At 41.3% G+C, this 65169-nt stretch overlaps 7 protein-coding genes across 13 annotated transcripts; 3 read left to right on the plus strand and 4 right to left on the minus strand.

Annotated features, from left to right (window-relative positions):
- Positions 1–298: 298 nt before the first annotated feature.
- On the minus strand, positions 299–2670 carry LOC115673521 (uncharacterized). Its single transcript, XM_030595716.2, has one exon. The coding sequence runs from the start codon at positions 1299–1301 to the stop codon at positions 552–554; it is 750 nt and encodes a 249-aa protein (XP_030451576.2). The 5' UTR covers positions 1302–2670; the 3' UTR covers positions 299–551.
- Positions 2671–11450: 8780 nt separating this feature from the next.
- Positions 11451–19123, plus strand: LOC115673411 (phytochrome C). 6 transcript variants are annotated; one of them, XR_008817163.1, is made up of 6 exons: positions 11451–11965; positions 12123–14516; positions 15164–15980; positions 16320–16616; positions 17410–18057; positions 18628–19123. XR_008817163.1 is itself a non-coding variant. In XM_030595572.2 (4 exons), the coding sequence occupies exons 1-4, from the start codon at positions 12455–12457 to the stop codon at positions 17618–17620; spliced, it is 3387 nt and encodes a 1128-aa protein (XP_030451432.2). In that variant the 5' UTR covers positions 11451–12454; the 3' UTR covers positions 17621–18164. The 6 variants fall into 6 exon arrangements, 1 of the variants encoding a protein (XP_030451432.2); XR_008817162.1 differs by having other exon boundaries at positions 11451–11712; positions 11794–14516; XR_008817161.1 differs by having other exon boundaries at positions 11451–11712; positions 11799–14516.
- Positions 19124–22656: 3533 nt separating this feature from the next.
- Positions 22657–24178, plus strand: LOC115673572 (peroxidase 5-like). The gene is made up of 2 exons (XM_030595786.2): positions 22657–22896; positions 23041–24178. Exons 1-2 carry the CDS (start codon positions 22657–22659, stop codon positions 23812–23814), a joined length of 1014 nt encoding a protein of 337 aa, XP_030451646.1. The 3' UTR covers positions 23815–24178.
- Positions 24179–27133: 2955 nt separating this feature from the next.
- Positions 27134–31369, minus strand: LOC115673412 (uncharacterized). Of its 2 annotated transcripts, XM_030595573.2 has the most exons (8): positions 30657–31358; positions 29308–29341; positions 28834–29073; positions 28370–28459; positions 27905–27970; positions 27722–27813; positions 27589–27636; positions 27134–27496 (listed from the first exon to the last, which is right to left on the minus strand). In XM_030595573.2, exons 1-8 carry the CDS (start codon positions 30998–31000, stop codon positions 27379–27381), a joined length of 1032 nt encoding a protein of 343 aa, XP_030451433.1. In that variant the 5' UTR covers positions 31001–31358; the 3' UTR covers positions 27134–27378. The 2 variants fall into 2 exon arrangements, with proteins under 2 accessions (XP_030451433.1, XP_030451435.1); XM_030595575.2 differs by lacking the exon at positions 29308–29341 and having other exon boundaries at positions 30657–31369.
- Positions 31370–35720: 4351 nt separating this feature from the next.
- On the minus strand, positions 35721–37386 carry LOC115673681 (short-chain dehydrogenase reductase 3b-like). Its single transcript, XM_056314824.1, has 2 exons — positions 37278–37386; positions 35721–36707 (listed from the first exon to the last, which is right to left on the minus strand). The coding sequence occupies exons 1-2, from the start codon at positions 37289–37291 to the stop codon at positions 35933–35935; spliced, it is 789 nt and encodes a 262-aa protein (XP_056170799.1). The 5' UTR covers positions 37292–37386; the 3' UTR covers positions 35721–35932.
- A 1348-nt stretch (positions 37387–38734) lies between these two features.
- Positions 38735–42054, minus strand: LOC115673675 (probable protein phosphatase 2C 49). The gene is made up of 4 exons (XM_030595908.2): positions 41602–42054; positions 40278–40475; positions 39946–40181; positions 38735–39639 (listed from the first exon to the last, which is right to left on the minus strand). Exons 1-4 carry the CDS (start codon positions 41791–41793, stop codon positions 39069–39071), a joined length of 1197 nt encoding a protein of 398 aa, XP_030451768.2. The 5' UTR covers positions 41794–42054; the 3' UTR covers positions 38735–39068.
- Positions 42055–48804: 6750 nt separating this feature from the next.
- LOC115673626 (shaggy-related protein kinase alpha-like) lies at positions 48805–53761 on the plus strand. Its single transcript, XM_030595841.2, has 13 exons — positions 48805–49105; positions 50315–50497; positions 50610–50702; positions 50794–50853; positions 50968–51240; positions 51484–51558; positions 51850–51906; positions 52000–52140; positions 52219–52269; positions 52600–52695; positions 52780–52863; positions 53202–53304; positions 53404–53761. The coding sequence occupies exons 2-13, from the start codon at positions 50384–50386 to the stop codon at positions 53484–53486; spliced, it is 1230 nt and encodes a 409-aa protein (XP_030451701.1). The 5' UTR covers positions 48805–49105; positions 50315–50383; the 3' UTR covers positions 53487–53761.
- Positions 53762–65169: the final 11408 nt, after the last annotated feature.

Genomic DNA, 65169 nt, shown 5'->3' on the forward strand with positions numbered 1-65169 from the left:
GGGGAAGGGGAGGGCAAAATAAAGAAATCTTGCATTAATTATCATACAGTATAGTACATAATTGCTAAAAATTACACAGCGCGCCGATCGACTCGAGACGATGGCGTTCCCGCTAGTCCCCTTAAGTCGGTCATTCGTTGCAGGGTGGCAATGGTTTCTATAATCTTGGCCATCCCTAATTCAGAAGAAGGCGCAGTGCACCGTGACCGTATGACTAGCATACTCATAACACTCATCTTCTCTTGGAGAGGAGTTTCTTTAAATTAAAAAAAAAAAGCATCAGGTCGATTGATTAACATTGAAAGCATAACAGGAGGTCTTATGAAAAGAGCAGCAAGTGGGGTTCCATCATATGGCCCTTTAAACTTTTAATACTTTAATGTGCATCAAGAGAAAACAAAGGGTCAATAGCACTAAATGCTTTAGAGGGTATCCAAAGTCCCCACCTGGGCAAAATTCAGAATAGAGCAGAGCATAACATGTCCTAAAACCCTAATTCTTCACATCAGGACCCACAAGTGGTTAAGAAAATATGGAAAACAGAGCCAGCTTTAAAGTGAAATAACTCGAGCTTCAATTTCAAACCTTGAGCACTTGATGGATCCCATGGATATGTCTATCTCGATCAAATTATCATCTTCCTCATTCATCTCATTGATCTCAGCTAAGAGATCAGCTAGACAGTTCTGTTGGAAAATGGAATCTGGTGTGAAATCTGTGAATTTTTGCTTCAAACAGAACTTCGGCTCTTCCTCTTTTTGACCAACATAATGCCCACTTGGGATGGAAATCTCAATTAAGCTCTCCTCATCGGTGATCGAGCCGTCCGAGCAATCCGGGCTGTGATCCATGTCTTCCTTGAAGAGCCACTCGGCTTCTGAATCTTCACTCGTGGAGAAGTTATTGATGCATTCACTCTCTGAACTTGTATCCAGTGATGATCTAACCGTGCACCCTTCAGGCTGAAACATATTTGCTTGTGCTTGGGCTTCTCTCATCTGGGGCACTGACTCAATTCGTGGCTGGGTAAGCAATGCTCCATCCTCTTTATTAGGCAAAGTTTCTTGATCAGATCTGAAAATCTCCTCCTCGAAAGGTTCCGCCATGAAGACTGGCTTTCGCCTCGATAATGCGAAGAGCACACTTGACGAGAGTAAAGCTATAGATGTGAAGAGGATTGATGCTAAACCAAACTCCAGTAGATGACCCAAAATCAGCCATGTAATCAGAACCGAAATCCACGGTAGTAAGTCACATATAAGTGAAGACATTTGATTTCCAGTATCAGTTTCCAGGATCATTGACTTTTGGGGAAAAAAAAGAGGGGGATAATATTGATGCTGTTCTCTGAATGATGGACAAAGTGAAAAGATAGGCTTCCACTTTGTAGGGATAAAAAAAGCACCAGATATGACCAGATGGGAGAGGGAATGCAGCTCAAACAGTGCTTTATGTGGGAAAGTTGAGGAACAGAAAAGAAACAGAAGGTACCTTCAGCTGCAATTAACAATCAAGCCAACCAAGGAGACAGAAAAAAGGCTGGAGAACGCTAGATGAAGTGCAATAGAATGGGAAACAAACACAGCAACACTGGGCTTATAGCAACTTATCCGCAGAAAGAGGAAGAGCAACACTTCGCCTCTTTGAGCTCAAAATGTTGCTGAAAGGCTTGTGGTGGCCAAGAAAACTATAGATTTTACATGGAGTTAGAGGGGCTAGTGCTGCTGCTAAGACACCACTTCAACAAGTACGTGGAAAAACAACATCTCCATATGAACATAACCTAGCAACCAGCTTTGAAATTTGGGGAACAAGCGTATGCCCTGAATTGGGTTTTGCAGAACAAGAAGCAAGTTGCGAAAGTTGAAAGGAAAGGACTAATATATTTTCTGGATCGTTTCTTTTATCACAGTCTCACATGTCACACTTCCCAATTTAAAAGAAAAAAGAAAAAAATTTAAAAGGAACTCGGTTTTTTGTTTGCCCACACCAATCAGACGGTTCTCTGCAGCAACTGATTCTCTAGGAAAACCCAAATCGCTGCCTTCCCTTGCATTAGTTTACAGTGATTAGAGCTTGGAAATAGGAGGAGCCATGTGCTCACATCTGAGCTCAACACATGGCACTTTCCTTCCAAAACACCAAGCTCAAGCTCAAGCAGAAGCAGAACAACAGTGACAGGAAAAGCCAAGGGCATTATACTAACCCCTCCCTCCTGCCACTTCTTTGCACCCGAGAAGACCCTGATATCAAAACCAATACCTGAAGCTTCACCATGCACGAGAAAAGAGAGTCACATGAGACCCGTTTGACCGTTCAGGCTTTTTTCTTTAAGCAACTTTATCTGGATAATAAACCGTCAGCCTTCTCGCTTGAACCTTCACTGATGCTTTCCTTTGATTTCCACCCAACCTTACATGCTCACTTGTCTTCAGAAAAGCAGAACCACTTTTCCTTTATTCAGCGCCAATGGGTCGGACGGAGAACCTGTGCACAAGGTGAGACTATTTGAACGTGATGGAGTTTGGACTCGCCAGACCTGCTGGAATAAAATATTCAAGAACTTTTATTAGAGAGGGATTCCAAAACTTTACATCAACCTCAAAAGATCATTATAGTCGGCGGAAAAGCAAAGAAGAGCACCCATTTACAGAAGAGAAAATCCCAACATAAACATGCCAAGCATAGGATCGTTTGACTTTGGCTCCATGCAATCAAAATTCAGATATGGGAACGATAATTCAAGTAAAAAATCTGTTTTTTTCTTTCCTTTTATAATCCGACCAACCCACTGAATTAGTCAAAGCTTTGGTCATAATTTCGAGATTAACTAGTTCGGTGCCCCTGTAAATCCTTTTATCTTTTAACCACCCCCGCAAATGCCGAGAATGCGGACTTGAAAGTTTGAAACTTTTCAAACGAGGGGGGACATTCTACGGACGCTTCTAGTCGCAAGAACACTTGATCACGTGGAATTTCCAATGGTCTGTTCACGCTCTTCACTTCCTTGTAATGATGGTTTCGATAACGCTTTGACAATTCGGGAGGAAAATCTATGGGTTCGGCACTGTGGCCATCATGGGGAGCGTCCCTACTTGCCTCAAATCGTCGCCCAAACAGTAGATTTTGCTCAAGCAGGCGAGTGTTTTTGGCTCGCAATCAAGCGAGGGACTTTCATCTTCGCGGGAGGGTACGGTCCTGCGTTTCATGTTCCATCGTCCTGATTTCTGGACCTCGTTAGACAGTACATAACATCCATGATAAAACCTCGGTGTGCGCGGCGTTTGTTAGCCGGTGAAAATAGGCTCATGTTTTCCTCCACCGCCGTCTCGAGACCATCTTTTGATCCGCAGATTATAGAGATAGGGGAGCGATGATCTTCCCTCATATAAATGAGCTGTAATATTACCTCGTGATAAGATCGGATTATTTGTTCGAAGAATTGCTAATATGTGTAATATCACGTAATGATCGATTAAGCCAATAGAATTAGTGACTAAAACAAAGTGAACTTAGTTTACTAAACTAAATTTGTACTTCGGATCATTCTATATCTTGATAATTAATCTTAATAAACCAAGCTAACAATATGCTCAAGCATCAATATTGGTTGAATTTAGATTAGGCGATATATAAAAAATAATATAAAACCAATAAAAGTGAAAAACATAATAAGCACAATTAAAAAGGAGACAATTATCATTGAAGCTAAATGTTTACTTAGCTATTAAAAAAAGAAAGGACAAAAATAGCAAAACAATGAAATAACTTAGCTTCGCATTACCTCAATCATCCGTTCCTTTCTAATTGATGGGGCTTTATTATTATTGAGTTATTTCTAAGAAATTGTTTGTTTGGCTATGAATCATTATAAGAAAAAAAAACAATTATCACCCATTACATAATTTCCAATTTGAAATGAAAAAGTTAAAAGGAATCTCGTCCATAATTTTAAAAACCCGTGCCACCGGATACTGTATATTGGAATTTTGCTGAGAAAAAAATAATATTATACTTTCTCGCTGCAAATTGAAAAGAAAAAAAAAACAACAACGCCTGATTCTAAGAAGACCACATCCACCAAATGCAAATCGTATTCCCCATCTCATCTCGGTATATAATTTCTTTCGTTGCAACATATGTCTTGAAGAGAAATTTTAGCTTAGAAATTCAAATAGTAAATGCACAAAAACATTAGTTAAAAGGGCGAGATTCAGAAAATAATAAAAAAGCATAAAAAAAACCCTTGAACAGCAACACAAACCTTTTTTTACTAATCAATTTTCATAATTCCAACTTGGATAAAATTTTATGTCAAATCAAATGTAGCAGAGGCTGATCTTTCTTAGTTCCGACTCAACGAGTTCATGATTGCAATGTACAAATCGTCCATTAGTCATCATCAAGCTATCGTCCTTATCTTAAATTATAGAAACTCCAAAGATTACTAGGAGAATTTCTTGAACTTTGAGAGCAGTTAGAATTTTTATTTTCATTTTAAATAATCAAATTTGGAATTTTCATTCTTTTTAAAATAATCAAAGCGTTGGTATTTTTTTTTTAAAAAATTCCTAAAATAATCATGATCACGAGGAGCTCTAAAATTGTATTAATTTAGTGCACGTATTTGATTAGATTATTGCGTTGAGCCTCTCACTAGCTTAAGGGTCCTACACGCAAAAGCGCAACTTAAATTGGGCTGAAAGATTGTCTTCTTAATCTTGTCATAATTGCGGTTTTAGGTGTGATGGGTTCTCGTGCAATGTATGATAATGATGACTTCAACTACTATTAATTTCCACTTAACCATAGGAATATTCCTCTCCTTTTATTTTTCAAAGAGTTTGATGGGCCTCTTTTGTAAAAAAAAAAAAGTAATAATAATCAATCATCATCATTCTCCGGATCGGTATAATAATTTTTAGTACTTTAGAGTTCCAAATTAGGAACATGACACGAGTTCAATTCTCTAAGCCATCAAATGGAGATAATCTCATATTGTATTCGGTCCACCCACCTGAATTTTGACTCGTATCTGTGAATCGATTCATGAAATTAGGGATGACAATAAAAGCGCTTGGAATATATACCCATCATGGTAGAGCTTCATGATCATGTCAATACTTTTTGCCCATTTCATTACCACAAGGACTCTCGTACATTCCAAATGAAATAATACTATTAACAACGTCCGTCCCCACCCTTTTCACTTACATAAAAAATATTATCATTAAAAAGGCGCAAACAATCTTATTTGAAAGTCATTTTAAGATTATAATGCTAATTTTTTTTTTACTTTAAAAGATATATTTCATTTTGAAAGTAATTTAAAACCAAACACCCACTAAACTCATAAAATGGGGATTCTTGTTAGATCATCTTGGCCAGTTGCACGTAGAATAAGCAGCGTCGGTCCATGCATGCATCGCGGAACCCTAATGCAAGTTGCCTCATGCTCTTCCTACAAGAAACGTGGAAACCAACGAAGACCCATATTATCATAGTTCGACTAAATAGAAATGTTTCTCGACTTTGGAGACGTTTCCTTGAGATTATGAGGATGAGATGTTGTTGATTGACTCGAAGAATACAAATTTTTTCTTTTTAATCAGGTGTGAATATCTCGAGAATAATGGTTGGGGGACCATGCCTAGTTGTTTGCTAATGTTTCATCGGAATATTAAAACTCGAATAAGATATTTGACGATAAAAGTTATGATCATTTTTTAGCTTTCCGAACTAGAGGCCTTCAAGCACTTGTTAACAAGACTCTTTGTTTGCTTGGGTATATACTCCGTGCCCCCAGTTCCACATAACAAGACCGTGCTCTACCAGCTATGTCGATTGCACATGTTCAATTTTGTCACTCATTATCTGCTCCATTGGTTTGAGTAGGGGTGAGCATGATTCTAGGGTAGAACCTAGAACATGAGAACTTGATCAGTGAGAACCTTTAGGTTCCAGGTTTCAAAGTATGCAGGGTAGGTTCTAGGTTCCAAAAATTGGAGAACCTGTTTCGACGGGTAGGTTCCAGATTCTAGGTAGGTAAAACCTAAAACCTAAACGAGTTTTTTGTATTTTTTCTTGATTTATGTCTTCACGTAAACCTGAGAACCTGATCAATGAGCATGGTTGTAGGGTAGAACCTAGAACATGAGAACTTGACCAGTGAGAACCTTTAGGTTCCAGGTTTCAAAGTATGCAGGGTAGGTTCCAGGTTCCAAAAATTGGAGAACCTGTTTCGACGGGTAGGTTCCAGATTCTAGGTAGTAAAACCTAAAACCTAAAACCTAAACGAGTTTTTTGTGTTTTTTCTTGATTTATGTCTTCACGTAAACCCGAGAACCCGACCAATGAGCATGGTTGTAGGGTAGAACCTAGAACATGAGAACTTGACGGTAGATGTAAGCAAAAGAGAACAGAACCTGGTAGATAAAACCTAAAACCTAAACGAGTTTTTGTGTTTTTTTGATTTATGTCTTTCAAGAATGGAATTTGTAGGTTCCAGTTCCAAGGTATGCGGTAGGTTCCAAGTTCCAAAAATTGGTGAACCTGTTTCAACGGGTAGGTTTTAGGTTCTAGGTAGGTAAAACCTGGAATCTAAAACCTAAACGAGTTTTTTTATGTTTTTTCTTGGTCTATGTCTTCGCGTAATATTGCGGTATTTCATGGCGTTAGATAATGAGTGTATAATCTGGAACCACTAGTCTGAGTTTTTATTATGTGACTTTTTAATGTTTCATGTTCTTCGTGTGTCTAAATATAAGTTGTGGTTGGTGGATTATAACAGCAAGTGGTGGTCATTAAAGGTGATGATTCACTGTTGTTCAATTAATAATATATGTGGAACTTAGGTAGACCCCGAAACCAACCCTCTAACTTGTGATAAGGTAAGTTCCAAGTTCCAAAAAATGAGGAACCTATTATCGTGGGTAGGTTCGAGGTGGAACCTATATGGAACATGAAACCGCTCATCCCTAGTATCAATTCACGCAATGGGTTCTCATTTTAATTGTATTTATTTGGTGAATGACAAGCTTGTTCAGTATTGTTGCGTTCATTTTCGTTTTATTTAACTAAAAATGAAATTAAAAAAAAAGAACCTGTCAGACCCTAAAACCTACCTTGGAACTTATGACAAGGTAGGTTCTAGATTCCATGTTCCAAAAAATGAGAAACCTGTACTCGAAGGTAGGTTTTAGGTTCTTCGTGGAACCTATAAGGAACCTGGAACCGCTCACCCTTATGCTTGAGACCCCGTCCATCCAAAACTTAGGAGGTCTCTTCCCACCCCCCGGTGCACTCAATAATGGCTCGTCCGTCGTGATGAGCTAATCGAGTTAGCGAAAGCTTACTTCGCACACGGGGCCGAAAAGCCCGAAACAAGCCTTTTAGTTCTCAACCGAAGGCCCAATTCACAGTAAACTTTAAGTCAGCTCCACAACTTCCATCAACTTGACTTTTCCTCATCCTTTTAGCGATCCACGATGCATTGGCAGGCTTTAGTTCAATTTCTACTTATGCTGCTCTTCTTCATTTGGTTTATCTATTTCCCCTATCCTCGTCAATTTCTCGCTCTAAGAAAGCTTTGAAAGTTCAGTCTGGCTATGGTATGAAGGCCAACATATGGTGGAACGAACCCACCCGATCTATTTACACCGACTTTACAATGAGAAATACCCAACTTGGTGACCAAAAGCTGTATGACGCTTGCCAAATTCAAGAATTTAGACGCTTGGCTATATCTATTTGTTTCGGGTCATTCGCCTTGATACAAGATATTCACAAAGACATCGTTAATCATCCACATCGGGTCAACATACTCACGAGAATTCCGATAGAAACAAGAGGAATTGCTTTTTCCATGAATGTCGAGCGAAAATTAAGAATTAGATCTCACGCTTCTCATTGCACATAGCTCTCCAATAATCTTCCTACTCAAAATGTCAAAGAAGTGATGTTGGTTCACCTTGACTAAGGCTGCGTTTGGGAATGCTTTGGGGGAATTCCGCAAGGATTTTTGAACGAATGTGTATTTGCTGAAAGCAATTAGTGTTTGGATAACTTATTTTGGTGTATAGTTTGTAAAGCCAACTTTGAAATGAAAAAAGAAAAGGAAAGAAAAACAAAGGGCAGACATGGGCGAGCATTGGCAAAGAAGAAAGGGACTGTGCGAGCTTCGATGGCGAGGACCAGAGGTGACTGTCGGCCAGGCGAGCTTCGAATGACGATCCTTGTTGGAGCAGATCTTGTCGCGGTAGAGATCGTTGACTAAAGCTGAGCGAAGCTCCAGCGAGTTGCGCTTGAGTTGTGTGACCCTCGGATTGCCTCGCTCGAAGTTGCATGACTCCAGGCGAGGCAACCCTCATGGTCGCATGGCAAGACGACGCCGTGAATCTGATCTTGCAAGACTGGGGTGATTCTAGGGTTTTTTGATATTAGGAAATTGCAACGTCAGAGCTTCACCAATGACCATCTCGTAAACCATTCGGCAAAGCTTCACTGACCATCTTGCAGGCCATCAGCACCTCCACATCTGCAACTTGGAGAAGAACACGAACAGTTTCTCACGAGGGCACAATCGGAAAATGAAAATATTAACCGGGGCAGCTTTGGAAGGAAAAAAATCATTGACACTAGGGGAGTTTGGCCTTCTAAAAATGCCCGAAAATCTAGTCATAAGCTTTCAGTTTTCCCAAATCTAGCATTTCGGGAAAGTGGATGCGAAAAAAATTTGCCAAACACTTAACTTTTTCTTTAAAGGCCCGAAACCTTTTGGAAAAGCTATTTCCAAATGCACCTTAAATGGCTCTGGAAATTATAAACTTAAACATAAATTATACGTATGTATTTATATTACAAGCCAACTAGGTGATATAATTTGACCCAAAGAGAAAATAAAAACTAGGTGATATAAACAATGATTATGGTAATGACGACAATCGTGGTTGGTTGCCGGTGAAACGCACCTTTTACTGAAATTCTAGAAGCTGTCTTCCAAGCCCTAACTTTCTCAACTCTATTGTTGCCCCCTACGGCACAAACTCAAGCTCTGTAAAAGCATTGATTCTATGTGATCTGCCAACCACAAGGATCCCACTCGGTGTTTATAAAGGCAAAAAGTTGATGGGACAAAATTATATTCTCCATATTTATGTTCCGTTGGATATGGCATATGCAACATGAATACTCCAGTCTCCATTTGAAAAAAAAAATTATGGGTTATAAGCTTTTTGATAGCATTTTTTTTACACTGCATTTAACTATGGTTAGTTAGTAAATATTCTGATTGTCCATATGATTCGTCGAACTGATAAAGATCGCTTATCGCCTAGTAAAAAACAGAAACGAGAAAAGAACAGAAAATAAAAGAATAGAATGAGAACCCTCTTTTTCGCTTTGTTTCTTCTCCCCTTTCTATTTTACACGCATCTTATCGTGCCCTTTTCGAATTCGTGTTCCTTTCGTGTTTTTTTTTTTTTCACCTCTCTTTTTCTCGTGTTTTCGCACTATCCTATTCTATCTCGAACCTTCCGGTCTCGGCTCGCGAGTGGTGGGGAGTCATCGGGATTCGATTCGAACATTCCGTGTCGGGTACGCAATCCTCACGATAACGCTCTCAGATGGTCACTACCGCTAGCCACCCCTTCCCATCCTTGCCATAAAATGGATCTCGGACCTACACTACGGATCTACACATTTCAATGGCTGAGATCATCCTTCAGCAAACGAAGAGAGAGAGAGAGAGATTTGAGGAAAGGTCTTTTCATGGACTCACAAAACATAAAAACATGGTCCGACGAGGAATGATCCTGATGCGAAATCAAAATCCCCACTCTTCTATGCGCCTTGGATGCTATGTGGTCCCATAGCCTCTATTCTCTCCTTGGAATCTACATAGCCTTCACGTTCTTGAAAAATTAAAGAAAACCAAGAATATGAAAACCAAATCTTTGGAATGGCTCTCCGATTGCAACATGCGTGGTTTCAGCGGCCAGATTTGCTTTGGATTTATAGGTACGCGCTCGTAATTAGAAACTCCTCGTGGGTCGCCGAATAGGCCATCAAAGGGTCCGAGCTTAATTAATATAACTCCTCAGCGAAGATATGTCTTCATTGAAAAGTACGTTTTTTGGGACTATGCAGCGCGAGCTTTACGATTTATACATCGAAAATCATTTTCGATTATTCGCTTTTCTCATAATAAATAAAAAAGGGGAGAAGAAAATGCTAAGGAAAATTAAAAGAGAAAGAAAACAAAAAAGAATCCCAACAGATTACGCTATGCTCGTATTACATCTCGTCATCTCCCGTTTCCAAAGAACCCAACACGAAGTCCATGAATGCGCGGTTGGTGTTTTGCCTTCTGCCATAACGTCTGCGGCACTTCTCCAGTTTATTTACGCGCGAGAAGGTTTTGCGGGATTTTCGAAGTTCTCGCAGATATTTATGACGTGAGCACGACGGTTCGAAAGGGAGGCCGATAAGGGCCATGCGCCTTCAATGAAAAATCTTCATCCGTAGAAAATTCAGTTAGTAATAACTCCATGGAGAAAGTGGCAGAGCAAGTCAATTTGATGATTCAACGAAGCGAAACGTTGTTGGGTTTTCGACATTTTACGTTCGTGTTTACGGCCAGACATTAGTTGATACCCTCCGAAGCGTTAACGAGGATCTATGCATTTCCCCCTTTCTCGATCGACTCCAATTTGGGTACGGTTTTGTTTGCTGCTAGCGTGACGCTCCAAAAAGAAAAAACCAGAAATGGCAACTTCAAAATTGACATATATAAAGCATTCGGGGATTCTCTTTGATGACACCATGTGTCTCTCTGGTTTCAAGATTCAGGTCAGTGAGATGGGCGAAGAGTGATTCAGCAGGAAACATCAATTCCTGCACTGTCAACCATTAGTTGCCCCCCTTTCCAACGGGCTGATTCCAAAAAAAACAGCACAAACTTTAGGTCGAGTGATAATTATGGCCCTAACTTTTTTTGTCTCATAAAAAGTCATCAACTTTCACCTTTATTCCAAATCTGATCTCCCGTCGACTCTCACTCTGAAGTCATCCTTATTTGAGAAAAAAAGTTATGATCGTGAGCTTGGCGGATCTTTTTTATGGCATTTGTCGACGGGCGATGGTCTACAACTTCAGATTACGACAAAACGATAAAGTCTGGCTAGAAAGATTCAATCTGGAGATCTTTTTAACTTATCGGTGAAGTAAAATAGACGAACAGTTTCGCTGTTATTCTTCAAGCTGCGGCTCAGAGAAGAAGATAATGAATAGCGCTTTAAATCCACTCAACAAGCCGCATGGATTTATTGCTGAGGTGGAATAGTCAAATTAGATAATCAATAATCAAAAATTAAATGAAAACTGGTGATATTTTACGAATCAAAAAAGTTTGAATCAGAATTGTCACTCGACCTAAAGTTATCTTCTTTGTTTTTGGAATTAGAGCTGTTTCCAACCCCGAGAGTTCCCCGAATTAGCTCGGCCAAAGCGAACTCGGGATGCCCAGAACGAAAGCCAAGACAGGGTCACTGTCTTCCTGTTCTTGTTCTTGTTCTTGTTCTTTGTTGGTATGCCGGAAGAGTCTGAAGCGCGGTCGATTTTCTTGATTACCGGGGGTCAAGAAACCGCAAGAATTCAGGTCGGCTTTCACGTGTGGGTGCTGCGTGCTGATCCATGCCCTGCAAAGACAAGATGGTGCAAGTCAGAACCCATATCCTCCCCAATTAATATATTCTTTTCCGAGTTATCAGTTTGATTGGTGTTCTTCTATTTTAGCGCAGCGTTTTTGTCCTGTCATCCTGTTTTGGCGCACGGTCAATTTGTTCGTGTATTTGGAGTTGGCTCGTTGTCTGAAGGCAAAATTTGATGAATTTAAAGGGTGGGCACCGAGTGACTAAATTCAGTGGATCTTGGAGCATCGGCCATTCAGCTTTCTTGGGTTAACATGGTCAGTAGGGCTTTGTGAGGGCAGTTTCAAGAAGAGCCAAAGGATTCCATTCTCACTCGGCCTTTATCCCCTCATTTGTGGCGTTTCTTACTTCTTCTTCTTCTTTTTTACTTTGGATTGGGAATCTAATGATTAGAACCGTCTGTGATATCTGTAGCTTTTTTCTCTCTTCCTTTCCCATTGCTTGATGGGTTTAGTAAGAGAAAGTCGGGTTGCCTTGATGATAGTGGGATTCACTCTTTCGACTTTAAGATCGATTCCTGGGTCCGATGGAGCCAGTTGGCGATAAAGGTTTGCTTATACGCTGTTGATTCTAGCTTTTCATTTCGGTTTCTGGCGGAATTTTCTCTTTCTCTGTTTATTCTATATCCGGAACATGCGGTTTGAGGACATGTTGGCGGGGTTTAGCGTGGTGGTTTTGCTAGTATCTTGAGTGAATTGATCGCGAGTATAGAAGGAAGATAGTGGGAGGAACAGGGGGAGTTAGAAATGTCGTCCAAATCCACGAACAAGACCAACTGCTCTCCAAGCAGCTCGGCTCGATCGAGGCGTGGGGCTCGTGCCGTTGCTCAGACCCCCATTGACGCGAAGCTTCATGTCGACTTTGAAGAATCCGAACGGTTGTTTGATTACTCCACTTCGGTTGACTTCAACATCTCGAGCTCCACTGGAAACGTCCGTTCATCGACCATCTCGGCGTATCTTCAGAAAATGCAGAGGGGGCAGCTGATCCAACCCTTTGGTTGCATGATCGCTGTGGAGGAACAAAATCTCACCGTTCTCGCCTACAGCGAAAATGCCCCGGAAATGTTGGACTTGGCCCCACATGCGGTGCCAAACATTGAGCAGCAAGAAGCCCTTACTTTCGGCTTGGATGTCCGAACTCTATTTCGGTCCTCGGGTGCGGCTGCCTTGCAGAAAGCCGCAAATTTTGGGGAAGTTAATCTTCTCAATCCCATATTAGTACACTGTAGAACTTCGGGCAAGCCCTTTTATGCAATTCTTCACCGAATTGATGTGGGCTTAGTCATAGATTTAGAGCCGGTGAATCCAGCTGATGTTCCTGTGACTGCTGCTGGAGCCTTAAAGTCTTATAAGCTTGCAGCGAAAGCCATCTCCAGATTGCAATCTTTGCCGAGCGGTAATATATCTTTGTTATGTGACGTACTCGTTAAGGAAGTCAGTGAATTGACTGGTTATGATCGTGTCATGGTGTATAAATTTCATGAGGATGAGCATGGGGAAGTTATTGCCGAGTGTCGTCGGCCCGATCTAGAACCTTACCTTGGGTTGCATTATCCAGCTACTGATATTCCACAGGCATCAAGGTTCCTCTTCATGAAGAATAAGGTCAGGATGATATGTGACTGTTCGGCTTCACCAGTTAAAGTAATCCAAGACAAGCGATTGGCTCAGCCACTAAGTCTTTCCGGTTCCTCTTTGAGATCTCCTCACGGGTGTCATGCTCAGTACATGGCAAACATGGGTTCAGTTGCTTCTCTTGTTATGTCTGTTACCATTAATGAGGATGATGAGGACATGGAAAGCAACCAACAGAAAGGGAGAAAGTTATGGGGTTTAGTAGTTTGCCATCACACAATTCCCAGGTTCGTTCCATTCCCTTTGAGGTACGCTTGTGAATTCTTGATTCAAGTTTTCGGTGTACAAATAAACAAGGAAGTTGAGTTGGCAGCTCAGTCGAGGGAGAAGCATATCTTGAGAACGCAGACTGTTCTGTGTGACATGCTCCTTAGAGGTGCTCCTCTAGGTATTGTCACTCAATCGCCAAATGTTATGGATCTCGTGAAGTGTGATGGGGCTGCTCTCTACTACCAGCAGAAATTTTGGCTGCTCGGGGTCACTCCTACAGAGGCACAGATTAAAGAACTAACAGATTGGCTTCTCAAATATCATAGTGGGAGTACTGGCTTAAGTACCGATAGCCTTATGGAAGCTGGTTATCCTGGAGCTTCGGTCCTCGGTGAGACAGTTTGTGGGATGGCGGCCATTAAGATTACTTCAAAGGACTTCCTTTTTTGGTTCCGCTCCCACACTGCAAAAGAGATCAAATGGGGTGGCGCGAAACATGATCCTGGTGACAGAGATGATGGTAGACTCATGCACCCCAGGTCGTCGTTCAATGCATTTTTGGAGGTTGTTAAGCGCAGGAGCGTACCGTGGGAGGATGTCGAAATGGATGCTATCCATTCCCTGCAGCTGATATTGAGGGAATCTTTGCACGATGAAATGATTGAAGATTCCAAGGTTCTTGTAAATGTTCCTTCAGCTGAGAACAGGACCATCGATGATGATGGGATACAAAAGGTGGACGAGCTGCGTTTTGTCACAAATGAGATGGTACGCCTCATTGAGACTGCTGCTGTCCCTATCCTGGCTGTTGATGCATCTGGTAATGTCAATGGGTGGAACAACAAGGTCGCTGATATCACAGGTTTTTCGGTCCAGCATGCAATCAACATGCCTTTAGTTGATCTAGTTGCAGATGACTCGGTAGATGGAGTGCGGAAGATGCTCTCGTCGGCCTTGCAGGGTAATGTTCTGCCGTTCCATCTGTTTAGCTTCTCAAGAGCTTATCAGCAAGCTGAATCCAAAATCAATAGATACAAGTGCAATTTCAATCCGTGGTTTTGACCATTTGTGGTACTTAAACTAATTGACTTGAGCACAGTCCAAAGTTGAAGACTTGTGTGCTCGCTGCAGAGTGAAAGAAATAAGCAGCATATTGCTATCTAATGATGTGCACATTAGCCCAAAAACATTCTTCAGTTGTTCATTATATAATTTACTTGAATAACAGCCATATCTTTTATGATGAACACATTTAGCTTACTAAATTGGTGTGATCGTTTCAACTCTTTCTTTCACTCTTGGTTAAGTAAATTCGCTCAGTTAATTAAGCAAATTCGCTGACGTTCTTAGTATTAGTTCCATACTTAGCAATTGTTCTACTGTCTGATAAATTGCCATTTGTCAGGGATAGACAGCTATAATAATGATCTATACAATATGATGGTAGATATCTGATATATGTATTTTTCTGTAAGTACATATTAATATGCTGATATTAATAATCTTAACCCTTTGGAATCTTGACATAACTGTCTTATTGTTCTTGTCTGGCTTTCACTCTTCCTGTCCTGCATATCCTCTGATTGGTTTAGGACTAATGCGTGGCAGGTGTCGAAGAGCAGAATGTTGAAATCAAGCTTAAAAAGAACAGCTTTCAAGATGACAAAAGTCCTGTGGTATTGGTAGTTAATGCATGCTGTAGCCGTGATGCAAAGGAAAACGTTGTGGGAATATGCTTCGTTGGACAGGACATTACTGGACAAAAGATGATTATGGACAAATATACCCGCATCCAAGGTGATTATGTTGGAATTGTGCGGAATCCATCTGCACTTATTCCTCCAATTTTTTTGACCGATGAGTATGGACGGTGCTTGGAATGGAACGATGCAATGCAAAGACTCTCCGGTTTGAAGAGGGAAGAAGTCATTGACAGAATGCTACTGGGCGAGGTTTTCACAGTTTCCAATTTTGGTTGCCGTCTAAAAGATCACGACACTTTAACCAAACTCAGGATCTTGTTGAATGGTGTAATTGCAGGACAGGATGGGGATAAACTTCTGTTTGGGTTCTTTGATCAACATGGTAGGTATATCGAGGCATTAATTTCTGCAAACAAAAGAACAGACACCGAGGGAAAGATCACTGGGGTGTTGTGCTTTCTGCACATTGCCAGTCCAGAACTTCAGTATGCCATGCAGGTTCAGAGGATGTCAGAGCAAGCTGCCGCTGATAGCCTTAAGAAATTGGCTTATATCCGCCAAGAGATCAGAAAACCACTCAATGGGATAATATGCGTGCAAAATCTGATGGGGGCCTCTGATTTAAGCAATGAGCAGAGTGAACTTTTGAAGACGAGTACTTTGTGTCGGGAGCAATTAGAGAAGATTGTTAACGACACTGACATTCAAAGCATAGAAGACTGGTATGTTGTCCCAACTTGATGGTATACCTGTAAATACTTATTCATGGAGGATGTGAAATTGGTTTTCATCTTCACTCTCTTCTTCTTCTTTGGGAGACCGAGTGTCTTATTTCTTATGAAAAATTTCTGATTAAGTTGTTTTTCATGGAACATCTTATCGGCACCTGTCTAAATCGTGGTGAAACTTCTTATAGGGAACTGGTCTATTTGTCTATTTTTTTGTTCTTAGATTCTTCTTGGCTTGGCCCCCCATGAGAGTTTACTTTATATGATTTCCTTAACTTTGAACTTTATTAATGAACTATTCCTTGTTTGTCAATTATGGTGTCAATACGACAGTTACGGGGAACTGAACATGGGCGAGTTCAACCTTGAGCAAACGCTACGAGTTGTCATAAATCAAGCAATGATTCTAAGCCAGGAACGTGCGGTACAGGTCGTTCTTGATTTGCCTGTTGAAGTGTCGACCGTGCATTTATATGGTGATAAGTTGAGATTGCAGCAAGTTCTTTCCAATTTTCTGACTAATGTGATCCTTTTCACCCCCAACAATGAAGCATCATCTGTTATGCTGAGGGCAATTCCAAGAAAGGAGCGGATAGGGATGAAGATGCACATTGTCCACCTTGAATTTCGGTAATTCGCACATTGTTAATAAGATCTCAATATTACTATCTTTCCCTGTATATTTGCGCCCTTATATGCGTACAGAGTTCAGAAGATAGAAAATTAAAACACTAGCGCTGGAATGTCACATTAGCTTTATTGAGCAGAATAATGGGTCTTCTAAATATAATTAAGTTTGTGACTGATGTACCTCCCTAGATGATTAATAGCTTTCATCATATTATTGCATGAATATGTGTAAGTTCCAAAACGAGAAGATAAGTTAGTTGAATTGTTCTATGTACTTTCTCTCCTTAGGTTTACACATTGATGAGCATTTATTTGATGCTACATTGGTTTCTCTGGCGGCATAAATATCAATGTCGCTGCTGCCTTCTGAAAAGAAAAGTAAGGAAATCATCACCGTTAACTCACTCATCATCTTCATTGCACGGAATTTACAGTAATGATGAGGTAGCCTGTCATTGCACTTCTAAGTCTAGTAGGTGCGGGTCATTGACCTTTTAGTAACTTGACCATTGCTCCAACATATTTATAGTCGCCTTTATGCTGATAGATGCCTGAAGACTTTCATCTTGTAGTTGCCAAAAGCTTCTAAAGAGCTAAATGAAACAAGAGTGCTGGTATTTTGAAAACCGAATGGTCATAAAACATCAAAATGATTCTTAATAATATTCTAGAAATGGTCATAGGTGGTATGGTTGTACAACATCTGATCCCCGTTAGATGAAAATGCTTGATTTCGTTTGTTTTGGTGGTCAAGTGCAAGCTACAAATTCAGCACATTGAACTGTGATTTCAGGATTACACATCCAGCACCTGGAATTCCAGAGAAATTGATTCACGAGATGTTTCACCACGGCCAAGGCGTGTCGAGGGAAGGCCTTGGATTGTACATCAGCCAGAAGCTCATAAAGATAATGAACGGAAGTGTGCAGTATCTTAGGGAGGCAGAGAGGTCGTCCTTCATTATACTCGTAGAATTTCCACTCGTTGATCACTCCGGTCAATGAAGTTTCTTTCAGAAGGCTGTTTAAGAAGACGAGCTCCTGTAGCCCCTCTCTTCCACAAGAATGGGTTCAGGCTCACAACATCTCATGAGTGCTTTTCTCGGTGTATGTGCATGCGGAATTTCGAGTGACGGGTTGCAACAATAAACACGGTCCTCAATTTTTAAAGCAGAGTCAATTTTCAAACCAGAAGTGGGGAAGAATTTTTGTATGGGTGGCTCTTATCCGTCAAGTCAACAGTAGAAAAGTTTCTAATGACCTGGGAATCCCTCCAAGTCGTCTGTGGATTGGCGTTTCGCCATGCTGTGTTCGCTCAGTGAAAATTCGGTGTGTGGAACTGTATTGGGTTCAATTAGCTGATGGTGCAGAGCTTGTCGTGTGGGATAATAGAGTTCAAGGCAGCTGATAACCAGTTCAGTTGGGAAGAAAAGGGAATAAAGGTAAGCGAGCCAAGCTTCTTTGTATATATTGCTGAGGACTGAAAAAGCAAAAAATGATCTCTGGCTGTGTATACCTCTTGGTTGAAATAACAGGCCGCTTTGAAGGCGATCTTTTCGCAACAATCGCATTTACTTGTTCATACCGCACATCTTTCTATGTATGCTCCACACTCGTTGCGAAATTCTTTGTCGAGCATACTTACTAATTATTTTGCAATGGGAAGAGGGAAACTCCTCTTGAAAGGAACCTTGCCATTCATACATGTAGCTTCATGATATATTTGAGCTTTCGTACATGTTTCTCTTGGGCAATCCGGGTGCATGTGCACCTAGTTCAATCAATACGTGTTGAAATACACATGTGAGTTGTGTTAAAAAAAATCCTGATAACTCATTGGCTTAATTTTTTAGAAAAGATGGGTCTAACTAAATATATTGACATGCTTGGATTTGAGATACCTCTCGGAGTTGAGTGTGTTATGGTTAATGTATTCTAGTTAAGCTTTTGAGTGAAGATGAGTTGATATGTTGACGGGCTCGGACTTAAAGTCTCTTTTGGTGATCTCCTAGGTGAAGGTATCGGGTTTCTATTACCCGCTCTCAACAGTCCGATGGATCTAGTGGGCCTAACGTGGGAGTCACGTGAGTTGACAATTAGCATGCATAGGTTTTTACCAATTGGCTACTTTTATACACTTCTATTTTGTTAGCTGAAGATGCCGGTGTTTCCCGCTTTACACTCCACTGTAAGAGACTAGGAAATTGATGATCAGTCGATCTCTTCAAGGAAAATCATCCATTTCTAGAGAAGCATTCTCTAGTATCCATTGTATGCCAACATATGTATGGAAAAATACTGGATATAGAATTAAGCATTCACCTTTTTATTTAAATTTTTTTAATTATCCTTGTCCCGAGTTAAGGGAGAACAATGCTTAAACTCAGATGTTCCGAGCTTACAGTATAGTCGCTCATAGAAAGTATCGTACTCAATAGGTTTATTTCGAGCTTTGTATGTTATTGTATGTACCTATTGGGCGTTCGATGGAGATATTGTTTCCTGACACAGGTTGTGTCTTCATTATATGCATCAAAGCAAATTTCGCACCAACACCATATCGAATATTCAGACACTACGCGTCTCAATTGGTCACTGATTGTGAATGATTAGCACGGTTTGGTGTATATCCATGATACATATTACCTAGCCTATAGGCTTGATGTGTAACGTCCGAATCGATCCGGCGGACGCAAAGTTATTGGTTCGGTTAGGGTCGTGATTTCATTGACTTGGCTCGGGTCATATTTGAGTTTTTCTTCTAGAGCAGTTTGGCTGTCTTTCAAATCGAGCCAAATTGAACCACGATTGCAATAAATTTAGGACTTTTTTTATAATTTTCGCTCGAAAGGCATATTTGATTATATTCTTTATGATATCTCTTCCTAGAAAAAAAGGGCCGGTTGAGATATAAACATACACACTATGTATGGCCAAGCAAGTTGACCGAGACTCTACAAGGAGATGATGAACACAAGATGATCTCACAACAATTCAAAGGCCGGACACTTTCAAAAACAGCTTCATTAGAATAAGATCTGTTGCAAACATATACAATAAACCAGTAGTGCGATATTAGCTTCTTCTGATCACTCGTATATTCAACTCTTCTTCTTCCCTCAATCCCAAATACAGAAGCTCACGCCGCCCCCAAGCACCTGTCTCCAATACAGACCTACCCCGATGCGGTTCAATCGGCATCCGTTGCCACTGCCACCACGGTGGCGTAGTTGCTAGGCAAAGGGAGAGAGCACAGAAGAAATGCGATTCGGGTCTGCTATGCGTGAGGGAAATTACCACAAAACGGGAGGATATTTTGTCTGATTTATTTAGTTGCTTGCATGTGAAATAGTGGGCACAGTATGAAAGATGAAGATTAAGAAAATTGCTTTTTTTCTTTCCTTTTTTTGGACAATAACATGGCTTTGATGTAGAAAGTCTTTACATTGGTTAACGCTCAAAAGCACCCGTTTAATATTTAAAAAGATGCTGGACGGCGTGTTGAATTCACAGCGTATAGAGAGAATGAATTGTGTCTCGTGTGAAAGAACGAGGAAACAATCTGGAAAGAATCTAGTTTTTCGACTTCGTGATCAACCCATATAGGCCGTAGCATGGGATGTGAACCACTGCCATGGCAAGGTAGCTGTTGGATAAACGAACCGGTTAAGATTGAGTATATCCTTTGAATGCAATAGGCGGATTCAAGAAAGACAACATATCAGACAACAGACCAAGGTGATGATACCTCGAGGACTGCCACTTGCAAATAATAGTTGGATTAGAACAGCCGAAGGCAAAGACTAGCTTACCGCGAGAAACTGCATAGCTAGAATGACCCACTGCCAGATGAGACAGATTGCACTCCAGAGGACAAAGTATGCGAGCCGGAACCAAGGAAATGGCTGAAAACATTGGATTAAACGGGCAATGTTAATAAAATTAGTCCTCTCGTGTTTAGTTGAACCTGTAGGCTCTAAGTGAAAGGATGCTTACGAGGCTGCTGAGTGAGGTATCAATCAGAAGGAAAAACGTACTCAATGTATGCATGCAATCTGCAAGTTTACTACAGAGGTCTGATTCATCTGCAGGACCGACAAGAGTCGTGAATTGTAAAACCTAAATCAAAATGGTTTCGTTAATTTGTGTTTTCGGATCTTTTACTTTTCTTAGATCTGATCTTCAAATGCCAAGTTCCAATGATATCAGATATGATCCTGTTATTACAAGCCATAGTGGCTTTAATATGGAGGACATAAAGTGTGGAAGATGAAAGCCCTTGGATAGGGGTCTTGTTTCAAATTCTGACAAACAGAAAGAGAGGTAGATAATGTACAAATTCACCAAATATAGTCCAAGACGAGCATTTGATAGGAATGGTCCGATTAAGCGAGCCAAGCTTCTTTGTATAATCTGCGGAATGAATAAACGAAAAACAATGGCTGATTGTGTCAGTCTTGGTTAAAATAACGAGCCGCTCAAGAGGCCTGTAACGATCAACATAAAGACGAATGAGCCGACTTGATTTTTTGGCATTACAACCATACGTGTGCGGCCTTTTTCGCAATGTGCACCTAGTTCACCCAATCCATTGGATCTCGTGGGCTCGGCATGGGACTTACATGAGCTAACGGTGAGCATGCATCCGATTCAACAAAGATTGGCTCTTCTATTACACTTCTATTTGTTAGCCGAAGATGCGGATTTCACAGTTAAGAGACTAAAAATTGATGAGGAGTCGATCATTTGGAGGATAATCATCCAGTTCTGGAGGTAGTGGTGTTTTTTCCTTCTTCAATTCTAAAATACACTTGTGACTACATCGTAAGATTACCGATCTTGCCGTTCATCAGGAGACCGTTGTATTTTGGACTAAGGGAAGCATTCTCCAATATCCATTCTATGCCGGCACTGGTATGGAATATACTGGATATAGAGTTAAGCATTCGCTTTTTTTAAAATCTTATTCTTTGTCCTTTTCCCGAGTTAAAGGAGAACGATCCTTGAACTCAGCTGTTCTGAGCTTACAGGTATGGTCCCAGAAAGAAAGTATCATTCAATTTCGTTATTAAAGGGTGTTGTAACTTTCAGAATTACATTCTCGGCGGAAGCATCATATTTGACGAGTTTATTTCGAGCTTTGCACTTGTGTGTACGTACATGATGTATGTTTGACCGACATATTATTTCCAGACAGAGGTTGTGTCTCGATTTTACGCATCAAAGCAAATACCGAATCGACGCCACGTCAGATATCCAAACACTGCACGTCCCACCTTGCCACGGATTGTTAATGATTAGTTCAGTTTGGTGTATATCTGCAACACACGTTACCTTTGCGATGGTTAATATGCAGGTCGAACTTCTTGTTTACGTACAGGCTTGACGTAAACCGGTTTGAAACCAGAACGGAGGATGTCGGAGTTATTGGTTTGGTTAGGGTTGTGATTTCATTGACTTGGCTTAGGTCGGATTTTAGTTTTTCTTGTAGACCAGTATGGATTTCCCCTACTCTCATGCAGAGTTATGAAGAAGCCAAGCACTAACTAGAAAGAAGAACTCAAACTATCACGACAAAAGCTATATCCAATTATACTCTATATAATATCTTTTCCAAGAAGCCACATCATTTGTTCAATTTTTCTTTTTGGGGGGCCATTGACTACAGAATGAACAGAAGGTAAGTTGATAAAGAGAAACGGGCGGTGGAGAACAGACATGCACACTGCATATGGCAAAGCAAGTTCAACGAGACACTTGAAGGAAAATCCGATAGGTTGGACACTTTCGAAGGCTGGACACAGTCACAGGCAGCTTCATTAGAATAAGATCTGTTGCCCCCGCTCTTCTTCCAAACATAACACGACACACACTGACATATATATAAACAGTCGAGCAATATCGACTCCTCTCACCACCTTTCCATCTTCATCCCTCTCTCTTCTTCGTCTGACAGTCATAACATAAGTTGATCACTCATACATTCTACTCTTTTTAAGCTCTTTCAAATATATTATTGGACAAAAACGATGACAGGCTCAATGGGCCGCGGAAGCTCTGGTGCTCCGGCATTAGTCTCTTGCGCGATCATAATGTTCCTCTCCACGTCTGCGATGGCTTCTCTTCCATCTAAGTCTTCGGCTTTGAAAGTGGGGTTCTACAAATCGACGTGTCCACAAGCGGAGGTGATTGTGAGGAATGCTGTGAATAAGGCTGTCTCTCGCAACCCCGGCATCGGTGCCGGTCTCATTAGGTTGCTGTTCCATGATTGTTTTGTCAGGGTAATGTCATAGATAATCCCTCAATGTCAAACCAATTACGTACACACCTGCGCAAGGAAAGATACTGCTTAGACTCAGTTCTATCCACAAGCGTCACGTTATTGTAGATTGTTAAATGGTAACCGAGTTAAACTGTGATTGCAGGGCTGTGATGCTTCTGTGCTCTTAAATTCCAGCCCCGGAAATAAGGCGGAACGAGAACATTTTGCAAGCCATACCTTACGAGGATTTGAGGTAATTGATGAAGCGAAAGCCCGATTGGAAGCCTCATGCCCCAAGACGGTATCATGTGCGGACATCCTCGCCTTTGCTGCTCGCGACAGCGCATACCAGCTAGGAGGAATTAGCTACGCGGTTCCTGCCGGCCGCCGCGACGGCCTTGTCTCACTCCAAGACGACATCTTACAGAACCTGCCGCCCCCTTTCTTCAACGCGAAGCAGTTGGTGGACCTTTTCGCTAGCAAAGGGCTGTCTGTGGACGAGATGGTGACGCTCTCCGGAGCACACTCGATTGGCGTCTCGCATTGCTCCGTCTTCTCGGAGCGCCTCTACGCTGTTGACAACGTAACCGATGCCCATGATCCGCCGTTGGATGCCAAGTACAGGGCTTTCCTCCGTACCATTTGCCCGAGGCCACAGAGCGGAAACACAGCCAGCGATCCGCTGGTGGCATTGGACTCGACGCCAACCCGTTTGGACAACAAGTATTATCAGGATCTGCAGAATCACCGTGGGATATTGATTTCGGACCAAACCTTGTTCTCAAGCTCTGCAACGGCCGACATGGTCACTGACAATGCTCGCGACAATAAAGCCTGGAGTCTCAAGTTCGCAAAGGCCATGGTGCGCATGGGCTCCATTGAGGTCCTCACAGGCTCACAAGGTGAGGTCAGAAGACGGTGCAGCTCTGTGAATTAAAGCTGCATTTGCGCACATGAAGTTCTTTCATGTAGAATGTTTCATATCAATTTGTTCAGTTTCTGATTCCAAGTGAGTTCATTCTTTAGTATTGTGAGATTTGCTGATATTAAGGTCATATAAAATTTGTTGCTATTTATGTTTGGGAGTTTTGCTTCTCTCAAATTTCGGAGGCAAAATTCCCATAGAAGGACACATGACTCATGAGCATACTAGGGATCGTTTCTCTTCTTTTTTTCTTTTTCCTTTTCCTTTTTCATCTTCTTCCCTCAACCCCAACTACAGAAGCTCAGCGCCGCGCCAACCACCTGTCTCCAACATAAATCCTTGCCAACGCGGTCCGTTGCCACTGCCGCCACCATGGTGTAGTTGGTGAGCAAAGGTGGAGAACACAGAAAAAATGAGATTGGGGGAGGTACGGTGAGAAGCATATCATTTAAATGACAGACGGATTCGAGAAAGACAACATAACAGACGGCAGACCGACAAGATGATACCTTCAGGATTGTATAGGCCACCTGCAAATATCGATAGTTACATTAGCTGCAAAATAAGAAGTGATTCGATAGCAAAAACAACAGCCGGAGACAGAGACTAACTTACCATGAAAAACCGCATGCGTGAACGACCCAATGAAAGATAGCTTAGATTGAACTCCAGAGGACAAAGTATGCAAGCCGGGATGAAAGAAATGGCTGAAAACAGTGGATTAAACGGTAATGTTAATACAATACGTTCACTCGTGTTTAGTGGAATCGGTAGGCTCTGAGTGAAGGAATGCTTACGAGGCTGTTGAGTGAAGTATCAATCAGAAGGAAAAGTGCATTCAATGTACGCATGCAACCCATTAAACTGTACTATCAAGCATCGAACATCTCAATGGAGAGTACACAATATGAATCGATTACGGTTAGAGCACTGATGCCACGGAGCATCTTGAACAAGATAGGTTTATGTGGGATATAAGGAAACATGCAAGTTTACTACGGGGAAGTCTGATATTGTCCGCAGGACCGACAAAAGTCATGAATTGTAAAAACCTAAACCAGAATGGTTTCGTTAAATTGTGTTTTCGGATCTCTTACTTTTCTTGAACCTGCTCTTCAAATGCCAAATTCCAATGCTATCAAATCAGATATGGTAGTGGCTTTAACATAGAGGACACAAAAATGTGGAAGATGAAAGCCCTCGGATAGGAGTCTAGTTTCAAATTCTGGCAAACAGAAACAGAGGCAGATAATGTACAGCACTCACCAAATTCAGTCCAAGACGAGCATTTGATAGGAATGTTACGATTATGCACCAGAGCACGACACTTTTCAGATAAACATGTTCCTTGATTCGTAAAGCAGTCACTTTTCAGAACCCGAAGCCGGGGAGGATTTTGATTTGGGTGGCTCCTTCCCGTCAAGTCAACATTGGAAAAGTTTCCAGTGACTTGGGTATCCCTCCAAACCGCCTTCGGGTTGGCATTTGCCCATGCTGTGTTCGCTCAGTGAGAATGCGGATATCTCCAAGTGTATTGGGTTCGATGGACGAGCAGATGGTGCAGGGCTCGTCGAGCAGTGTGATAGCCTAGAAAGGTCGAGCAATGGCAGCCGATGACCGGTTCGGTCAGGGGGAAAGGGAATGCGAGCCAAGCTTCTTCATATACATTTCTGAGGAATTAATAAACAGAAAATGATTGTTGGCTGGGTATCCCACCTTGGTTGAAATAACGGGCCGCTCTGAAGGCCACCTTTTTGGCAACAATTGCATGTACTTCTTCACACCGCACGTCTTTCTCTGCATGCTGACGGACTAATTACACTGCAATGGAACAAGGGAAACTCCTTTTGGAAGGAACCTTGCCATTTAGACATATAGCTTCACGATGGATATGGGCTTTCGTACGTGTTTCTGTTGGGCGGTCCGGGTGCTTGTGCACCTAATTCACCCTATTTGTCGGATCTTGTGGTCCCGACGTAAGACCCACATGAGCTAATGCTTAACAGCCATCTGGTTCACTCAAAAATGACTCCTTTATCCGAGAATGTCAGTGTTTCCCACTTGTGACAGCGCAAACCGGCTAGGAGGAATTAACTATGCGGTCCCGCCGGCCGCCTCGACGGCCTCGTCCTGCGCCAAGACACGTCTTACAGAACCAGCCGCCCTTTCCTTCAACACCAAGCAGCTGGTGGACCTTTTTTGCTAGCAAAGGGCTGTCCGCGGACGAGATGGTGACACTCTCGGGAGCGCACTCGATTGGCGTCCCAACTGATGCCCATGATCCGTCATCGGATGCCAAGTACAGGGCTTTCCTCCGGACCATTTGCCTAAGGCCACGGAGCGGAAACACAGGCAGCAATCCGCTGGTGGCACTGGACTTAATGCCAACCCGTTTGGACAACGAGTAGCAGAATGACCAAACCCTGTTCTCGAGCTCTGCAACGGTCAATATGGTCGCCGACAATGCTGGCGACAGCAAAGTGTGGAGTCTCAAGTTCGCGAAGGCCAGGGTGCGCGTGGGCTCCATTCAGGTCCATACAGACTCACAAGGTGAGGTGAGAAGACAGTGCAGCTCCACGAATCAAAGCTGCATTTACGTACATGATGTTCTTTTATGTAGCATTGGGGTGGTTTTGCCTTTGATTTATTGAGTTTCTGATTCTGTGTGAGTTCGTTCTTTTGTATTGTGAGATTTGCTGATATAAATGTAACATGAAATTTGCTGCTGCTTGTTTCGGGATTTTGCTTCTCTCAATTTAGAGGCAAAATTCACATAATTCTGTTCTCTTTCTTCTCTCTTTTCCTTGTCTTTTTTATTTTCCTCTTTTCCTTCTTCCTTCTTCTTCCCTCAATCCCAACTACCAGGCGCTCACCGCCGCCCTAACCACCTGTCTCCGACACAAACCCTCGCCGACGCGGTTCCATCCGTTGCCGCCGCTGCCACAGGGGTGTAGTTGGTATGCAAAGGGAGAGAGCACAGAAACAATGCGATTTGGGTCTGGTATGCGTGAGGGAATTTTCACAAAACGGGAGGATATTTTGCGAAACTGAGTAATCTAAGTCGTCAATTTACTTTAAAATGTGTCAACCATTTTGAGGAAAAAATATTCTAAGACTGAATTTACTTCCCCTAGAAGTTTTAACATGTCAATGTGCCTACCTAAACTTAGAACATCCCAGTCCATGCAATTGTGATGCCACTGGAAATTACCATACCCTAATGTAGAATTTAGAACTTAGAAGGCCTCTTTTTATCTGATCTATTTAGTTGCTTGCATGTGAAATAGTGGGTGCTTGCTTTAAAGAAGCAAAATATGAACAAAAAAAAACACCAAGAAAATGGCTTTCTTCTTCTTCTCTTTTGGACAACAAGAACATGGCTTCGGTGTAGAAAGTCTTTACATTAGTTTAACGCTCAAAAGCACCCGTTCAATCTCTAAAAAACAGTCTGACGGGGTGTTGAATTCACAGCGTTTAGAGAGAATGAATCGTGTTTCGTGTAATCTCTCCTTTTTCTATACAACAAACACACAGGCAAACGAAAATGCCCCAATACCACGTCACAAGAAGAAGAAACTAGTATGACCTTGTGAAAGAATGGGGAAACAATCTGGAAAGAATCGAGTTTTTCGACTTCATGATTAATGCACATAGGCCATAGCATGGGACGTGAATCACAGCAACGGCAAAATACCTGTTGCATAAATGACCTGGTTAGAGATTTTTTCGACTCGGAGCAGCATATCATTTTAAATGCCAAAGATTAATTCGAGAAAGACAGCATACCAGACAGCAGACCAAGGTGATGATACCTCGAGGAATGGATACGGCCACCTGCAAATGTCGATAGTTACGTTAGCTGCAACATTAGAAGTGATTCGATAGTAGAAAGAACAGCCAGAGACAAAGACTAGCTTACCATGAGAAACCGCATGCATGTATGACCCACTGAAAGATAACATAGATTGAACTCCAGAGGACAAAGTATGCAAGCCGGAACCAAGGAAATGGCTGAAAACAGTGGTTTAAATGAGCAATGTTAATTCAATCTGACCTCTCATATTTAGTTGAACCAGTAGGCTCTGAGTGAAGGAATGCTTACAAGGCTGTTGAGTGAAGCATCAATCAGAAGGAAAAACGCATTTAATGTATGCATGCAGCCCATCAACTGCAAAATCAAGCATTAAACATCTCAATGGAGAGTATACAATAATATGATTCGATTATGATTAGAGCACCAAGGCCATGGAGCATATTGAACAAGATGAATTTATGTTGCACTTCAGAGAAGTCTGATATCATCTGCAGGACCGACAAAAGTTATGAACTGTAAAACCTGAGGCAGACTGGTTTCATTGAATTGTGTTTTTGGATCATTTACTTTTCTAAAATGTGGTCTTCAAATGACAAATTCCAATGATATCAGATCAGATATGATCCGTTATTACAAGCATTAGTGGCTTTTACACAGAGCACATAAAGTGTGGAAGGTGAAAGCCCTTGGACTGGGGGTCTAATTTCAAATTCTGATGGACAGAACCTGACGTAGACAATGTACAACACTCACCAAATTTAGTCCAAGATGAGCATTTGATAGGAATGGCACGATTATGCACCAGAACACGACATCTGTGAGAATAACAGCACCTGCACTGGTCTATAACAAAACATGTATCAGTTTCTACCATGACCCACATCATAAAGAAGAGGAACATACTCGTGAAGTGCTTAACCTTAAACGAGATAGGCTGCAAGGCAACAAACCAAATTACAGGTAACAAACTCCAACTTTGTTTCTTTTGATCAGTAAACTCTGGGCACGATCAGATTAATTCAACAAGTAGATAAAGAAACTAGACTCTGGGAGGTTAAAGCCAAGGCAGATGTTACGGCTACAGGTTTATCAGATAATGAGCAAGTATACTGTATTGCATAATCAACTGTGTATGTAACAATGAAGAAGCAACTGTTTGAAGCTAATTGTCTGAACATGCTTTGAAGAACATGAATTTAAATTCAGGATGAACTAACCTGATATACAATTTGCATGACATATCCCCAAAATCCAGCTCTTTGCAAAATCTCCTCTTCCGTGTAGCGGCTTCTCAATTTACTAACCCGAGTTTCCACTACTTTTACCCCGTAATTATTAGCGGCTGAAATTCGATTTTCTTCCAAATCTCTCCCCAAAAGCTGATCCGTCAACCCATTTCCAGTGGAAGGTTGTCTTGAGTACACCCAGCATCCATAGGCAGAAACAACAGTACCCAGCTACATCAAAAGGGCTCTGCATTAGCAGGAGCTGCTTCAAACAAGCATGTCAATAGACTCAACACACATGCTAGACACCCAACGTGTTATTTTGGTTTTCTAATTCTGCGGTGGCATATTTACATGGAAGTTACTCATTAAGACTACTACATTTACTTCCAAAACAAAAACTTCTCAAGGGAAATTCTATCAAAAAGTAAGAGGAAATAAGCATTTGGAAGTTGGTGAACATACTGCAAAATAGACCATGACAAGTGTGAAAGTCCACCTGCACAATTCCAGTGGAGATTGGTGAGTGATTGCTGCTACAGTTGCATTCACTGTCTAATAAACATGAGAATTCCTAATACTTACAAGTGAAAGATGTCAAGTGCTAATAAAGTCTGCAGTTAGTTCATCACATCACAAGCAGGCTCACATCTTGCACAATTTGACACTTTTTTCAGTTGCCATCCGAGAAAATGCAAAACCCGATTGAAATGGAAATTTACTGACAGAGAAGATACTGCAAAGGAAAGCACTCTCGTACGCTAGAGAAGCTTTACATGATCAAGGTCGGTTAGGCCGTAATTAGTGAATTACTGTTTTACATTGCCCCTGTTTACTCATGCCAAAATGGCTGGATGAAGACACAAAAGAGCTGCTCTATGGGTAACAACCCCAAATTTTTAGAAGTAATATGAAGAAAGTCTGGCAGGATTATATCAGTACAGGCAAGATAAAGCAAACCAAATAGCTGGAAGGTAGTGTCAGAGGACAGATCAGAACATGACGTTGGAACGAAAGAAGAGCTGCTTCATCCCTAGACCCACAGAAGACAGAGATTTACCCAAAATTCCACAGACATATCTTGACAGATGCAAGATCAAGCAAACATATTGAGATAATCCATTCTAAGCAAAAGCCTGCCGTCAATGAAGTTATGGAATTGAAGAGCCATAAAGAGGGGTGGATATGAGACGATGAGAATCTAAAGGTGAACAAAAGAGAAAAAGTCAAATGGCAAGTAGCTAACTCCTCTTGAACTTGTACTTAGTTCCTCCTGGTCTCTTCACATTTCCGCAAGACTAACCATGAGACTGCTAGTGGATTCAAGTTGCGAAACACATAATGTGACTACTGACCAGCAAATCCCTGATCATCCGTAACAAGTAGACCCAGAAAGAAATGCTTATTTCAGCTAGCCAGAATCTCGTAGAAGGCAGTGACTCAATGGCAACCCTTTGGCCTACTGTTTTACACAATTGAAACACTAACTTCTTCGTCCAGCAACCCTTTGCCGGATCTAGAGATGCATTCATTTTCAGGCGACACTACTCTAATAGATTGGATCATATGCACAATGGTAAGTCAGAACGATCTCACTAATCAACCTTCTACTAACATGTAGCTAACCAATTCAAAGCCGATGATCAAATGCCATTCGCACAAAATCCATTTCCAATAGGTCATCACTCACAGGATCACATCCCTACATAAGTCAACAAAAAGACCAGCACAACACAACCCACCCCTCAAAAACTCCTCAGCTGCAACACTTAAATCCGAAAAAAAAAAAGAAAGAAGAAGAAACACAAACTCACTCGGTGTAATAAACAAAAATGGTGGCATCCCACTCCACAATGTCCCAAGCAAGGAAGCCTCCCATGACGGCGAGCGAGCCCAGCCGGGTCGCCAACAGCCAACCGGGATGCACCCCTCGCCAGCAACTGGCCCACAGGCAGGAAGAGTCGACGTGGCTCCGGGGCTTGGCCACCGAGTAGCGACCCTCGGTCTCGGGTCGACCCGACAGCAAGCTCTGGAAGATGGCATTGTCGTCCAATCGCGACCCGCCCTCCTTCCTCCATATCACCCACAAGGAGCCGAGGAAGGAGACGGCGACGATGCCGACGCAGACGGCGCCGTACCAGGACACCACGAGACCCATCGGCCCCTCTAATTTCTCCTTCTCCTCGGTCGGGCAAGAGGGGGAGGCGGAAGGGGGCTATCGAAGAGGACCTGGGTACGCCGCCATTGATGTGGGGGTGATGAAAGCTTCGATCTTTTTCCTTTTATTTTTTCTTCTCTTTCAATCGTTGCCTTTAGGTGGTGGCGGTGCTGGAGAGGAACGGTAGTTTTGACCGTTGGGTCGGGTGGGAGTTGAACGGGCAGGGAGGAGAAAGAAAGAGGAAGAAAGGATGGTGGTGGTGGTGGCCTGGTCATTGTGGTTGAAGGAGGAGGAGGAGGAGGAGAAGAAGGAGAAGAACGACGTGACGAAGAAATCGGCAGGTGGTGACAGAATCCTCCTGGAAATTGACGGAAAATTGGCAATGCGGCAGTTTCGGTAAAATTCCCGGAGAAAACTTGCGGGGACGAGAAAGGCCCGAGGTTTTTGTAGCGTCAATCACGTCCATACACGTGTTTCTCTCCCGTGTTCTTGTAATAGGAAAAATTGCCCAAAAAGTCCTCCGCTTCTTTCACTTTTGTCAATTCGGTACTGAACTTTTCCATTACTAATCGGCTTACGTAGCGCAGACGTCGAGAATTTTTAATGACATGTTTTTAAAATTTTTCATTTTTCTTTTATATTAATTTTTTATTTTTCTTTTTCTTTTTCTTTTCTCCCATTCTTCCTCCTCCAGCCAGTTGCCAAACGTTGGCAACAGGCTAGAAGGGAGGGCCGGTGAGGCCAATCTCGCCCAACCATGGCGAGGCGAACCTCGCTAATGATCGGTGGGGGCGAGCTTTGCCCGAGACCAGCAAGGTCGACCTCACTAGCCCTCTCCTCTGGCCGGTTTCAAAAATTGAAAAATATTAATATATTATTAAAAATCGTCAACGTTGACGCCATGTAAGCCGGCCGGCATCCACGTCAGCACTTTCGGCCAAAATTGGCAGGATGAACTCAATTTGTAAGAAATGAAAATGTTTATGACTCAATTGACAAAATTAAAAAGTTTAGAACTGAATTGGTAAACATGTAATATGTGACTTTTTGGACAATTTTTCCTCTTGTAATAAAAACCTTTTATTTTCTTCTTGGCTTGAAATACTTTTCTTGGAAAAGAGAAGATTTTTGTTAGGTCATTTATCAATTTTAGCAAAATATCAAAGGAAAACTGATAATTTCATAATTACTACTGGATGGGCGGCGATATATATGTGAAGATGGGACATCAATTATTAGATTAAAAATGGGGTTATGTGGACGACTGTCGTAACGGTACTTTGTTAATCATACTCACTTCAATAAGGAATGATACACTTCCAATGCGTCGATCATAAGAAACGTCATTGTTTCGAAGATCGTAAACTTGTCTTGTTTAATCTAGAGATAATGACAAAAACAGTCTTTGAACTTTAGCTCAATGTGTAATTTGATCCCTGAACTTTTAATTTGTTCAATGTAGTCTCCAAACTTTAGCTTAATGTTCAATATGGTCTCTGAACTTTTAATTTGTTCAATATGGTCATCGAATTTTTTGTACATGTTCAATTTAGTCCATAAACTTGAATTAATGGAAGGACTACATTGAACATTTTTATAAAGTTCAAGGACTATATTGAACATGTACCAAAAGTTCAAGGACCATATTGAACAAATTGAAAGTTTATGGACAACATTGAACATTGGATTAAAGTTCATGGACTATATTGAACAAATTAAAAGTTCATGAACCAAATTGCATATTAAGTCAAAGTTTATGAACTGTTTATGTCATTTTCTCTTTAATCTATTGAACAAGCAAGGATGCTTGTTAATAAATTCATGAAAATGAATTATTATTTTTAGCTTTTTTTGTCGAAAAAAAATGCAGCTGTGTGTGCAACCTTTTAGTTTGGTCATTAAGGGCGAGAATTATAACCATTTTGTTTCCCTATTTTTTTAATTTTTTTGTTCTCGAAAACAGGTTTGGAATATAAATCCGTTTGTTAAAATAATTTCATTTTTTTTTCTTTTTGGGACAAGTTTTGTCCCAAAAATAGATTTAAAACAGAAATGAGAAGTTAAAATTTTTTACTTTTGAATTTTTGGAATCGAAATAACAATTCTTTTTTATTGTTCACTCTTGCCACCCACTGCCGCCCACTCGCCACTCGCCGGCCGTCCACCACCGCTTGCCCACCGCCTTGAACAAAAATTTAAGAATAACTATCAAACAAAATTTCTATTACGAGAACATAAATTTAGACCGTTATTAAACGCTACTTTTTGTTCAGAAACTCGTCCGAGAAAGAGAGATAGATTTTTCTATTTCTAGCCAAAAATGAGGTCGGAGAAGAGAAATGTTGTCATTCGCGCCCTAAAAGAATTAACATTTTTGGTGGAAACAATTCCGTCCTAGCAATATTTTATATCAATGCGTGCCTTACCAAACATTCATAACTATAAACACTGCCGTGTGTGCAACCTCTCAAAGGCTCTCTCATCTTTTTGTCAACGACTCCCAATTTTTAAAAAAAATATAACATCTATTTTTTTCTTTCTTTTTTTTTTTCTAGTTAATTCGTTTCCCGATTAGTCACAAATCCCAGCTCCGTCAGCAGAGTTCTTGATGAATAGACTTTAATTTCAGCAATACAAGCTTGTATTGGAATACATGAATATTAAATTCGCGTATTTATCTAAAAAGTTTGAAACGCGGTTAGACGATGACTATGTGTTTTTGTCATGATTTGTCAGCACACAGGGTCGTGTCGAAATTTTCTGCATTTTCATTTATTGCTCAATTACAATCGATTTCTTCGCACTTTTCCATCAAAGGGTAATCTCGTAGTTGACTTTGCGAATAACATGTAAATAGTAGACTTTTTCTTCATTACAAAAGCTTTGGATCAACATGTCTCGTGATTGATATTGCGGTCGCGTTTGCCATTGGCCACGTGTCCACTTGTTAGATCAAATAATGTCATTACTAAACATAAAAACGACGTAAATTGTTGCAATTTTTAAGAGTACTCAACCAATCTCAACATTAGATCTATCAAAATGGGTCATAAACCCATTTTTTAACCCATATTTTTTTTGGTCGAATTTTAACCCATATTTGATAGATTTAGTTGTTATATGGAATAGTAATATTTAGTAGATGGGTCATAAATGGATTTATAATGGTAAAATTAAAAATAATATGAGTGTTAAATGGGTTCACAACTTACTTAGACCCAACCTACATTTATGACTCTCTTTTCACTCTCTCTCGCCCACACTTGATCTCGCGCTCGCTCGCTCCATGTTCCCACCTCAGTTTGGATACGAGTTTTCCTATATTAGTTTAAATATAGAAGTGTTTTAACAATATGGGTCGGACAGGTCAGGTCGGATATGATCGGGTATTTGTTGGATCGAGTGCGGGTCACTAAATTTTATTGCATGAAAATGAATCAAAACGGATTAAATGAGTAAATTCGAATTGAACCATTTTCGACTTAGCCGCAACCCACCCGTTTAACGAGTCTACTCAACATGTTATGTTCCTATCCTCTAATCGGGATTCAATAAATATTACCATAGGAGGCTCTCCAATCAAAATTGTCTTAGCTTATCTTTGTAAACCATTTTTCTCTCCTTTCTTTCTCTGATTGAAATCATTTCAATTTATTGAAGAAACTTACATCTTGAATGGATCCTATACAAAGTTGAAGTATCATCGAACAATAGATTCAACAATTGAGATTTACCTCATCAAAAAACCTCAATCCTACTATGTTACTTATCCATCTCCTTTCCCAGCCCAAACAACTTTCCCCCTTGTTCATTGCTCTTCATCCCAGTGGACAAGCCAAGACCGGCACCGCCATCGGCAACCCCACCCAGGCGCGCCACCTTCCAACTCTACACACATCTATCCGACACAACCTCTCCTTTTGCACTTAGACTCTCTCACTTCGTCGCTCTCTCTCCTTCTCTCTCTCCCTTCCTGATTCTAGTAGGGATGTGCAAAATGGACTGCCCAAATCGAGAACCACCCGAACCAGACCGAATTAGCCAATTTGGTCCGGTTCTTCAGAAATGTCAGTCCGGTTCCCGTTTCCTAAAAGTGGAACCAGTGTCCGGACGGTCCAGTTTTAAGGAGGAACCGGACAAACTACATATACTTTTTTAATTTTTTATTTCTTCAAAAAAATTAGTAAAATATGAACTAAACCATAAGTAAACTTTATTAACATAAATTCATTGATAAAAATTAATAAAATGTGAAACAAACCCTAAGTGAACGGTTCCATAACCGGACCAAACCGACCATTCCTATATTCGAGGTTGTCAACCTTCAACAATCTCAAATAGAGGAGGTGGTGGGCCCTCCATATGAAAGGTTGACAACCTCTAATTTGTACAAGAGAGCCAGGGGAGATGGATCGAAAGAAGGGCGCCGCACCGTGACCATATGAATGGCATGAGGTGCCAGTTGTGGGGGTATACGTAGGGAAAGAAGAAGTGAGGATAAGAATATCAAGACATTGTCACATTTTCCTCTGACTTTGGTTGCATGAAATTTGTTCTAACAAATATTTCGATTGGTGAGTTATAAGTTGTGAATATTATCGACATGTAAATTTTGATGGGAGTTTCCTCAAAGTCGGAATGCTTTGGTCTTTCCTTTTTAATCTCTATTTTTGTGCTGGTGTTGTAATCCCAATGTAGTTAAAAGAAGAAAGAAGCAATCTCCGGAAAAAGAGGAGAGGCACTCCATTACTTCATTAGTGAGCAGTTGAGCTGAAAAAACAAAGCTCACTTAACACAGAAAATGCACATGGCAAGCCTGGTCACCGGGTTTGACTTTGACCCATCAAAATACTTTCCCGAAAGAAAAAGAAAAAAGAATCCCAAAAGACCCGCATCTCGCACAGGCGGAATGCCAGCTCACCACTCATCCTCTCACATGGCCGCGTAGCTGTGACTCACCACCGTGAACCCGCCGTCCACCGCCAGGTTGTGCCCGCTTATGTACTCCGACTCGTCCGACGCCAGGAACAGCGCCGCCTCCGCCACGTGCCTCGCCCTCAGCCGCACCCCCTTCAGGTTCGCCGCCGCCGCGCTGTTCACCTCCACCTCCTCCGGCGTCAGCCCGTACGCATCGCACGACAGCGGCGTCGCCACCCCGAACGGCGCCACGCAGTTCACCCGGATCCCGTGCGCCCCGAGCTCGCTGCACGCCGTCCTCACCAGCCCCACCAGCGCGTGCTTCGACACCGTGTACGCGTGCGGCCCCGCCCCGCCGAGCGCCGCCGCCACGCTGGCGGTGCAGATGATCGACCCCCGGGTCCCCCCGGCGACCATGGCGCGGGCGGCGTGCTTGATCGTGGCGGCGACGCCGCGCACGTTGGTGGCGACGGTGGCGTCGAGGGCGGCGAGGTCGAGGTCGAGGATCCCGTGGAGGGGGCCGATGACGCCGGCGTTGCTGAAGAGGACGTCGAGCTTCTTGTGCTTTTGGATCGCGAAGTTCACGGTGGACTCGACCTGGGACTCGTCGCGGACGTCGCAGTGGTGGTAGGACGCGCGGTGGTCGCCGATGGAGTCGGCCACCTTTTGGCCGAGCTCGTCTTGGACGTCGGCGAGCACGACGATGGCGCCGTGCTCTGCAAACAGCCGCGCAGCCTCCTCGCCGATTCCACTGGCTGCACCGGTCACCAGTGCAACCTTTCCCTCCAACCTGAGTAATCAGAAAACCTACTTATTTTAGACATTTTCTTTTTCAAAAACTACGAAACCAATTAAGCTAGTAATAATTAATAAAAGAAGAAGAAGGTAATAACAAAACCATAATTATAGTTTTTGAACGGAGAAATGCTAATATCTAATACAAAGTTAAAAATAGGGATAATTAGCAAACGAAAAAAAAAAAGATTATGGGTTGAATGGTATCTTTGAGCTTTTAGAAAAAACAATCTTTTTCGTTTTATTTTTTGTTTTTGTGAGGCAAAGAGGAATTTTTTTTTTGTCGACTCTGTGAAATCTTCTGCCTTTCTCTTCAAGATCAGTCCGAACATAATTTAGACAAATAATGACAAATAAACGACATATGAACAAAAGGGTAATGCCCAAATCGCACCAACAACGTTAAAATTCATGTGCAAAAGCTAATTTAATCCCGTCATAGAATCAAATCAGCAAGCAAGAAACGAAGAAGCGTTCTTATAAAATGCCAAGCCAATCGGACCGGACCCGTTCAAGGAGCAAGAAATTACGTGGGAACAACAAAGAGGAAGCTCTCGAGCCTTACCTCGGCTTAGACATGATACCGTATGATTTGACTATGCTGCGGAAGATGCTCCGAATTCGGATCTGCTATTCGTTCTGCAGCATTCGGCGTTTTTGGGGGGGTGAAATTTATAGGGGGGGGAGGGGAGACTGCGTGGCCCGGAGCTCGAGGAATGCGGGGAGGATGACATATGCGATTTCGACATGGGCGGGGCCTATTATAATCTCCATTTTGGTTCGTTTAATTCGGTCTCTATTGCAACTTTCACGTCTACATTCCGGATCAGCCGTTCGTTCGAGTCAACTCCCCCCATTATTATATCGGCTTGACTTGACGTGGGATCCGAAAGCCCCGAACCCCCCCTCTCGTTGATCTGTCTCGGGAGTTTTTATTATTAGGGTTTGTGTCCTTGGAAGTTTTGAGGCGCTTCTCGGGCGAGTGAGCTTGCACCTTGTGTTTGAATATTTGCTTCGTGCCACGAACATGCAAAGCCACTTGCAGGGCAAGTTGCGCCATATAAAAGATGAACGAATGCTCTGGGGGATGGCGTTGCGACGGGCATGTGAATCCACTTGCGCTGTGTGCAGCACAAGACCCATGGGCGATGACGATGGCTCTGCGAGATGGCGTATTCTCGACGTACCGAGCCCTCTTTGAAATCCCCGAGACCCGAGTGGCTGCTTTCTAAATTTAAAAAGCTCGCGCTCAATGAGACTTTTCGTTTTATTTTTTCCAAAAGTATACACGAAGGCCGTCGCTTTTAATCGGGCGGGACGAATCGAACATCGATCGATGCCTTTAATCTCGCGACAAAGTCAAAGAAGAGGTATTGCATTACGTGGCGCGAAAACCCACAATTAGAAACGGGTCAATACGTGCATGTACTTACAATATATTCAGCAAACGCATACATGTCCGTGCATGATGTGTATACATTTTGCCTACACCATAATGACTGAATGATATCCATTCCATCTTCAACCTTGGCATGCGAAGGCACTATATAACGAGACATCCCAGAAGCATCTGTTCACAAATTTTTCGGCCTCTTTTTGAGGGTTGGGATTCCACGTGGATACGTAATAGGAAGAAGAGCCGAAGCATGTTAGTGGGGGTAAAGGTAACTTTTGGAGGATCCAAAGCTGGAGTGGAGTTTTACCGACAGGGAGCAGCACCATAGCTCGCGTATAGCTAGGTTCATAGATTGGTCTGCTCGAGAGCAAGTGACGTTTCCTTTTGGTAGCGGCGGGTTGTCTTCAGGTTCCCCCAACTATTACATCATGTGCGCGCATTCGAGGCTTTTGAGCATATCCACCAAACACCCTTTTCCTCCTTTTGAATGGAAATCACGACCAAGCAAGCTCATCTGTAATCGGAAGTTTTCACGGAATAAAAGAAACATCGATGGCCATGCGGCATTTGATCCCAGATATTATGATGATTGGATCCAGTGTCCATCGTTTCCGGAGAGGCAAAGCTTTTTCAAGAATCGAGGACGAATAAGTGATTTTATTAGGGACCGCAATATATACAACGCCACCCACGTAAGCAATGAGAACATCGAAAAGGTCCATCCATGGACAGGATGACCCTAAACTCACTCGGCTGTACTACACCATCAAAGCGTGCGTCTCGCTCGTTACAGATCTGTTTATGTACACGAAACGACGGGCTGAAGTTGTAAGACCTAACAAAACTGCGACCCGCTCTTGTTCGCAGCCGACCCCACTCGAAGCGAGCCGAAGCAACAGTTGCAATTCCAAGCTCCCTCCGGGATGAATGGAACTTTCGTAAAGGAATAGTTATGCGCCATCAATGGCTGCCGCTGCCATCCAACAGGTTCCTCAGACTGCAGAGCGCCTCGGCCGAGAAGCTGCAGCACCTCATCCTCCGTGGTCGAGGCGACGGCTGCTGCCAATGATCGAGCGGCGTGAAGCACACGACGATCACTGTGAGGTTGTCGGTCGTGTTGAGGCGCAGCGCCTCCTTAACGAGATCCCTCGCAGACTGTTCTGGGTCATCGTGCCGGCGGAGCCCACGGCGCACAATGTTGACGGCATGCTGACTGGACATCACGTCCCAGATCCCGTCACAACCTATTATGAGGAATTCGTCATCCTCCATCAGGAGAGCTCGCCGGAACTCGGGCTCGGAAATCAGAGGCGAGGGAAAGCCCCGAGAGAACTTCATGTCCCAGTCGCCCAGAGCTCGAGTGACCGATAAGATGCCATTTAGGTATCCATCATCGACAAAACCGCCCAGTTCTTCGACTCGCCTCCGTTCTGAAGGGTATATTGGTTTATGGTCTTGGGACATGTCGATGGCCTCGCCTCTCCGGCAGAGAACTGCACGGCAGTCACCAGCATTGGCCACCACGAGATGCCTGGAGAGTTTTTAAAAGAAAGTGGAAACCGTAAAATGAGAAAAGCAAGGTGCATCAATGCATTGAACAAGTGAATAATTTTGCCTAATGGCAGGTAGCACCAAAAGGTAATCAGGTATAGCCCAACTACAGAATGATGTCAGGAGTTCTCGTCCAAGAAACCGCATTAGAAATCGATTATAAGGGGGGTAACTGCGCTGAAAGAGTTTAAGTGATTGGATTTTTTCATTTTGTCCAACATATTTGTCAAAGAATACTTCCAAGGTGGCCTGCTCAAGAACAGAACGGTGACGAAAGCAAAATTACCTTCCAAGAATCATTGCAATGAGAGCTGTGGCTCCAGAAGAACTACTGACGCTAGCATCGTCTGCCAAAGCACGGTCCGCGAGAAGAAATGCTTTTCGGAGAGAATTCTCGACCTCACCCAAGAATGAGTCGTTAACTTCACATGACTGAGGAAATTCGGCATCGTCAAAGAAGAGTCGGATAACATTTTTTCTAATGAAGGCTGATGCTTCAGCTCCTCCATGACCATCAAACACCTGTGTAATGTCATCGATTTCAGTCAACGTCATAATCAATGAAAACGAATCACTTGAGATGCAACTTGAAGATTAAGAGTTCAATGTATTAACTACCCCATAAAAAGCACTCGGTTTAGGAAACCGGTAAGGCGATCCTAAATGCGTGGACAAATCATCTACGCGAATGTGTTCATCTTCCATAAATCTCCGGGGCCCAATATCTGCAGAGTTACCAGAACGAATAGTAGGCACAAACTGTGCAACAACTGCCTCCAGAAACGCATCAGGAGTATTATCTGCCGATGTGATTTCCTGAAATGAAACGAAATCGAGATGAAATTCCTTCCACAAACTCTCACTCTATAAGTCACAACTTTACAAAGACTCAAGCCAAGGAAGAATCGACAAACGATTGACTAAGAAGATTGTCTTCCTAAAAGAATAGGCGAGGTCTTAATTAGAAGCAAATTTGTTCTTGGTCGAGGAAAAAAGGTTTGATGTTGTTCTAGGATTAATTTTCCGCGGCCCTCAGAAACATTCTCTCGGTTTTTCCTTGCTTGCAAGTTGCAACATAATCCTTTCAGATTTAAGGGTCATCTTCCATCCTTTTTTTTCTGAATAATTGAGATTTGCAATTTAATGAACAAGAAGCAGCAGCAAAAATCAATTCTGCATCTTAGTTCTCCTTGCGTATTGGAAAAGTACATTTATTGTCCCCGAGAACATAAGAAGTAGCATACATAGAAAATCTGAACGACCAAACATAAGCGAGTATAAGAAACAACAGATTTACCGACACCAACAGTCATGTCAATCATCGTTCCAGTTCAGCATTCCCAAAAACTCCAAGGCAGCATAATCATACAGTTCACACCAGAAGAACTTGTTTACGGATATCAAAACAAAGTAAGGTCACGTTTAAGCATCCAACGGAACATCCCTTTAGTAATCAGCCCTTTGTATTTCGAGCGTTATTCTAGCGCATAATTAGTACATGTATGCATACCAAGAACTAGCAGATTTCGTGCAATGATCATCCGGGTTAACGTCAGAAAGCTTTCAATTCTCTCCATCATCCTCAAAACAACCAGTACTACGGTAACATTTGCTACAACCAAACCTAGAGGATGGAGGATGAACAGCAATTCCCCCCCCCCCCCCCCTTTTCAAGCCACAATGATTCCCGCATTCAGTTCTTGCTAGAAGATTCTTAAACTATTGCAGGTTTCAAAAACTGCAACTTACATGAGTTAATGATAATCATTACACAGTATCTCAATTACGTAAGGCTCCGCCTCAATGAAGAAACGAAAACTCCATAGATAATCATATTCAACAGCATCTCAACCCAACACCAAGACATCCTCCGGAAGATCATCGAAACCAGAATCTATCAGTTCACACCGAACAGAGCCCTTACAAAAAAAGAACCACTCACCACTTGAGAAGCGGGGACATCGGCGGCGGCGGCGGCGGCCTCCGACGCGCGAACCCCCTCGACGGCAGGGTGCGAGAGAGGCGAGGAGACGGCGACCAGCTCCTCGATCGCGCTCGCTCTCGCGGCCGCGAGGTACGGCACCTCCAGCGCGGGCACGCTCTGCCGACACGCGACCTCTGCTTCAGCCACCATAACTTCTTCCCCCCCTCACAATCTCATCAAAAGAGCCAAAAAAAAAAAAACACGCGAAGCTCGAACAGGCCGGAAAGACTCCCTCCTCGCGCTTTCCGCCGGAATTTCCCTCCCGGAAACTCGATCGCTATCGACCGAAAGAGTAAGCTCCGGCCCGAGGATGGAGCTCCGCCGATCACGCACCGGTCTTCTCGCACCTTCTCCGAACTTCTTCTTCTTCTCCTTCCGTCTGCGACTTCGACTCCGCAAAACGATCCGAAACGCCGATCGGAGGGCGCGCGCGAGCTCGGGGTTTTATACGGTCGGGGGGGCTGGCGACCGGCAACCGGTAGCCACGGGTCACCGGCTAGGAGCTCCCCCCAGAGCGGGCGACACGTGTGCGGCCGAGAGCCGTGGGATCGATCTCGCTCGCTCGTTGCGCTCCGTGGCCCCTCGGCCTTGACATGTGAGTCTCTGTGACTTTTCCCACTCGAGGGGGGAACGCGTTAACACGGCTTCGAGCTTCGGAAGGGGCGTGGGGGTCGGACCGAGGGAATTGACGGAAACGCCCTCCTCCGGCTTGCCTTCTTTGAATGAGCTGTCTTTGTTTGACTCGAGCACGGCGACATACCATATTTTATTATTATTACGTTGCCTTCAAGTTTGCATTGCTCATAAAAAAAAGTACGTCCCGACCAACAAAATTTATAAATGAAAAGGCCTATTTTTTAATAAGTGATAATCTCGTGAATCTAACGGTGGAGATGCCTCCAAGAGCATGTCGGCATCGCGTACATGTATCGCATCGAATACGCTTAAAGGACAAAAACGCGGATGCGATATTCTCTCTTTAAGAATGAATATTTTACTCTATGCTCTAGCGGCATTTCCGCAGGAGGAGCCTAGGAGGGAGTAAGACCGGGTCGTCGGCGTGGTCAGGGGCAACATGGGGAAATCGCCTGCTGGGATTTCTGAAAAGCAGTTTTGCTCGTGTTTTCCACCTTCGCTGACGCAAGAGGGCGGGCGGGTCCCGCTGGCGTTGGCGATGCCCGAGCCGGATGCTCGACGCCGGAATGTACGAAATTGCCCTCCCGCGTAGCTCGAGATCAGCGAAGCTGACCCGTGCCGACCGGGGACTTTTCGGACCTTTGCGCGGAGCTCGGGCGTGGTCCGCGTAACATCCCCGGTGGTGGTCCAGGTAGAATTCGAGCAAAGTCTTCTTCTATCATTAGTTGGAGATTCCCTACGCCTTTTCTTTCCTCTTTTTTTGGGGGAGTTTTTATATCATTTATTTACATCGTCTTGCGAAATCTCGTATATACCCTTCTATGGTTAGGCGCGGCGCCGGTAAATACTTTTTTTTTCCCCGAGGGCGAGTATCGGGCCCCGCCGCGTCGCCGTCGAGAGAAAAAATCGAGATGAATTGCGCGGCCATTATTATTTCGATGTTTTCTTAGACGCAATTTGGCATCGGCAATACGGATACGGCGAGACGTGGGAATCCATCGATTGGAAAAGGTCAGATTTGCGTCTCTAACGGGAGTTGACTACGCACAAAGCTGTTGTCAACACGAGCATTATTCTCCATAAAGAAGGTGATCGGGACCCAAGCGTGATCATGTCACGCAGGCAAATGTTTCGATGTTTGATTAGTACCGGAGAGTTGACAACTCGCATCTAATTACAGCACAAACCAGAAGGGTATGTTGAATTTAATTAATTCTTTTGGTTGCGGTCGTGGGATTGGAATCCGAGGTTAACTCTGAACAAGTGAACAGGATCTTCAATACCGTGGATGGATCGAACCATACAATGGTCGGCAGTTCTTGCAATTGATGTGTGTGTGTGTGTGTAAATATATATATAAAAGAGGGAGATGGTGTGTAATTTCGAGGTTAAACACTTTGTGCTGTGGACGTATTCGTGATGTTGGGCATGCATGGCCACCGGAAATGAAAGATGGAAGGCGACCAAAACCGGTGGGCGGAAAGGATTTACGAGCCGAAGTTCGCTGTACCAAAGTTGAGAAGATTTTTCAAGCGAAAATTTTTTTTTCTTTCCTTGGTTGGGGGGGGGGGGGGGGGGGGTCAAAATCTGGAATTTTGTTTACACCGTAAGCGGTGCTAGCTAGCGGAGCCCACTAGAAGAGCATCTTCACGAATTAAAAAGCCCAATGGGCTCGAGGTGGGGTGGAAGAGAGCCGGTTACGTGGAGGACGATGGTTTCGATGGGCCTTCGCGGCCCAATGGGCTACCGTATTTGGGCTTCTTGGACAAAACTCCGAACCGCACGGGAGGGAGGCCCAAGAGGGCTCTAGGGTTTTTAACCCGAGCCACGGAGGAGGCCTTGACCGGTCCTGTGAAGCCGGCGACGAGGCTGCCGGTGTAGTCCCGACAGATGCATGCAATTGCTCCATCCGTCGATCCATACCTTCTGGGTCCCTAAATTTCCATAAATTTTCCTTTAATGGAATGGCATTTTGACATGTGCTCCATAAAAAAAAAATAAAAAAATTCTTCATTTTAGCACAAGTCTTTAAAATTCCATATGGATCTCCACAATGATTGGGGTGTTTGAAATGAGGACGAGGGTTGCTTTGTATTCTGCTTCAATTCTATTCTCTAACTGGGTAAATCGTACCCATTTTTTACCATATAACGGCCCGATTTTGTACTTGTCCAAATTAGCTCATCGTGTGCCTCCAGGGATTTTATTGGGATGGTGAGAATTTCCTGCTTGGTCTGTTCATCGAATAGTGCGTCTACCTTCTGCTCTTTCCACATTTCCTCTTCTAGGATTATCAGTTCAGCTACTCTTTGTGGGTCATCGGTATTCGCAAATCCACCAATTATACCTCTTCAACCATTTATCTGTCCTAATATCCACATTTTCCCCCATTGCCTATAGACCACATCGCTGAAATAGAAATGGCTTCTCGTCCCATAAGCAGGTTTTGCCATCCCCAAGACGGCCTAGCTCCTTTTTCTGCATGCCATAATTGTTTCCGTTTGAAGTAGATGCCTTTCAACAATCTGGTCCATGAAGGATTCTGGGATTTTTTTATAATTTCCATGCTTATTTACCTAGCATGGCTTTGTTTACAGTGATTCAATCTCTAAGGCCCATACCTCCCTTGTTTTTTTTTTGTCCGGTCTTCATAGTGTCCCACTTTTTTAGGTGTAAACCAGCTTTTGAGTCATTGTTTTTCACCAAAAATTCGGAGTAAATGACACCGCAAATACCGTAACTTTCGTACGATACTCACCTAAGTGTTGTATTTTTTTTTCAATCAGTGAGTGCATACGACACTCATTTAAGTGTTATAACTTTTTTCTAATCACTTGAATGCCAAATAACTTTTCAATCGATCATTTGAGTGCCATAACATTTTGAAAATATTTACCATAGGTGCTATGCTACGTCAGATTTCTAGCACTTAAGTAAACGTTTTTAAAAAACTTTTGGCACTTTAATGATCAATTGAAAGTTATGCCACTCTAGTAAACGTTTTTTTAAAATTGATGGCACTCAAGTGGTCGAAAAAACAGTTATAGCACTTAAGTGAGTATCGTAAGAAAGTTATGACACTTGTAATGTTTATATTTAAAAAATTTGGTATTTTCTATTTAATGGCTTTACAAATAGAAACTGAGATTTTAAATATAGACATTGTGTATCATTCCCCTATTTTCAACAACAAAAAAATTCCGCCTTTGGTATTAACTTCCTTCCATCCTTCCAATTTCATGTTGATTCCCCCCAAAATCCAAGCGAACATGTGTTTTTTTTCAGCACCCAATTCGGGTGAAACGCCAAGAAATTTTTCGGCGTGGCTAATCTCCGAAATGCTCAATTCCCTAGCCATACATGCTCGTCGATCAATATTGCTTCAACCCGTTTGATTGGCATCAAGTTCATTGCAACTTGAAAACTCGAATATCATTAAAAGGAATGAATTTGACATGATCCACGGTGCGCGTGTTGCACGATATTTCCGTGACCATTAATGTAGATAATTATAGTCGAAAGCTTGACCAACTAGCCAAATCCATGATGATAAAACGTCGAATGGATTAGATAAGCTGCATATGTAAAATTAATAAAAAAAAATGATGAAAGGAACGTTTTATATGGGGACTTGAGACTGGCCCTAGATGACAAATTCAAATATCTTGCACGACCAATCTAAGCCCAATTATCAGGTGAAGGAAGCACCAATTCGATGAAGGCCCAATTTGCAAAATCCCCATATTTTGAGGGTGGAGAAGCTTAGTCAAGTCAATAATAGGGCCATAACTCCATATAGATAGATTGATCAATGACGTGCATGGAAAATTGACAAGAGAAGAGTTTTTTTTTTTTTCCATTTTTGCTTTTGGCATACATGAAGATGGTAATTTGGGCTATATGGTAGAAAAGTAGGTGTTATGATACCTCTAGTCATCTTTTAATTATTGGGTATCTTTTTTTTCCTTTCATTTCGATTTTCCGTGTTCATAAATCCAATTACAATTTGAATTAAGCTTCAAGGGCGGTATCTACGATTCGATCTCGTCGATCAAATGACACAACATAAAAGACCAAATCATGTAGAGTCGTCCTTCGCGCGTTAAGGTATCCTCGCAGAATGAATAACGTCTCAAAGCATGAGAACAGAGCAAGTTCATCGCGGGTTTCACAACAACGATGTGTCCAAAGAGTTTTTGTCAACATCAAAAAAAGTTCGATACTTCTTCTTTCTGAAAATAAGTACGAAGATCTTGATATTAGGTTTTATAAACAAAAAACTTAATCAAACAATTTTAACTCGAATTAAATTTCTAGATCGAGCTAACGTTCTCTTCCATTTTAAGGTGTTATTGTTGAGAAAGCGAATGTCTTGTTTTCCCTATTTTAATTTCTTTAAAATCGATGAAAACAAATTCCAAGTCCTCTCATTTCTGTCAAAGCGAAGTAGCTGACTCGAGAACTTTGAATCGCAATGTGGGGGCGCTCGCATTTAAATTAGCAAGTCCCCATTTGTTGAAAATTTCAACAACGACAACAACAATAGTAAAACCACATTTTCCATGACCAAATCACATGAATAAATTACAAATCAAAGTCCAAGAATCACGAGGACCCACTTTTTTTACTCCCCCCCAAAAAAAAATATTTAAAATTTTATAAAAGATGGGTTTGAGGTGGTCAGATAATGTGGGTGTTGACTTGAGAAAAATGGTCGGTCTCTTATTAATGCTTTGGTCCTCCTTTTCATGCCAAACCTAAACTTCACTTCACCTTTTTCTTTACGACATCGTTTAACCTTTTTTTTTTTTGAAAAAAAAATTATTGTTTTTTTTTTTAAACATGGGGTCGTCGTCGTCGTCGTCTGTCGTGGTTTGGCGGGCTACGATGCATGTGGCTTGACGTTTTCGATACCAAAGAATGATTTCTCACAAATCGGTGCATCGATTAAGTTTGATTTTTATTTTAGGGGGTCACGGGAAATTCAAGGTCACTTGCAAAGACTAGGTAATAACCGGGCAAATTCGACCATGGAAGCGGACCGGACGCATAAATTTAGATCACGAGAGGAGAAACGAAATGAAATTTCGTATATTATGGTGCGAAATTCCTAAATATCCTATGACGCACGTGACAACCGGAGAGAGCGACGGCTCTCGCCGGTTCTTTTGAGGTTAGTCGTTAGATATTTGATGTGCTTGTTAAGTCATTTCAACACGAGTTAATAGCTCTAGTCATCCTTTAATAGATATATTTTATTGTGTTGATTTTAACTACATGTATATATCACTTGGGGCAATTGTATGGTCAATCCATTATTTCCACAATGGACCACGTTGAGTTACCCAGTTGATTTTTAGGTATAAATTGAAACCAGTGGTCGAGTGAAGGCTATTAGTGGCATGATGTGTGGAATGTCAAGTCGCATTTAAATTAATATAGTAGCTGTTAGAGGTGATAATTTCTGATTGCGCTTTCAATTTAAATACGAAGTGAACTCACTAGTACTCAAACGGATGCCATGGTGGTGATTGGCGCCTTACGATCACTGTGTGGTGATCATGCTCGTCGTCGTTTTGAGACGGCAATTACGTGTAGTAATCTCCCGCAGAGTTCAACCGTTGCGCAAAGTGATAGTTATGCCTTCATATATCCCGAGAGAGAGAGAGAGTGAGCTCTCTCCCTTCATGTGTTCTATGTTCCTCTTTCCTTAATTTCATTTTACATTCAAATCGGGTCGAAAAGAGGTTTTAATCATTTCTTTAAGTTCTTTTTTGGCGGAACCCGGCCCGACCCGACTCGAAACTAAATCGGGCACATTCCGTTTCGAGAGGACCACCGGACGTCGAACAGGATAACGAATCCGCGCATCCTCCTCTCTTACTCTTGTACAGAACTTTCACATCTCAATCACCGAAGACCCCAAAAGAAATGCCCAAGAAAAGAAAAGAAGAGAGAAAGAAAACAGGGGAGGCGTTTCATGATAAACTTCTGCTTTTTCTTGGCGTTAATCAGAACATTGCTGTTTCAGGGTCATGATTAAAGGGCTAATGCAGATCTAGCCTGTCCATATATCTGCCCTTTTAGCTTTATGTTTTGGCCGAAAGTGGTCAATTCTCTCCCTCTCTCTCTCTCTCTCTGTCTCTCCCCTGTTTCTGAACAAATAATTTTGGCTAGGCGACAACAAAAACTCAGTCATAGCCCCTCCAGCCCACACGATAAAGAAAGAGGAAATACTCACTGTCAGAGGGAGAGTTTTGGTTATTCAAAGGAAAGAGAGAGAGAGAGAGAGAGGGAGAGGGAGAGGGGAAAGAGCTTTTTCGAAAGCGGAGCTGTGGGGACAAGAGATTGAACAGGGCGAGGTTTGAACGGTCAAAAAGGAGGACGAGACTGTCAAAAGCGAAGACTCAGATTTAGAAAACCCAAGAAAAAAAAACGAAAAAAAAAACGAAGTCTTTCAATTCAATACATAAAAACGGAACATAATTTGCTTGGGTTGTTGTCGTTTGTCACTGTTTTTGACTGACTCCTCCTCCACCTCCACCTCCACCTCCACCAAGCCAGAGCCAAAAAGAAGCAAGCAGGAAAGAGAGAGACAGCAAGCGAAAATCAACAAAGCCAGCCTGATAAAAAAGGAAGGAACTTGTCCAAATTCCACCCATTATCACCCCCCCCCCTCCCCCCTCCTCCTTCCTGTCAAGAATCACCTCAGACAGCTGAGAAAGAAGGACAGCTGAGAACACTTTCTGGTGCTGAGATTCAAGCAAGCGACCCTTTGATTGTTTGGGCAAGAACCCCGGTTTTTTGTTTGGGGTTTACCTGAATGGTAATTTGGATTCTCTTGTCACTTTTTTGCCCCTTGTTCTATATTTCTCTGTTGCATGGGTTATTTTAGTTCCTTTGCTTTTGCTAGATTTTTGGATCTGGGGGGTTGATTTGAGCTGACCCTTTGTTGATGTGGTCCTTAAGATCTGTTTTTCTAGTGTTGCCATTTTTTGCCCCTTGAATTAACCCTCTAGTTTTTTCCCCTTTACTTAAGAGTGGTTTCTCTTTTCTTTTTCCCTACCTGGTGGTTATGCAAGAAAGGCCTCCAAAAAATTTAGCCTTTGAGGTTACTTGTACGGTTCATTCTGCTGGTTAGGGACTCTTTGCATTTGTTTGGTTCTTTATCTTAGAACTTGCCATCTTCTTATGAATTTTGAGGATAGCATGTACATATATCCATCTCTGTGTTGGAACCTAGTCCTTTTGGAGGTTTATCAAGTGGAAGATCTTCTTTTCCTTGCATTGATTACCTGAAAGGCGAATTCAACAAGTTGCTTCCTTTAACATCCATTTCTGGGGAGGGAAAATAACCTTGAGCTTTTTCAGCATTATCTCAAGGGATTTTGAGATTTTCAACCGTCTTTAGGTGGACTCTTTCAGCAGCAATTTGTGATGTATCGGCCCGGATTATTTGCAAAGAGATTTTTACAAGCTTCAGACCAAGTGTTTCGAAGAGATCGGTCAGTTTGAGAATGTGTCTAGATGCAGCAAGGCCGGTTTTGTGGACGATTTTGTCCAATTGCATCAGTCAAGAGTTGTGCGGTGTCAAGTTATTAAGAAAGCATCCACATTAGATGACCTGTCATCACAGCTTTAAAACTCGCCCACATTTGCTGTATTCTATTTTGTTTTCAGCTTTGCAGAAATTTCAGTTCTCTCTGTATTTGGTCATTACTGCTGGTTGCATTAACAGCTGATGCCTAGGATTCTGTATGGTCAAACTTTTACAGTTGATTTATTCTGTATTCTGATGGAATGATGCGCATTTAGTTTCTCTGAATACTTGTTCTCTCTTATGAAGGGCTTTTTCTTTCCCCAGATGTTACTTTAAGTACTTTAGTTTTCAAATACGAGTTTCATACATCTTGTGGTTTCTTGAATAGGAATCCGTGTGAGAGAGCCATGCTCTTGGTTTTGATTGCTCTTATGTGTGCTGGTCCTCCATTTGTTTGCCTCCATGTTGATTATTAACTCGTCTCTACAAATGCAGATAACTTGTTGATATCTGACATTGAGAAGAGAGCATAATTGGACTGTGAAAAAATCTGTACGTGATATAATGGCTTCCGTGAGCATGGCGCCTGTGTCTGGTTTAAGAGATCCAGCTGGGAATGCAGTGGCTTTTGATAGATTGCCTGATGAGATGAATGACATGAAAATTAGGGATGAGAAGGTGAATCACTCGCTACCTCGAGCTTCCACTCCATCCCACTTTACTTGTTTTATTGACTGATGTCTGATCAGCCTAACTCATTTCTTATTGGATTTGGTTTTTGGTAATGCAGGACATGGAGGCAGCTATTGTCGATGGTAACGGGGCAGAGGCGGGTCACATAATAGTCACGACAATTGGTGGTAAAAATGGGCAGCCAAAACAGGTAAGATCTAAATGCTATGCATTTCCTACTATATCTACATTTGAAAGGTGTCTCTCGTTTCTATCTAACAGTTTGCTTCTTGAAATTCCAGACGATAAGCTATATGGCCGAGCGGGCTGTTGGGCAGGGGTCATTTGGAATAGTCTTCCAGGTGAGGCTTTCTTTTATTTCCCGGCACTAGTTGACCTATTTCCTTTTCGTTCATTCTTTTTTCAATATATGAACTTCCTATTGAAACCTTTTGCTCATTTGCTCTGTGATGTAGGCAAAATGTTTGGAGACTGGTGAAACAGTTGCAATTAAGAAGGTCCTACAAGACAGGAGGTACAAAAATCGGGAGCTTCAAACCATGCGTCTTCTAGATCACCCAAACGTTGTGTCTCTTAAGCACTGCTTCTTTTCCACAACCGAAAAAGAAGAGCTCTACCTGAACCTCGTTCTTGAGTATGTGCCGGAGACAGTCCACAGAGTGATAAAACATTATAACAAAATGAACCAGAGGATGCCACTAATATATGTGAAACTCTATTTTTACCAGGTAACTGTTGTATTCGATCTCATTCTTCTTATTTAGTTATATGTTGACTGCAAGTCTACGTTTCTTTGCGAATATACGGTCGGTAATGTTCTTAGTTATAAATAGGTCTTATTTTTCTTCTTGCTAAGTCACGTTGCTTCAAACAGGACCATCTTCTTTTTTTTGTCCATTTCTAGTATGGAATATCAAGTTCCCATTTAGCAGCTCTTATACGAAAGTTTCTCTTGTCAATTTCTTGGACAGATATGCAGAGCGCTTGCCTACATTCACAACTGCATTGGAGTGTGCCACAGGGACATAAAGCCTCAAAACCTACTGGTATGTCTAAACAGGCGCCCTTTGAGGTGCTGTTACTGTTATATATGATGGGTGCATGAAGTTGTATTGCCTGAAGTAATAAATTTATCTCTATTTAATAGAAGTGAGGATATGAACCTTCAAAAGAATTTAAGTATAGTCATGATGGCAAAACTGAGAACTTTAAAGATGCTTTGACATAAAGAGACCTGTCCTGCGATGCTCTAGGGTGTGATGTTCTTCATTCTTGGGTGATTGGTCTCCATGTACATTTTTGCTGCTTTCACTTCATTATATATTTGTCTCTGACAGGTTAACCCACACACTCACCAGCTAAAGTTATGCGACTTTGGGAGTGCAAAAGTTTTGGTTTGTATCTTCCTATAGTTCATGTTGTTAAGCTTACGTTTCTCTCCCATTATTCTTGATCGTTATTTTAACTCTTTACTTGATTTATGACAGGTAAAGGGCGAGCCAAATATATCTTACATTTGTTCCCGATACTATCGTGCACCCGAGCTCATATTTGGTGCTACTGAGTACACTACAGCAATCGATATCTGGTCAGCTGGCTGTGTACTGGCTGAGCTACTCATTGGACAGGTTGGAATTCCCCATTCTAATTATGATTTCAGTTGTCGTTTTTTTGGACATTAGCTAATGATGTCTTTCTAATGACAGCCTCTCTTTCCTGGTGAGAGTGGTGTGGACCAGCTTGTTGAAATCATTAAGGTGATAACATCCTTGAGCATCTTCTGTTATCAAATCTTTCGTGTTCTAGGAGCTCCACTGCTGCATTTTTTCCTCTCTTTTTTTTTTGTGTGAACAGTGATCTGTTTGGATTACCACCAATTAGTAAATACCAATTTTTCTGTTAGTTTCAGCTTTAGAACTCTGGACATTCCTTGATGAGAATAATTGGATAGGTTGATAATCTATTAACAAGCAAGTGTGGTTTCTTGACGTGTCGACTGTCCCTCTAACATCTGTTTATAATGCCATTATCTCCTTCACTCATATTTCAGAGACCCTTAGTTTGATTATTGTTTTATTCTCATTCAGGTTTTGGGTACCCCAACCAGAGAGGAAATAAAGTGCATGAATCCCAACTACACCGAGTTCAAGTTTCCTCAAATTAAGGCCCATCCGTGGCACAAGGTAACACGGCAGTGTTAAAATACTCTCTGATGTATGAGAGCAAATCATGTCATATGATCGAATTAACATTGGGTTCATCTTCAGATATTCTATAAGCGCATGCCCTCTGAAGCTGTGGATCTCGTCTCACGGCTACTGCAGTATTCGCCAAATCTTCGAAGCACAGCTGTGAGTGTCATTCTTTACTTTGGTGATCTCGGTCTTTCTTTGGGCAATTTTGGTCCTCTCATCATCACTGTCATTTAGAGTCAAAGAGTCGATCTTCTATGAGGAACGTATCAGAATCCTTTATGCATGTGACGATATGCATCGTCATCTTCTAGTCGTTTAAGTTTGACACAATATTCAGCATGTCGAAGGATAGACCAGTTTGCCTTGCACCTCAGCGTGCCAAATATATCCTCTCCTTTCTTTCATTCACAGCTTGTCCTTTTCGCTGTCCATTTTGCTGAAAGTTGACTAGGTCCTAGAAAGACCGACTCATTTGCACGACTCGTTCCATGCAGCTGGAGGCTTTGGTCCACCCTTTTTTCGACGAGCTACGCGAGCCCAACGCGCGACTACCAAATGGACGTCCTCTTCCGCCACTCTTCAACTTCAAGACTCACGGTAATTGGCCGGCCTTCACTTCGATATCTACATGGCAACTAATCTTCTCATGCCTCTTTCCGTTTAATACGTTACTTATTGCCGTGGTCTCTGGAACAGAATTGAGAGGAGTACCGTCGGAGATGCTGCAGAAGCTGATTCCCGAGCACACGAGAAGACCATTGCCCTCCCACGGGTTCTAACCCCGCTCCGTCCTTTTGTAGAGAAGATTAGCTAGAGGCTTCTTTTATTTTGTTATGGAAATGTCGGTTTCTCTTCCTTACCCTGTACCCCCACACATGTTCGTTTAATTTGTTTTGCCCGCGTTAAATTCTGCGCCGCCATCCTAAGACGCAGATGAAAAAGGTTCTGCTTAGAGTACTGCTTTGACAATCGGAAACTGAGTTTGCTGACCGTGCTTCGCTATCTGACGGGATTGTAACACTGTATTTAGTAGAGAGAAGTTTGTTCATCTCAAGCTCTAGCTGTAGGTTTAAATCTGACTGCATCAATAATGTCCTCGGCGAGATCATCGTTAGCCGTGGCCCGTGGCATCGCGCCTCTCTCTTGGGTAACTACCGAGACAATGCCTCCACGAGGGCTTTCGAGACCGGTCCAGTTTCGACCAGTGCCCCGTGGAGCCATCGACGACTTGTCGTTGGATGTAATAATCCCACGATTGAAATGGAAGTTCCTGATTAGCATGAAGCAAAGTGGGAGATGATCTAATCAATCGAGTGTGCTGTGGTGGTCCGATTGGGCCATCTTTCTGCAGCCTAGCTTTGTGAGCAAAACGGTCAATTTCGGACGACTACTAACGAGCCGTCGTCGGTCCAATTATTCCACGACGACTTCGAGATTAGGTTATAATTTCTTTCACGTTATCATTTGAGGTGATGTGTAGTGAACGATGGTCCATAAAATGTTAATTAAGAAGAGGATAATATTCTTTTTTCTCTTATTGGCAAAGAGGGCATGTCAATGCCTAATCTGAAGGAAGCTTCTACGAAATTTTGATGGGTGTAAATCTCTCAAAATTAAAATAGATTGTAGCAAGTAGCAACTGGGTTTTACCCCCCAAAAAAATAGCAACTAGCAAGGACCAAGAAGATTTCAAGTAACTTTATGATTAACATTGATTTTGATTAATACAATCCCGTGGTCCTTTTAACTTTGTCTAGTTTTCATTATACCGGGTCTTCTACGTGGCTTCTATTCCTCATATAAAATCCGAAATTGAACGGAAGTAATTTTGATCGGTCTCTCGCGGAATTCTCGACACTGGCCAAAGATTTATTGGGCATTGTTAGCAAATGAATCTATTTGTAAGCGACGGGATATATCATTAATCATCCGATGGCTATTCTAGGATAGCTCCTCGTGCATAGCTTCGATAAAAACGCGAAAAGGGAAATCAAAAACACGCGTCCTTGCTCTTAAAAAGTATATTGTAATTTGATGAAACAAATCAATTATAGAACACAACCGAACCCAATTTTGAAATTTTCGTTTTTTTTTTGACAAAACCGAGCACGTTGACAAGAAAATTAGAAGATAAAAAAAACAGGATTTTTCACTGAACATGGAAACGCAAAACGCATGGGCCCTTGACCTCCTCTCAAATTGATGACGCCGACCCAACTGGTCCTTCTCTGACTAATTCATGAAAATCACTTGGCAATTGGCTCTCATTAGCTCACTGAGAATCGCATTCGGAAAAAAAAAATGAATAATTTGAAAAAATTGAATTAATCAGAGCCCTCTTGGCCCACCCGAAAGAAAAAAGTGATTATTCAAATCTCGATTCTTGATTTTTATTTTATTTTATTCCATTTTACACGAGCCAGAGGAAATTAGTTTGAGTGGAGTTTGAAAAACAATGAAGTTGATGGACTAGCTTAAAAAAAAAGTTAGGGACCACGTAAATTTTGGGGTGGTCATAGGTAAATTTCTTCCATTTACTTCAATATAGAATGACCAAAGCCTTAGATGCACTTCCGCTACGGCGTTCCATCACATCTTTCTTTTAATCTAGTCAAAATCGAAGCTTCAAAAGATTTGAGATGTGTCTTGATTGTCTTTTTTTACTCTGTCTTCTTTTCTCGACCAAATCTCGCGGCTCGCGTATTTCGACTTTTTTGTAAATTCGAAACACCTGAAGCTTTTTATAAAAATATAAATATTTAAATGTGGATTGGCAATTTTTTGAATTTTTGACATGTATGTTCATAATTTTCTATGCTCACGTCGCTTTCGCATCGTTGATGTGATAGCCCCGAAAGTCAACAATATTCACGCGCTTCATCTTCTTGACCACAGAATATTGCTTGTCTCGGTAGCCATAGGATCGTAGCTCACGTGTAAAAATCCATGTGATTCAATAATTTTCGTAAAATGAGTGGACATGCTAAGAAAAATCTCTAAACGGATATTCGGCTGCGCGCATTTAAATTATTAGGGATTGCAAATAGTATTCGAAGTCTAACTGGAGTTACTTTCTGGAAAAATAACACAGATGATCTCCGAACTTTTATCCAATATGTAACGTCATTTTTTAACCTTTTAATTTGTTAGATAAGATTCCTAAATTTTGACCCAATGTGTAGTGTCGTCCCTAAAATGATCCCTAAACTTTTTGTCGTCATTTCATTAACTCAAGTTAACAAAATTTGCCGCTTTGGCCGAAAAAAAGACATCTTGCGTGGATTATCTATGTAAGATATTCAACTCAAATTAAAATAGAGTAATTCTTTTAATTTGTTTGATTTGTTCAATTTGGAAAAATGTTTATCCAAGTTATTTGATGACGTTGATTATTATATTATGATTTGAGTTGAATATCTTACGTGGATAATTCACATTTAAAGTTTTTTTTTGTCCACTGTTCAACTTACCGGATGGGAAGTCGAATCAACAAATTCCATTAATTTGAATTAATGGAAGAACGAAATTAAATATTTTCATATAGTTTATGGGCTAAATAGAAAATGCATCAAAAGTTCAGGGATCACATGCACCGAACAAATTGAAAGTTTAGGGACGATATTGCAGATTAAGTTAAAGTTCGACACCGCATTGAGCAAATTAAAAAATTCATGAACTGTTTTGCATATAGGAATTGTTTGCGTCATGGACTTTTTTCGCTCAGAGAAAAGCAACAGATACCATTTTAAGTAAGACAAATCGATTCAAGCCTTTGATGTTGGATCATGGACCGCTAGGAAAAAGCAAAGAATCGAAAAGGCAGAGAAAGAAATGTTGCAAAGAATCGAGAAAAAATTTGCATGAAAAGGAAAAAAGCACTGCATGCGCCATTTGATGCTACGTTCGGGCACTAGAGTAGAGGGAGGAGGATAATATGAGAGTGAATCGATAAAATATTATACTTTTCCCCCAATCTCTTTCTTAAAAAAAAGAAAAAATGTCAAACCGATAAATCGATATCACAGTTTACTCAAAAACTAAATTTCACGTTGCAAAGAATTTCCAAACGGATACACTCGTACCATATTTACTCCCGAAACTGACTTTTGTGTCGCAAAAGATCCTAAATTGGTACACCCATGATAAATCTATCGATATGTTAGGGTAACATTGGAGTAAAAATTATGGATTTTAGCAGATTTTTTGAAACGTGAGGTAGATCTTAGGGCAGAATTAGTAAGCGGTCAATAAAATTTTCCAATCTTGGTTCATTTTCTTCATATCTTTCTCCCCTATTTATGTTGAATTTCCACGTCAGACCCACGTCGCACGCCGATCATCCGAATTATTCACCACGTGTATTTCCACGTCAACAAATTTAATGGGATATCGGGAATGAAAGGGTAGATACATTGCGCGTGTACCGATTTGAAATTTAACCACACGATGAGTTCTTTTAAAAAAAAAAAATTCATGCAACCTCTCATTTTTCTCTCGCACTCTTTGGACAAAGCATGAGTTTCTTTTAGGGCGATGCATCTGTAGTGTTAATAAAGGTATCTCGGAGCACGCCAAGCTTCACGCCTTGTACCTCGAGATCGATCAATCGATATGCACGAGAATTCTTGCCTTCTTTTAATCACAAGTAGTTGGACCCACCTCGTGATGCTCATTGTTGACTATCTCAAAGTCCGATTTCAATTGGATTTTTTATTTTATGTTTGTGGGTTTTGTCCATGGTTGAACACGACATACATCACATATATAGTCACCTTTTTATTATTACTTAATCAGGGAAAATTACCCAACAAGTCCTGAATCTATTATATGGATACCAATTCGGTTCTAAACTTTTCAATTTTATCAGTTCAGTCCTAATTCTTTGCGCGAAACTACATTTTGATAATTTTGGTCAGTTTTTGACATGGCAGTTTAGTCATCTCTAACTGTCCTATATGACACACTGTCATGTCAACGATTTCCGGCGAAATTTGGCCGGAATAGCTTTATCAAAATTTTACGCAAAAATTTAAGACTAAATCAACAGAATTAAAAGTTTAGAATTAAATTGACATTCATTCATACATCGGATTTAAGATGGAATAGACAATTTATCTAACTTAATTAACATGAAAGAACTTCAGAAGGAAGTAGTTGCCACTTGTCCAATTGATGTCAAGATTCGCAAAGAGCAATGCGTCACCAAGATTCGGTAGGCACACGTCATCCTCCAATTGCACCTTGGCAATTTTCTCCTTGTTTTTAATATTTTCTTTCCTTATTTTTTTTTATTTGCGGCCGAAAGACCTTGCGGGTCTACATCAACTGAGTTTCTATTTTATCAGTTCGCCTAGCGTCAAAGGAGCCTACAATAATTTTTAATCATTTATATTTTTGGCAAAAAATAGCTGTTGATTTTACAATGAATTAAAGACAGTCACATAAACATTAATTTTATCTTAATGGAACGACATGAGCTAAAGTGAAAAAGACTTATAAAATGACTTCCGGTCTTCTTTCCCAACTAAAGAAAAGGCCACGGAGGTGGACAATCGGATTAGAATATGGGACTATGTCCCGGCGTATATTTCGTGATAACTCCTATCGTACATGTCAAGAGTGCAGCTACGAATGAAGACTAGTTCGGGATACCAAATGATCACGAAAGCAACGATAACATAAGAAAGGTTTGTCGCGCTACACGGGCATTGCGTTTTTAGCTTCATTGACAAATGTACGTTGGTACGGACAGACGACCTCAATAATTTATGTTACTTTGGTACCGATGCAAACTCTGCTGCAAGCAAACTTGAGTGTTCGTTTGGTCAAATAAGAGCGTCAGACATGAAAGTGATTGAACATCAGTCTGACAAATGAAAGTGATTATTGAAATCTCGATTCTTGATTTTTTTTATATTTTATTCCATTTTACACAAGCCAGAGGAAATTAGTTTGAGTGGAGTTTGAAAAACAATGAAGTTGATGGACTAGCTTAAAAAAAAAGTTAGGGACCACGTAAATTTTGGGGTGGTCATAGGTAAATTTTTTCCATTTACTTCAATATAGAATGACCAAAGCCTTAGATGCACTTCCGCCACGGCGTTCCATCACATCTTTTCTTTAAATCTAGTCAAAATCAAAGCTTCAAAAGATTTGAGATGTGTCGCGATTGTCTTTTTTTACTCTGTCTTCTTTTCTCGACCGAAATCTCGCGGCTCGCGTATTTCAACTTTTTTGTAAATTCGAAACACCCGAAGCTTTTTATAAAAATATAAATATTTAAGGGTTAATACCACGAAAAACCCTAAACTGGTACACTTGTGACAGATTTACCCCAAACTATTTTTTTGACCATAAAAAACCCCAAACTGGTACATCTGTGACAATTTTACCCCGAACTATTTTTTTGACCACTAAAAACCCCAAACTGGTACACCTGTGACAATTTTACCCCGAACTATTTTTTTGACCATCAAAAATCCCAAACTGGTACACCTGTGACAATTTTACCCCGAACTAATTTTTTAATATTATTTTTTTTATTTTTCAATTTTTTTTAGTTTTTCTTTTCTTTTCTTTTTCCTTTCCTTTTCTTTTTTTCTTTCCTTCATCTTCATTGGACCAACAATGGATTGTTATATTGCAATTGATACCACAATAACGTGACACGTAACATAAATGCTACATTTTGACCCAAAAAAAAACATAAACGCTAAATGAAAGACTTTCTTTTATATGCATGAATTTTCATGCCAACCACTTTTTCCTACTTTTGAATGTCTCGCGAAAAAGGCATTATATTGTTGTCGTATCTTTCTTATTTTTGGGTGCAAGTGGATAGGCAAACTGATGGGGTCCAACGTAGGCTTGTTACCTAAGCTTGGAGTACAGCTAATTAACAATTTCTATACGTCTTGCTTGCCAATTTAATTTAACAGATTAATTTACAAAATTAGTATATTTTATATATAAGATGAGAGATATTATATGTGCATGGCGATTCATAAATCAATATGATCACTTGAAATATATAATAAATAAAACGTGAGACATTTAAATGTAGAAAAAAGTGGTTGTCATGAAAATTCATGCATATAAAAGAAAGTCTTTCATTTAGCGTTTATGTTTTTTTTTTTGGGTCAAAATGTAGCATTTATGTTACGTGTCACGTTATTGTGGTATCAATTGCAATATAACAATCCATTGTTGGTCCAATGAAGATGAAGGAAAGAAAAAAAGAAAAGGAAAGGAAAAAGAAAAGAAAAGAAAAGAAAAACTAAAAAAATTCGAAAAATAAAAAAAATAATATTAAAAAATTAGTTCGGGGTAAAATTATCCAGTGTGTGCAGTTTTGGGTTTTGGTGGTCAAAAAAATAGTTCGGGGTAAAATTGTCACGGTGTCCGAGTTTGGGGTTTTAGTGGTCAAAAAAATAGTTCGGGGTAAAATTGTCCGAGATGTACTGGTTTGGGGTTTTTTATGGTCAAAAAAATAGTTTGGGGTAAATCTGTCACAAGTATACCAGTTTAGGGTTTTTCGTGGTATTAACCCAATATTTAAATGTGGATTTTCAATTTTTTGAATTTTTGACACGTATGTTCATAATTTTCTATGCTCACGTCGCTTTCGCATCGTTGATGTGATAGCCCCAAAAGTCAACAATATTCACGCGCTTCATCTTCTTGACCACACAATATTACTTGTCTCGGTAGCCATAGGATCGTAGCTCACGTGTAAAATCCATGTGATTCAATAATTTTCGTAAAATGAGTGGACATGCATTCGAATCGTCTAAGAAAAATCTCTAGACAGTGGGCAGTTCCCACCTCGAAATCGTGGACCGCCCGCTACAGGACCGGTTCCAAAAATTAGAACCGAGAACCGCCCGTCGGTTCCATGGGCCCGCCCGAGAACCGGACTGCCGGTCCGATCCGGTTCTTGGGCGGGTCCATAGAACCGGTCTCAACAAGTTTTCCTAGACAAATAAAAAAAAAATCTATGGACCAACATCGGATCAACAGAACAAAAGGAAAAGAACATAACTTTTCATACAATTCCTACACTATGATCGATTATATTAACCACGTCATTCATAAATCAAGTGGGTACACATTAATTATCGGGAAAAGTGACTAAGGTATCCCAACTACACAAGAGCTTCAGACATGATAACAAATTTTCTTCTTTTTTATTTTTATTTTTTTGGTCAGATTTTTTAATTAAAAATTAAAAAAATTAAAATATATTATTATTATATTACCTGTCCGGTCCAGGTGGGCGGGTGGGCGGTTCCACACCGGGAATTGGGAACCGGGAACCGGATTGGTTCCCTTGGGAACCACCGGTTCCGGTCCGGTTCCGGGCGGTCCGGGCGGGTCTCGGTTCTTTTGCACACCCCTAGATATGCGGCTGCGCACATTTAAATTATTAGGGATTGCAAATAGTATTCGAAGTCTATCTGGAGTTACTTTTGGGAAAAATAACACAAATGATTTCTGAACTGTTGCTCAATATGTAACGTCATTTTTTAACCTTTTAATTTGTTCAATAAGATCCCTAAACTTTAACCCAATGTGTAGTGTCGTCCCTGAAATGAACCCTAAACTTTTTGTCGTCATTTCATTAACTCAAGTTAACAAAATTTGCCCCTTTCGCCTAAAAAAAGACATCTTGCGTAGATTATCTATGTAAGATATTCAACTCAAATTAAAATATAGTAATCCTTTTAATTTGTTTGATTTGTTCAATTTGGAAAATTGATTATCCATGTTATTTGATGACGTTTATTATTATATCATGATTTGAGTTGAATATCTTACGTGGATAATTTGCATTTAATTTTTTTTTTGTCCACTGTTCAACTTACCGGATTGGAAGCCGAATCAACAAATTCCATTAATTTGAATTAATGGAAGGACAACATTAAATATTTTTATATAATTTAGGGGTTAAATAGAATATGTACCAAAAGTTCAGGATCACACCGAACAAATTGAAAGTTCATGGACGACATTGCAGATTAGGTTAAAGTTCAGGCGCCGCATTGAGCAAATTAAAAGAGTTCAGGAACTGTTTTGCATATAGGAATTGTTTGCGTCATGGACCGCTGGGAAAAAGCAACAGATACCATTTTAAGTAAGACAAATCGATTCGAGCCTTCGATGTTGCATCATGGACCGCTAGGAAAAAGCAAAGAATCGAAAAAGCAGAGAAAGAAAAGTTGCAAAGAATCGAGAAAAAATTTGCATGAAAAGGAAAAAAGCACTGCATGCGCCATTTGATGCTACGTTCGGGCACCAGAGTAGAGGGAGGAGGATAATATGAGAGTGAATCGAGAAAATATTATACTTTTCCCCCAATCTCTTTCTTAAAAAAGGAAAAAATCTCAAACCGATAAATCGATATCACATTTTACTCAAAAACTAAATTTCACGTTACAAAGAATTTCCAAACGGATACACTCGTACCATATTTACTCCCAAAACTGACTTTTGTGTCGCAAAAGATCCTAAATTGGTACACACGTGATAAATCTATTAATATGCTAGGGTAACATTGGAGTAAAAATTATGGATTTTAGCAGATTTTTTAAAACGTGAGGGAGATCTTAAGGCAGAATTAGTATGCGGTCAATAAAATTTTCCAATCTTGGTTCATTTTCTTCATATCTTTCTCCCCTATTTATGTTGAATTTCCACGTCGGACTCACGTCGGACGCTGATCATCCAAATTATTCACTGCGTGTATTTCCACATCAACAAATTTAATGGGATATCGGAATGAAGTTAGTAAAGGGTAGATATATTGCGCGTGTACCGATTTGAAATTTAACCACACGATGAGTTCTTTTAAAAAAAAAAAATTCATGCAACCTCTCATTTTTCTCTCACACTCTTTGGACAAAGCATGAGTTTCTTTGGGGGCGACGCATCTGTCGTGTTAATAAAGGTATCTCGGAGCACGCCAAGCTTCACGCCTTGTACCCTCGAGATCGATCAATCGATATGAACGAGAATTCTTACCTTCTTTTAATCACAAGTAATTGGACCCACCCTGTGATGCTCATTGTTGACTATCTCAAAGTCCGATTTCAATTGGATTTTTTATTTTGTGTTTGTGGGTTTTGTCCATGGTTGAACACGACATACATCACATATATAGTCACCTTTTTATTATTACTTAATCAGGAAAAATTACCAAACTAGTCCTAAATCTATTATTCGGATACCAATTCGATTCTAAACTTTTCAATTTTACCGGTTCAGTCCTAATTCTTTGCGCGAAAATACATTTTGATCATTTCAGTCAATTTTTGACATGACAATTCAATCATCTCCGACTGTCCTACATGATACACTGTCATGTCAATGATTTTTGACGAAATTTGATGGGAATAGCTTTATCGAAATTTTGCACAAAAACTTAAAACTAAATCGGAAAAAATTAAAAATTTAGAATTAAATTGACATTCATTCGTACAATAGATTTAAGATGGAATAGACAATTTACCCAACTTAATTAACATGAAAAGAACTTCCTTGGGAAGTAGTTGCTACTTGTCCAATTGATGTCAAGATTCGCAAAGAGCAATGCGTCACCAAGATTCGGTAGGCACACGTCATCCTCCAATTGCAACTTGGCAATTTTCTCCTTGTTTTTAATATTTTCTTTCTTGTACTTGGTACCGATACCTGCACCTACTCTCCCCTCGGAATTTTGTCTCCCACTTCGTGATTTTCTTTTTCTTTTTGTCCCTTATTTTTTTTTTATTTGCGGCCGAAAGACCTTGCGGGTCTACGTCAACTGAATGTCTATTTTATCAGTTCGCCTAGCGTCTAAGGACCCTACAATAATTCTTAATTATTTATATTTTTGACAAAAAACAGCTATTGATCTCATAATGGATTAAAGGCGGTCACATAAACATTAATCTTATCTTAATGAGACGACATGAGCTAAAGTGGAAAAAACTTATAAAATTACTTCCGGTCTTCTTTCTCAACTAAAGAAAAGGCCACGGAGGTGGATAATCCGATCAAAATACGGGACTATGTCCCGGCATATATTTCGTGATAACTCCTATCGTACATGTCAAGAGTTCTACTACGAACGAAGACTAGTTCGGGATACCAAATGATCACGAAAGCAACGATAACATAAGAAAGGTTCGTCCCCCTACACGGGTATATTGCGTTTTTAGCTTCATTGACAAATGTCCGTTGGCACGGACAGACGACCTCAATAATGTCCACAGTTACTTTGGTACCGATGCAAACTCTGCTGCAAGCAAACTTGAGTGTTCGTTTGGTCAAATAAGAGCGTCAGACATGAAAGCGATTGAACATCAGTCTGACCAAACGCAACCTCATCATGCTACCCACTCCTGTGGAATCGAGAAGAAGCATCCTCGAAGCAACCTCGGACGCAAAAGGGGGCCCTCTGAGAGGCCAATAGTGGCCGAAACTGAAACCCCAGAATCGTCAATGGGGAACGAGTGGGGGTAGCAAGAAAGGGGAGGCAAAGATAGCTCCTGGCGATTACGAAAGAGAAGAACATTCGGCGACGGCGAGGACGAGGAGAAAGAAGATCGAGGAGTTCTTTGCCGTTGTCAAGAGCGTCCGCGAGCGATCGCTTGGCTGCGGGCGAGACCAACCGTTTGGGATGCTGGTCTCATCGCAAGAGAAATGGGTGGATGGAGGACTCCATTTGGGCTTGGGGATCCATGTTTCCGACGCGAAGACTTCGCGGAAGAAGCTGTGCCTGTGGAGAAGGCCATGGAAACCCTAGCTTTTGATATACGTTCCATGCCTTTTTTTTTTTTGAGTAATTCATGTAAATCCCATTGGCCTAAGTAGTCTCGCTCGGAAACATCTTTAAAAAATGATTAATATCACGAAAAATTCCAAACCGGTACACCTGTGATAAATTTATTCCAAATTAAATTTTTGACCACGAAATACCCTCAATTTATACACGTGATAAATTTACCCCAAATTATTTTTTTGATTGTCAAAAACCCCAAACTGGTACGCTTGTGATAAATTTACCCTCCGTTAGTTTCCGTTAAATTGAATTAATACCACGAAAAATCACAAACTGATATACCTGTGACAAACAAAGGATAAAACCCCAAACCGGTACACTCGTCAACTGTCACGTGCCATCTAACTCAATAATTAGCTAGGTAAAATTTAACGGAAATTAACGGAAGGTAAATTTATCACAGGCGTTCCAATTTGGGGCTTTTCGTGATTAAAAAAATTAATTTGGGATAAATTTATTATATATGTACCGATTTGGTGTTTTTCATGATATTAACTCTTAAAAAAATGAATTAAGTCAAATTGGACATTTTCACAGCCTTCTGGCCCATTTTATTCAAGCTAGAGGAAAATAGTTCTAGTGGCGTTTGAAAACTATGAAGTTGATGTACTAGCTTAAAAATGCGAGGGAGCACGTAAATT

This window comes from Syzygium oleosum, unplaced genomic scaffold, assembly GCF_021117445.2.
Source record: "Syzygium oleosum isolate NSW1041296 unplaced genomic scaffold, Sole_v2.1 Sole_v2.09, whole genome shotgun sequence".
Classification (NCBI taxonomy): Eukaryota; Viridiplantae; Streptophyta; class Magnoliopsida; order Myrtales; family Myrtaceae; genus Syzygium; species Syzygium oleosum.

Excerpts from the sequence above, each read along its gene's own strand:
- LOC115673521 (XM_030595716.2), bottom strand. The coding sequence starts at position 1,301 with ATGATCCTGGAAACTGATACTGGAAATCAAATGTCTTCACTTATATGT.
- LOC115673411 (XM_030595572.2), top strand. The coding sequence starts at position 12,455 with ATGTCGTCCAAATCCACGAACAAGACCAACTGCTCTCCAAGCAGCTCG. Across the intron at positions 15,981-16,319 it reads ATTCAAAGCATAGAAGACTG|TTACGGGGAACTGAACATGG; the intron begins GTATGTTGTCCC and ends TCAATACGACAG. Across the intron at positions 16,617-17,409 it reads ATTGTCCACCTTGAATTTCG|GATTACACATCCAGCACCTG; the intron begins GTAATTCGCACA and ends CTGTGATTTCAG.
- LOC115673572 (XM_030595786.2), top strand. The coding sequence starts at position 22,657 with ATGGGCCGCGGAAGCTCTGGTGCTCCGGCATTAGTCTCTTGCGCGATC. Across the intron at positions 22,897-23,040 it reads TCCATGATTGTTTTGTCAGG|GGCTGTGATGCTTCTGTGCT; the intron begins GTAATGTCATAG and ends CTGTGATTGCAG.
- LOC115673412 (XM_030595573.2), bottom strand. The coding sequence starts at position 31,000 with ATGGGTCTCGTGGTGTCCTGGTACGGCGCCGTCTGCGTCGGCATCGTC. Across the intron at positions 29,074-29,307 it reads TTGTCATGGTCTATTTTGCA|CTGGGTACTGTTGTTTCTGC; the intron begins GTATGTTCACCA and ends CTTTTGATGTAG. Across the intron at positions 28,460-28,833 it reads TCATGCAAATTGTATATCAG|ACCAGTGCAGGTGCTGTTAT; the intron begins GTTAGTTCATCC and ends GTTTTGTTATAG.
- LOC115673675 (XM_030595908.2), bottom strand. The coding sequence starts at position 41,793 with ATGGTGGCTGAAGCAGAGGTCGCGTGTCGGCAGAGCGTGCCCGCGCTG. Across the intron at positions 40,476-41,601 it reads ATGTCCCCGCTTCTCAAGTG|GAAATCACATCGGCAGATAA; the intron begins GTGAGTGGTTCT and ends GTTTCATTTCAG. Across the intron at positions 40,182-40,277 it reads AACCGAGTGCTTTTTATGGG|GTGTTTGATGGTCATGGAGG; the intron begins GTAGTTAATACA and ends GACATTACACAG.
- LOC115673626 (XM_030595841.2), top strand. The coding sequence starts at position 50,384 with ATGGCTTCCGTGAGCATGGCGCCTGTGTCTGGTTTAAGAGATCCAGCT. Across the intron at positions 50,703-50,793 it reads AAAATGGGCAGCCAAAACAG|ACGATAAGCTATATGGCCGA; the intron begins GTAAGATCTAAA and ends TTGAAATTCCAG. Across the intron at positions 51,907-51,999 it reads TTGGGAGTGCAAAAGTTTTG|GTAAAGGGCGAGCCAAATAT; the intron begins GTTTGTATCTTC and ends GATTTATGACAG.